The sequence below is a fragment of the Pan troglodytes genome, chromosome 18 (genome assembly GCF_028858775.2).
Source record: "Pan troglodytes isolate AG18354 chromosome 18, NHGRI_mPanTro3-v2.0_pri, whole genome shotgun sequence".
NCBI classification, from domain to species: Eukaryota; Metazoa; Chordata; class Mammalia; order Primates; family Hominidae; genus Pan; species Pan troglodytes.
Genome location: NC_072416.2, coordinates 75295084 through 75360619, shown reverse-complemented (window position 1 = coordinate 75360619; position 65536 = coordinate 75295084). Strand labels below are relative to the sequence as shown.

The window sequence follows — 65536 nt, the reverse complement described above, 5'->3', positions numbered from 1 at the left end:
ATTAGCCAGGCTTGGTGACGGGTGCCTGTAATCCCAGCTACTCGGGAGGCTGAGGCAGGAGAATCACTTGAACCTGGGAGGCAGAGGTTACAGTGAGCCAAGATGGCACCACCGTACTCCAGCCTGGGTGACAAGAGTGAAACTCCATCTGGGGAAAAAAAAAAATTAGTTTATTTCCTTTTCATTATTTTGCTGTTATTTTTACATATTTATAATTCTGCATAAGCAGTCTTGATTCTTGCTGTTTATAAAGAATCCTCATTTTTGAAATTTATTCTTTCAAGAGTTTTTTATATATTGTAGATATTAAATCTTTATCCATAATATATGTAACATATTTTTTGAACATTTATGGTATTTCTTTCCATGCAAATTGTTTTATGTAGTCAAAGTTATCACCTCTGGATTTTGAGTCATAGCCAGAAAGCCTTTTCCTACATCAGAATAAAGAGAAATTCACCCGTGTTTCCATCTAGCACTTGTATGCTTTCATATTATTACATTAGATCCTTTATTCGCTTGTTCTTGTGGTGGATGGTGAGACATGGACCTAATTTTAACTTTTTCCAAATAACGATTTAGGTATAGAGCTATTCAGATTTTCTATTTCCTCCTGCATCAGTTTAAGGGATTTGCATATTTCAAGAAATTTGTCCATTTCATCTAAATGTTTTAATTTGCTCTCCAAAGTCATTTATCTCACAAACACACACCCTTTTATTATTCTTTTAATGTCTATAAGACCTATAACGACACAATGGGAAAAGACCATACCCGAATGACTGATGCTTATGTAATAACATTAAGCAGAGGGCCTGCCACTAGGCACGTGAGTGATTACATTTTATTTTTAAATTCCATAATCTTCAGATGCCTGCAAGTGAATTGAGCAAAATTACATTTGACGACATGACTGTTGGGAATGATAGCACCATGTAGTGCTGTTGATAGAGGGAGATGATTTTTTAAAAATCATGGTGAGTTGGTTAGATGCTCCAAAGATGTTCTCCTCTTACAGCAATCACTCAGTAACTTGTTATACTTATTATTCTATGAGATAATATGAAAATTAATAAGGTACCTCATTTCTTAGAATGTAAGCTCTCAGCCAGCACACGAAGCTGTATAACATCAATGATCACACTTCATCTAGACATGGTATAAGTAGTTTGATAATCAAACACAGAGGAAACAGAGGTTGCTCTCAGAGAGGTCAAGGAAGGCTATGTGATAAAGGGGCACTTAAAAATGAATAACTTCTGGTGTTTGAAGATAAAATACAATCAGAGTAAACACCATGCAGGGAGAAAAGTCATATTCGAAAAGAAATCTTGCCTTGCATGAGTTGCGGGTGGACAGGGAGGGGTCCAGAATGGTGAGAGGTAGTAGTGGGATGTATGGCTGGAAAGGTAGGTTCACATAAGACCATCAGAGAGGGACTTGCATTCCGGAATAAAGTTTTCGGATTTGACCCTGTAGTTCATGGGAAACCAGAGAAGTAAAGAGCTATGAGTGAATTAGTTCTGACTACAATGCGATTGACAAATGGAAATGAACAAGGCTAGAGGCAGAGTGGGAAATGAAGTTCTCCCATAGCCATGTAAGTGGCAATGCCAATCTGAGCTAGGATATTGGCGCTCCAGAAAACACAAAGATGGACGTGAGAACACAGCCGGCAGATATGAAGAAATAAGCAATAGGAATTTAACACAGTATTATAAGTTCTATTTCAAAATTTCAAAAATACTTGCCTTTGCAATGCAAACTGAAAGAGCCACAATAAAAATATCAATTTTCTTCACAGCAGGACACCTGGGCAATGTCCGGAATGAATGAGCTTCAGTGAACCATTCTAATGGCAACCCTAGTTCAGCAAAATGAACAAAGGACTGTGAAGGGTGATCGGAAGCCAGTAATTCCTGGATCCTTTCATGGAAAAGGGCCTTTGGAATTTTAAAAGTGACATATCAGGCCAGGCGCAGTGGCTCACGCCTGTAATCCCAGCACTTTGGGAGGCCGAGGCGGGCAGATCCCCTGAGGTCAGGACTTCGAGACCAGCCTGACCACCATGGAGAAACCCTGTCCCTACTAAAAAAAAAAAAATTAGCCATGCATGGTGGCACAAGCATGTAATCCCAGCTACTCCAGAGGCTGAGGCAGGAGAATTGCTTGAACCTGGGAGGTGGAGGTTGCGGTGAGCCGAGATTGTGCCACTGCACTCCAGCCTGAGCAACAAGAGTGAAATTCTGTCTCAAAAAAAAAGAAAGAAAAAGTGACATATCAGAGCTAAGGAGCCATCAATTTAATTTAAAAATTTGAAATGGATGATGTGGATTTGTTAGAGAAGTCTCGCCGTGGTCTAGCTCGTGAATAATTTTATAGCATGGAGGTCGTTAGTATATTTTGGTAATTGTTTTTCAGCTTCATTTTTGTAGAAACCAACTATTCAAGGGCCCTCAGGCTTAAAGGGAATTAAAATAGGGTATAAGGTAAAGGTCATTACTCTGTAAAGCTATAGCTTCCATTGACTCAAATGGAAAATGTCATTCCCCTAAAGACAGTCAGAGGACTCTCATATGATATAGTGGAAGGTATATAGATTTTGGATCCAGGTGGGCCTCCTTTGACTTATTTGAGCTGTTTTTTGACCTTGAACAAAACACAGAATCTCTCAGAAATTAGGTTTCCTCCCCCATCTATTAAAAAAAAGTGGGGGGAAAGACTGGGCGCGGTGGCTCATGCAAGTAATCCTAGCACTTTAGGAGGCCAAGGCAGGGCGATTACCTGAGGTCAGGAGTTCGAGACCAGTCTGGCCAACCTGGTGAAACCCCATCTCTACTAAAAATACAAAAATTAGCCAGGCGTGATGGTGTGCACCTGTAATCCCAGCTACTCAGGAGGCTGAAGCAGGAGAATTGCTTGAATCCAGGAGGCGGGTGTGCAGTGAGCCGAGATCACGCCACTGCACTCCAGCCTGGGCAACAAGAACAAAACTCTGTTTCAAAGAAAAGGGTGGTGGGGAAATGGCAAACAATGCACACAATTCTTGGTAGAATTAAATAATGTGAAACAACATCAGTCCAAGTCACATCATAAAACTATTTCATGCTTATAATTGTACCAAAAAAAAATTTATAAGTCCCTATAGTATCTGTGCAAGCCTCATTTTCATTTGTTTTTTTCACTGTGTGGTTGCCAATCAGGCTTTTCTTTCTCTCAAATATACAAATATCCTTTCTGCCTAATGCTGTTAATTCTGTTTAGAATTACCCCGTCTCCCATATACCTACCTCCTTTAGTCTTTAGGTCTCAGATTAAATGTCACCATGTTCAGAGGATCTTACTGATTTCTCTAAATTAGACTAGACTCCTGTGATCTCACTGGTAGTGCCCTGCAGTTCTTCAAAACCCTTCTCATAAAGTCATCACATCATTCTTTATGTAATTATTTGTTGATGGTCTTTCTTCCCTGTTAGCTCATTGAGGGCTAGAACAGAATCCTTCCTCATTACAGTAGTTCTAGTAGTGCCTAGTGCACTCACTGCCACGTTGCTGGTGGTTAAGTATTTGTTGAATGAAAGAATAAATGAATGAGTACAGTTCAGTAGCCAGACCTCTTATTTATTTGAACAATTGAAACAGAAGACAAGCCACATGGGAAGATGCTGAGCTGAGATTTTGCAGCTGACTGCTGGAGCTGACTCTGAAATGGAGATCAGCATTCTGAATGTTGATTAGGGACTGATCTTGGGATCAACTCCCATGGAAGAGAAAGAAAGGGAAAGAAAGGAAGCAGGATTGAGCAGAGGGAGAAATTTCAATGGAAGCATTAGCCACCCTCATGGAGAGTTTTAAGATGGGTTGGCCATTCCAAGCCACCCCATGTTCAGCCACGAGGGTCAGGCCTTCATGACCCGTGGGCTTTTTTACACTTCTAAGCCAAATGGTTATTGCATGTGGCCTCCCCCAAGAAGAGGCATAACTTTAACGGAGTTGACCCTTGCTGAGGGGGTTCTTGAAGGGGACTGACACTGAGGGCAGCTTTCCAGCAGCAGCAGTACTGCTAGCAGCTGCAGGAATAAGCCCTCTGTTCCCAAAGTGGGATCCGGGTGGTGCAGTGCAACATTCACCCTGACTGACAGCATTTCGGTACAGATGTTCTCTATCAGGTATCCTGGGGGGCTTGACTTGGCATTGGGTTTGGTAGCAGGGACTTCAAGCTCTCTCTCCCACACTGGCTGCTGGTGACTTTAGCCAGAGACCGTAAAAAGTACCCATTCATGAAATATACTTTTGTGGCTTCTATCTGGGTTACAACCCATGAGGAAGCAACAACAATGCAGAGCTGGAAGGGAACAGAGTTCAGAATAAAGCGTGGCATGGTTGTGAAGATCAATAGACTTGAGTTTAAATGCAGTATTAGCTATGAGAACTACAGAAGGCTGCAAAACTTCTCAGAGCCTCAGCCCCCTCATGGGCAAGAGGATGACTCAAAGTGTTAGTAAGAGTCTGTAACACAGCAGGTACTTTCCATATATGAATTCCCTTTCTACACTCCCCCCACCCCAACACACACATGAACTTCAATCAGGCCTTTACCTTAACATCCCAACCATCATCCATACTGGCTCTGGCACGCTCGTTACCTGCTGCTTTCCCTGTTGGATTGCCTCTGGTTATGGAGTTTGCCCCATCCAACGTGGCTGCTGATTCTACTGCTGGACAGTGGTATCTGTTAGCAAGTCCTCATTTGCCTCTCTGGTTCCTTTATCCCATGATATATGCTCAGATATACAAAGATGATATTTAGTACCCAGGTATCTCTTCTTCAGAATAAATATTCTTAAATCCTTCAGCCTTAGCTCTCGTAATCTACACTTCAAAACCTCTATCCTACTAGCCCCTTCCTCCATCTGAATGGGCTTTATTTTGTTAATATTCAACTCAAACTGAGTTTATTATAGTTTTATAAAATGCCCTGAGCAGGGACAAGTTGGCACAACCATGATCTCCTTGTTCTGCATACTAGAGTTCTATCAATGGTTTAAGGTGCAAAAACCAGTTTTAGAGAGTTATCAAACATTCTTCCACAATGTAATCTAAATCCTCAAGATCTGTTTCACAGGAACCCCCGCTAAATTGTTTATACCCTAACCCTGGTAGTTCGGCATCATATATATTATTCACACTTATCCCATAAGAATGTTGACTCTGACCTCTGTTTTCAGAGTTTCCGTATACCAGTCCTCCTCTCTCCCTATGAACTATTTAAGGCTGGGATTTCTGTGGCACACGTTGAAGTATGGAAAACAGTGACATTGATGCATGCCTTCATTGGTCACAACTTTGTAGTGTGTTTTAAGCGTTTATTTCGGTAAACTCATTGTTAAATTTATTTTTAAAACATTTTTATTATCATATATGAAAACCTAGTACTACTTGTCTGCAAAAGAAGGTAAACAAATGTATTAAAGTCTAGAAAAATATATTTGCTTGTCAAAGGCTTTATTTTAAAGGGGACATTAGAAGTTTAGAGATGTGTTTCAGGCACTTTAAACTAAAATAAGATGTTTTTAAAAAATGTATTTAAACAATTTTTGGAAATTTTTGAATGGAGAAAAACATTCTACCATGTGATTCAATGCTATTGAGCACCAGTGCCACATAGATCACAAGTGATTGTTGTCCCACACTTTGGGGAAATATCTAAGCCACTGATAAAAAGTATTACATTGACAGACTATTTAGTATTCTTAGCTGGGATCCAGGGTGAACACATAGATATGCCTATCATTCCCATCAAAGCACAGACTTCATAATCCCCTTAATGTGGAAGGGAGAGAAAGTGACATCTTATTTTATCTTCACAGCAACATTATTAAAACTGGGATTATCTGACTTTCTAATTTACAAGTGATGTAATTGAAGATTAGAGAGCAAAATAATTTGTCCTGGGTCACACTTTTAATTGTGAGGAAGATTACAGGTTTGAACCCAAAATTCCTGACTCCAAAGGGTATTTTTATTTTTATTCCATCACAAAAAGTGGAAGAATTCAGGAACTCTTCCTTGTGATAGTTCAAGAATTCTCAAACCTGGGCATTAGAATCACCTGGCAGGCTTGTTAAACCCAAATTGCTGGGCTCTGCCCCAGTTTCCAATTCAATAGATCTGGGGTGGGACCCAATAATTTGCATCTCTAATAAGTTCCCAGGTGATGCTGATGCTGTTATTTCAGGGATCACATTTCCAGAAGCACTATCTTAGTCAATAGGTATCCTTTTATGTCTGGATAAATGGTTTGCAACTCCAACTGCACATAACCAACTGAAAAATTTTAAAATAAATATACTCGGGCATTATCCCAAACTGAGTGAATTATACCTTCTTAAAGGGATTCCGGGCACTTTGTAGCACCGCTATTGATTGTAGCATGTAGTGCAGTTTGAGAATCAGTGGGTGACAGCAGATACACAGGGGTTCCAAAGCTTGCAGTTACTAACACAAGTGTATTAGTCCATTTTCACACTGCTATAAATACCTGAGACTGAATAATTTATAATGAAGAGGTTTAATTGACTCACCTTTCTGCATGGCTGGGAATGCCTCAGGAAACTTACAATCATGGTGGGAGACGAAGGGGGAAGCAAAGCACTTCTTACATGGCAGCAGCAGGAGAGAGAAAGAGAGAAGGGGAAACTGCACCTTGTAAACCATCAGATCTCGTGAGAACTCCCTCACTGTCACACTAACAGCAAGGGGGAAACTGCCCCCATGATCCAACGACCTCCCTCCACCAAGTTCCTATCCTGACACATGGGGATTACAATTTGAGATGAGATTTGGGTGGGGACACAAAGCCAAACCATACCAACAAGTGTGTTTCTGATGCTTATTACTTTTGTTCTCTAGCCTTTCTTCAGATGAATAACTGAACTGTTGAGATTTTCCTCTAATTTGCTCTTCACGCCTCTCTGGAGAGTGGTGATAAAGCTTGGCCCTGCTAGGGCTCCAGGGGAGATGTTCACAGGTGTTTACAGGGTGTCTTTCACATGATGCTTCTTTATCCTGATTGACAGCCTAATGCCTGAGTCTGATCCATAGCCAGCTGTCTCTCTCAAAGGAAATCCAGCAGACACGCTTTGTGGCTCTTGTCTGATCTGTGTCCAGTTTATTTCTGCCAAGATAGCCACTCTCTAGGAGAGCGTGTTGTAAGTGATAACACTCCTGGAGCCCCTGGACCTTGCATTTTGGTTTCCTATTCTCCTTATGTCCTAGTTAAGGTTCAGGTGTGCCAGTCAGGAGAGACAGAAGGAAAATGGGAAAACGAAATGCATGACATGAGAGATGACCAGCAGGAGCATGCCTTTATCAAGGTCTAGGGGCTCCAAGAGTGTTCTCACTTAGGCTTTCCACAGGGGGTTGTGAATTTGCTAGTTTAAGGAAAATACGTGTGAGAAAGGGAACTTACCTACACGACTCTGGTGTTGGCCACTGGGTTTTATCACAGTCAGCAGCTGTGGGATATGTTGGGTTTGGGTTCAGTGGGATGAGGAACAAGTGGGCTATATTGCAAAGAGCCACATGGGGAGAGGAAGTTTTAACTAGGCCAAAGGTGATAGGGTACAACTGGACTTCAAACAACTTATGTCAGGCCTAACAATGGATGCCAAGGCAGCAATTGCATTAAACAAGTTTATGACATAGACATAACCCAGAAATGGTCATCTCTATGCATATGCTTAGCTTGCATGGGAATAGAGATAGAATAATTGCTACTTCATTATCCACATCAGAGAAGGAATTGTTCTTTTGATAGAACCTATTCAAATGTATGTTGACTTTCTGCTTGGCATCTTGGAGCAATAGGAAGGTGTATATTTCTATTGCTGGAAAGCCCTCTCGATCTCACATTCAATCACCAGGTGCATGCAGGCCTAAGCCCCCTTTGGGGTGTGTAGGTAATCTCTATTTCCATGCCAGCACTGGCCTAGTTACAGTACTAGGAATTCGTTCTGAACAACTGCAACATTTCTGACTTCCACGTCCTTCTAGACTCCCAGGGCTGTCAACAAGTCGTATCTTTCATCCTCATCAGGTCCTTTTACATTCCCACAGCAAGAAAGGAAAAGCAGCCCATGATGTATTTTTTTAACAAGCCACTGGGGATACCCTGGAGCCAGTATTAAAAAAGCACGCCTGGCTGAGCACGATGGCCCACGCCTGTAATCCCAGCACTTTGGCAGGCCAAGGTGGGCGGATCACTTGAGGTCAGGAGCTCGAGACCAGCCTGGCCAACATGGTGAGACCCCCGTCTCTACTAAAAATACAAAACTTAGCCAGGCATGGTGGCACACACCTGTAATCCCGGCTACTCAGGAGGCTGAGGCAGGGGAATCACTTGAACTCGGGAGGCGGAGGTTGCAGTGAGCTGAGATCACACCAGTGCACTCCGGCCTGGGTGACAGAGCGAGACTCCATCTCAATAAATACATAAATAAAAAATAAATAAATGCATGCCTCAAACTTACTCCAGCCAAAGGCCAAAGGAGCTGGAGAATTTATGCACAGTAAGAGTCCAATCAAGGGAGAAAAACTATGCAATAATTTGAACAGATAAAGTTTAAAATACATCATTATTAACTAAAATGGGATATTGGGGCAGTGAGGGGTTGACTAGGAAAAAGCAAAGAAAACTCTAAAGAATACAGAAAGAGCCGACCTACGCAGCAGCTACTGCCTGCAGGGCTGAGCTGGAGCGTCCAAGGGAGACCCTCTACCCACAGGGTGAGGTCAGGTCCTAGTTGGACAGGTCATGGCTGTGACTCACTGAAGGGCAAAGAAGTTGCTGTAGTGCTGCCTTTGTAGAACTTTCTGGAAATCTGCCCTCTAAACCTTGCCAGAAATCCATCTTCTGAGGTGTTGGGGAACGTTGTTCATGGAGAGGTGTCTCACTAGAGTCACTGCTACAAAACTACCAAAGATGGTGTCTTGGGACGCTGCTGGCTGCCATGCACTACAGGAACCTGCGCTGGATAAGTCGTCCACCCTGCAGAAACCTACCTAGCCGGAAGACCAGAACCAAAGCGGAAACGTCTCCCTGGCGCCCTCTACTGAGCAAAGCTTAACATCGTGTCAGCTGGCAAAGGAAACTGTTTCAAGGGCCTGATCCATTTTCACAAAGCAGGTGGTAAAGGTGAATTTGGAGCTGAGAGGAAATACATTGTTAACTGGCATATACACCCAATCCTATCGGTCAATAGATGAAGACTGTTCTGAGGCTTAGGGAGGCAGAAATTCATTCTGCAACACTTCTAGCCCACCAGACAAATAGGCCAGGCATACTTCAGCATCCATGTCATGGAAAAATGTCATGGAAAGGAATTTATGTCCTGGCAGATGGAAGCCGGCCTGGCGTGCAATGAGGTGTAAGACAAGTGAGTACAGGTAGGCGCTGACCCTATCTGCTAGAATCAGTATTCCATTTTCCACCTGCAATAAGATCATGATTGTGTTCATGCACAAGCAGGCCAACCCCAACCAGAATCCCATAGGAGGATGTGTTTCCTGGCACTTCTCCTGGTAGCAAGATTGTCAGCCAGGGTCTAATCAGATAAAAAGATAGAATTTATTTAAAGCAGAGGGAATATAATTGCAGGTGTGATTGTTAATTTTAATGTGTCAACTTGACTGGGATAGGAGACAGCCAGAGAGATAGAAAAATATTACTTCTGGTTGTGTCTGTGAGGCTGTTTCTGGAAGAGAGTAGCATTTGAATCAGTCCACTAAGGGAAGAAGACTCACCCACACCAGTGTTGGGGAGCATCACCTCATCTATTGAGGGTCCATCTAAATAAGACAAAAAGCCAGAAGAAAGGTAAATTGACTGTCTTTTTGAGCTGGGACATCCATCTTTTCTTGCCCTCAGACATCAGAGCTCCTGGTTCTCAGGCCTTCAGACTCCAGGGACTTAAGCCAGTGCCTCCTTCAGTCTCAGAGTGGGAGTTATACCACTGGCTCCTCTCTTTCTCAGGTCTTCCAACTTGGACTGAATTACACCCTGACTTTCCTGGTTCTCCAGCTTGCAAATGGTATATCGTGGGACCTCTCGGCCACCATAGTCACATGAGCCAATTCCCATAATAATTCTCCATATATGTGTGTGTGTGTGTATCTTTTTGGTTCTTTTCCTATGGAGAACCTGGACTAATACAGCAAGGAAATGCAGGTGCTGGAGGATCTGAGAACCAAACATGTGAGTAGCAGTTAAAAAGAGATTATCATTGGGAGGCCGAGGTGGGCAGACCACTTGAGGTCAGGAGTTTGAGACCAGCCTGGAGAACATGGTGAAACCCTGTCTCTACTAAAAAAGAAAATACAAAAATTAGCTGGGCCTGGTGGCAGACATCTGTAATCCCAGCTCCTCGGGAGGTTGAGGCAGGAGAATCACTAGAACCTGGGAGGCAGAGGTTGCAGTGAGCCAAGATCATGCCACTGCAATCTAGCCTGAGTGACTGGGAGACTCCATCTCAAAAAAAAAAAAAAAAAGAGAGAGAGAGAGAAATTATCAGGGAGTCAGAGTTACCAGTGCCCAGGGCCTGGGATCACTCAATGGAGGCTGCAAGCAGAATAGATTTGTCTAGGAGGAGGTAGAGCCACTGAGAAAAAGCCACCATTATTCTAACACTGCTTCCTTCTGGATGACTCCACTCACAACACAGATGGCTGGAATCTTAGGCAATAGAGCTTACAGGGGAAGGGAAAGGAATGTCCGTGAAGGCAAACAATCTCCAAACTGGAAAATTAGGCAAGATTGTTGGCTGAAGACACTGGGTTATGTAGGTTGTTATTACATAAAAAGGAAGAGAAATGCTGCATGAAAGATTACATACATTGAAGAAAAAGGCATGGATGGGAAATGTCCATAACATTCACACTATGAAACAGGGTAACTGAGGGTGGTATTGCTCTTAATTCCTTTAAAGACATGAGACTGACTTTATCTTCGGAGGTAGTGAGTTTGATTCAATTATTAACTTGCATCTGATTGTGATAATAGTGAATTTTTAAATTCAGGATGTCGCCTCTTTTTTTTCCCCCTTTTTTGAAATAAAACTCTGGAATTCTTACTGCTTCCAGAACCTATTTTAATCTTCAGACCTTGGAAGGTATTCATATCTCATCTTATAAGAGTAATGTAATATATGGGGGCAAAGATGCAGCCAAGTAGCTCAGCACTGAAAGCTAAGATGAAGAAGAACCCCGTGGCTTCCAGGACCTTCCCCTTGATGCTGTGGTCGGCAAGGAGGGAGGTGACTGCAGAACACCAGCATGCTGAACATCAAGAACTTGACTTATTGAAGGTGTCAGGCAAACCCATGGCCAGGAAAGCCAAGGTAAAGCTCCCCAGGGTCAAGGAGCCCAGGTATCCTAGGACATGGTAGAAGACAGTGCTGAAACCTCACTGCGTGTGAGAACTACAGATCCAAGCTTAGAGAGTGTGTCTGTGTCAATGAAGGGAGGAAAGTTTCTCAGCCTGAGCTGACAGATCAGGAGATAGATTCCACTTGGATTAGGGAGAATATAAAAAGGACAAAATTAGGAGATCCTGATACCAATCACCATCTTATTCTCCCTGGCATTCTGGCCTTCAGAGCCAGAACTACAGTGATGGTTTTGGTCAGAATGATAGAAATAGCCATAGTAAACACAACTCCAAATGCTATTTGTTGGAGTCACCACGTAGCTGTGTGGGGGTGGCCAATGCATAGGGCAGAGCAGAGGAAGCACGGTGTGACGGAGGCCAGACTTTCAGCAGGGTGCAGCTGAAAGCCCATGTACTGGCTTTAACTGAGGGGATTTCCTGCTGCTTCACAAATACCCCAAGGACCATTGCAGTAAGGACAGAGAGGCAGGGCTGTGCAGGCCAGAGACATCCCCAAAGGGCCTTCAAAAGCCAAGAAGTTCACATCCTTTGGAAGACAGTAAATTCTCTGAGTATTCTGATATTGATCATCTGGACACTTCTTATACTGAATAGTATCTGAAAAACAAAGCAATGGTTTTTTGTTCAAGGTTCATCAATCCTTACTGATTCCCAGAAACAAAAAAGTCATTTTTGGCCTTGTAGGGCACCTTGTCCATCTCAGTGCTATACTCAAATGTCATGCTAAAAGCATGTTACAGAAGCAATAATTTCAAACTAACATGCCAATTCTCTCCTTGGTTTTATTTCCCAAAATAACATTTTCTCTCATTGTTCATTTCTCCACATGCCAATGAATTATTTTCCATTTTCTTTCATAATGAAAGCATTATACTCCCTTAAAAATTTAAATATCCATTCTCTAGGCCAAGAGTCCACAAACTACAGCCTACAGGTCAAATCTAGCCATTAGTAATTTTATAGGGCTTATAATCTATGAATGTTTTAATACTTTTATATGGTTGCATTTTAAATGGTTATACAAGTATTTACATATTTTCAATTTCACCTCTTGGCTTGCAAAGTCTAAAATATTTACTATTTGGCCCGCTAAGAAAAACATTTGCTGACCTCTGCCTTCTCCTGGATTATTTACACAAATGACAATTATTTTCTGAGAATTTACACTGAACCAGATGCCTTATTAAGAATGGGGACCTGTTCAACTTTTAACAGTTATCAAAGAGCCCCTCAGGTTCTAATAGCTAAATATTTCTTAGTGTATCCCTCCCACATTTCGAGGTAGAATTCCATCAGCTTGATGTGGCAGGAAAGGTCTTAATCATCTTGTTTGTACATAGGTTTCTGGCCTTATCTTTTGTCATAAACTAAACACTGGATAAAAAGATTCTGATGTAGAGATTTATGTATCATACTCACAGTGCTCATGCCTTCTCGCTTTGCCATGAACTTCTTCTACAGGGAGTTTCTTTTGCTCTCTTCTTTGCTTGACTAATTCCTACTTGCCTTTAACAACGTAGTCAACATTATCTGCATTAGGATGTGCCTGCATGCCTCCCCACACTCTAGTATGTACCTGTGTCTTTGAACCCTTTGTCCTGGGTTGCCTTCCTCATTAGGCTATGACTTATCAATGACAGTATAGTTTTATTAAACAAACCCTGAAAAATTAGATACCTAAATAGACAGTCAAGTAAAGAAATATACGAAGAAAAATATTCCTAAAAATACATTTATTGTCCAGGCGTGGTGGCTCACGCCTGTAATTCCAGCACTTTGGGAGGCTGAGGTGGGTGGATCACCTGAGGTCAGGAGTTCAAGACCAGCCTGGCCAACATGGTGAAACCCCATCTCTACTAAAAATACAAAAAATTAGCTGGGCATGGTGGCAGGTGCCTGTAATCCCAGCAATTCGGGAGGCTGAGGCAGGAGAATTGCTTGAACCCAGGAGGTAGAGGTTGCAGTGAGCCAAGATAGTGCCACTGCACTCCAACCTGGGCAACAGAGTGAGACTCAGTCTCAAAAAAAAAAAAATTATTGTAGCAACATTATTATCAGGTAAAATAGAATTCAAAGAGATATACAGAGGAGAAGAACACATAAAATAAAAATTAGGCCAGGTGCGGTGACTCACGCCTGTAATCCCAGCACTTTGGGAGGCCAAGGCAGGCGGATCACCTGAGGTCGGGAGTTGGAGAACAGCCCGACTAACATGGAGAAACCCTATCTCTTCTAAAAATACAAAATTAGCTGGGCATGGTGATGCATGCCTGTAATCCCAGCTACCCAGGAGGCTGAGGCAGGAGAATTGCTTGAACCTGGGAGGCGGAGGTTGTGGTCAACTGAGATCACACCATTGCGCTCCAGCCTAGGCAACAAGAGTGAAACTCTGTCTCAAAAAAAAAAAAAAAAAAAAAAAATTAAACAGATAAAACAGACTCTTTTCTCCTTTAGAAGGCTCAATATAATGATACTAATTTCCTGCATGTTGATGTATATATTTCATTCAATACAAATATCAAATAATAATAGGGGTTTTTTGTTGTTGTTGCTGCTGTTTAATTTTTTTTTTGAAACAGAGTCTCACTCTGCCACACGGCTAGAGTGCAGTGGCGTGATCTCTGCTCACTGCAACCTCCGCCTCCTGGGTTCAAGTGATTCTCCTGCCTCAGCCTCCCTAGTAGCTGGGACTACAGGCTTGTGCCACCACATCCAGCTAATTTTTTGTATTTTTAGTAGAGACAGGGTTTCACCATGTTAGTCAGGATGGTCTTGATTTCCTGACCTCATAGTCTGCCTGCCTCTGCCCACCAAAGTGCTGGGATTACAGCTGTGAGCCACTGCGCCCAGTCAGGTTTTTTGTTTTTTTGTTTTTTTTTTGGAAATAGACAATATGATTGTAGAGTATGCATAGGAAAGAAACTATCCTTGAAAAATTCTGAAACAGTAGGAAAATGCAGAGGAGGTCTCACCAAGTGAGTTTCATAATATTATTTAAGGGTATAATAATAAAAAGTTTGGTATTTGTGTATAAATAGGTAACTAGATAAAGGAATAGAATAAACAGTTCAGAAATTGACCAAAATAGACATGATTATTTGGTATATGGCGAGGATGGCATTGCATTTGGGGGGATACATGTGCTATTCAGTAAATTCTCTCCAGATTATGTACAGACACAAAATAAATTCCAAATAGTTCAAATATAAACTAAATTATAAAAGCATTAGGGCCCGGGAGCAGTGGCTCACACCTATAATCCCAGCACTTTTGGAGGCTGAGGTGGGTGGATCACCTGAGGTCAGGAGTTTGAGACCAGCCTGGCCAACATGGTGAAACCCCGTCTCTATTAAAAATACAAAAATTAGCTGGATGTGATGGTGGGTGCCTGTAATCCCAGCTCCTCGGGACGCTGATGCAGAATTGCTTGAACCAGGAGGCAGGGCTTGCGGTGTGCCGAGACTGCACCACTGTACTCCAGCCTAGGCAACAGAGCGAGACTCCATCTTACTAAATAAATAAATAAATGTATTAGAAACGGTGACTTAACATATGGTGGGCAGGAGGGTGGGCAAGTGGTCTCTTCAGGGCAGGGTCCTCGCTAGTGCTGTGGGCACCAGAAGGGGAAGAACAGCCATGTGCTCTCCTCTGGGTAGTAGGATACTGAAATTGGGATATTTTGGGGTGTATGTTTTTTGAAGCTTTGACTGTGATTTTTAAACAATAAAATGTTCTAAAAATATAAAGGTAACCACTGAGAAAGATATTTAATCTCAGAGTGGAAGAGAAATTTATAGGTAATGGGCATTTTAGATAATGTAGGTTTAATAAGACTTTAGAAATAAGAAGACACACGGAAAGTAAAACAGGCTTTCCAAAAATCAGGCACAAAATATAAAGACAATGACTCCAGAAAAGAAGGTCATTAAATGCCTACTGGCTTTCATAAGATACAATTGGAAGGAATCTTTATAACTCTTAAATAGGTCTGATCACAGAAGTAAAACATGACTGCACACACTTGGAAGAAATCAATTAATTTTAGCAGGGCATGGCGACTCACGCCTATAATCCCAGCACTTTGGGAGGCCAAGGTGGGTGGATCATTTGAAGTCAGGAGTTTGAGACCAGCCTGGCCAATATGGTGAAACCCTGTGTCTACTAAAACTACAAAAATTAGCCAGGTGTGTTGGTGGGCACCTGTAGTCCCAGCTACTTGGGTGGCTGAGACAGGAGAATCGCTTGAACCCGGGAGGTGGAGGTTGCAGGGAGCCGAGATTGTGCCACTGCACTCTAGCCTGGGCGACAGAGTGAGAGTCCATCTCAAAAAATAAATAAATAAAAATCAAAAAAGAGATAAATTAATTTCAGAGTTAACACCAAGGAAGGACTACAAGACAAAAAACAGGCACCTAGGCTATTCAAATCATCTCCATCTAATAATGACTTGATAATGAAAGGAAGAAGAATGGAACTAATGTAATCTCTGGGTAAATGTTACTCAAGATCCCAATGAGAAAGATGCTGGGTAGGATTACAGTGAGTAATAGGTCACAAAAACAGAGTTTGAGTTTTGTAGGAAAATGGAAAATGAAGTCTAGGTACTTGTGAATTTTGTAGGTATGGCAAATATGTTAATTCTGCCACTGACCAGTCCCTTAAAACAGCTGGTAGATCAGCAAATAGAATATGCATGGACCTCTCACTGTTCTACTCACTGGTTAGCATCACTGCTTAACAAGATCCTAGAATGGAGAAAAGTAAGAGCTCAATATCCAGGTTCCCAGGAAAAGGTGGCCTGGGATTGTATTCACCTGTACTTGATGTTTTGATGGCTGTCTGAAATCTAAATGAACGCAAAATTGAGAGATCAAAAAAGAAATGGTGGATGCCTTTGATTCTCTGAAACGTAACATGCTACATGTCCTCAAAACCTTACGAACGGCCAGTCACGCTGGCTCACGCCTGTAATCCCAGCACTTTGGGAGGCCAAGGCGGGTGGATCACTGGAGGTCAGGAGTTTGAGACCAGCCTGGCCAACATGGTGAAACCCCGTCACTACTAAAAATACGAAAATTAGCTGGGCGGGGAGGTGGGCGCCTGTAATCCCAGCGACTCGGGAGGCTGAGGCAGGAGAATCCCTTGAACTCAGGAGGTGGAGGTTGCAGTGAGCCGTGATCTCGCCATTGCACTCCAGCCTAAGCAACAAGAATGAAACTCCATCTCAAAAAAAAAAAAAAAAAAAAAGAGGGAATTTAAGTAACCTAACTGTGTAACCTGAAGTTACACAGCTAGTATGCAGCAGAGCTGGGATTCTAACAAACACAGTCTGGCCCTGGGTTCTGTTCTGCTAACTAGTGTGTTCTATTAGGTAGTAATATTATTATCCTCCGGGAGATTCTACTGCAGTCACTTTGGCCACTCTCTCTTCCATGCCTTGTCTAGCTTGCTACTCAGGATGTGCTATGTTTGCATCTCTTCGGGCCCCTCCTCTGACTCCTCTGTTTTTCAGTGGGTTTCTTTCTGGCTTACTTTTTTCAAGAATGTCCTGGCCGGGTGCGGTTGCTCACGCCTGTAATCCCAGCATTCTGGGAGGCCGAGGCGGGCGGATCACGAGGGCAGGAGATCGAGACCATCCTGGATAACACGGTAAAACCCCGTCTCTACTAAAAATACAGAAAAACATTAGCCGGGTGTGGTAGCGGGCACCTGTAGTCCCAGCTACTCTGGAGGCTGAGGCAGGAGAATGGCGTGAACCTGGGAGCCGGAGCTTGCAGTGAGCCGAGATCGCGCCACTGCACTCCAGCCTGGGCGACAGAGCGAGACTCCGTCTCAAAAAAAAAAAAAAAAAAAAAAAAAAAAAAAAAAAAAATAATAATAATAATAATAATAATAAAAAGAATGTCCTTCGGCCTTTTGGCAACACTGAGCTTCCCCAGGCTCATTCACATTTGAACCTGAACTACAAGCCAAGAAGCTTGAGAATTATGGTAATTGAATGCAAGCCCTGAGAAAAGCTGTTACAGGAAGTGAGTGAAGACTTCCCAGGCAGTTGTCAATTATTTCAATGAAGGAGAAGTAGCCCTGCCAGGAAGGTCAGTTGAGTCAGGAGAACACAGGGCAAATCAAAAGCCAAAGTCTCGCTCTGTCGCCCAGGCTGGAGTGTAGTGGCGCCATCTTGGCTCACTGCAACCTCCGCCTTCCGGGTTCAAGCAATTCTCTGCCACAGCCTCCTGAGTAGCTAGGATTCCAGACACCCGCCACCACCAAACCAAGGGGTTTCACCATCTTGGCAAGGCTGGTCTTGAACTCCTGACCTCGAGATCCACCCGCCTCAGCCTCCCAGAGTGCTGGGATTACAGGCGTGAGCCACAGCACCCAGCTGGTCATTGAGTTTTAGAGACATTAAGCAATTTGCCTAAGGTCATCCAGCTGGTGAACAGGGAAACCAGGACTGGAATCCTAGGTGCCCAGTGGTAAATCGGCAGAATATCCAGGCTGACCCCATTTGTGTGACACAGAGAGGATGACAAAGAGGATACTGAAGTTCCTTAGAGATTCCTGGAGACTGGCCTTAGCAAGTAGGTGGTGTCAGTGGGGCAGGGGACCACAGCCTGGGCCTGGAGTCAGCTCTGCCCGGATGCGAGTGGTGACTCGGGGACTAAAGCTCCCTGGGCCTCATCTGTGGACTTGGGATAATAATGGCAACAAACGTGAGACCCAACGTTTATTGAGGGCTTACTGTACAGAGTCACTATCTCAATTTTCCTCATCGCTAAATTGGGAATAACAACAAGAATAGCAGTGAGAATAATAAATGATAGATACAATTTATTGAGCATTTATGTTATAAAAATCTCTGTTCTGAGAGATATACACACCTTAGTGTTCCTCATCTGTAGCCTAGGAATAATAATAAATCATATGAACCACTTACTGATCACTTAATGGACAGAAGCCTCTGATCTAAGTGAGTCACACGTCTCAGTTCCCATTATCTAGGGACTGGGAATAGTGAATCATCCGAACAGTATGTGAGAGCTGGCATTCACTGAATACTGACTGTGTGCCAGGTCCTCTTCTACACACATTAGATAGTGTCCAACTTGACTGGTCCTTGGCAACTCTCCAGTGTCGTCTCCCATCCCACTCTACCTCATTCCACTCTACCACGCCGGCCTTCTCCAGACGGCTCCTCAAACACAGCGAAGTGCAGCCTCACCTCCCGCCTTGGCATGAGGCATGTCTTCTGCCAGGCGCACCTTTCCCCAGACACCCACAGGGCTCACCCCCTCGGTTCTCTACCTCGCTTCTCCGCTCAGATACCACTTCCTAGGTGAGGCCGTCGCTGACCGCGCTGTTTAAAATCCAGGGCTTAGAACAGTGCCTGGTACCCAGCAGGCAATCGGCAAATGCCTGCTTAGTCAGTACATGCTCAGTCAATGGCAGCAGCCTGGTGCTGGGTGCCTTTGGATTTGGGTCCCAAATGCCGGCCTCCGGAGTGGCGGACACATTTAACAGATCTGAGGTTGCCTGGGGGATGTGACCCCAGAGAAGGACCAGTAGGGCGAAGGCCCCGAGGGGACACGTGTTTTGGAGTGTTTGAGAAGGGTGGAGAGGCAGCCTTGGCTAGAACCCAATTTGTGAGGGCAGCTCAGATGGGCGGGCATGTCCCAGAGCCAGCGCGAGTCTGCGGGTCTTGCAGAGACTCCGGGTTTCCTGAGACCACCGGAGACGCACAGGCCCCGAGGACCGGAATGGGTTAACACCTGCCCTCTAGCCTCTGTTGACAACATAGATGGTTTGGGAACTCGAGATGAGGCCGTGGGGCGGGGGATCCTGACACCCACTTACTCTCTCTGAGTTCAGGAGCATTTACCCAGCCTCTGTACGGCGCCCGGGGCTCGACTGGTGGGCGGGGTCCGGCAGAGGCCCCGCCTCGAGATCCCAGGACGCCCCGCCCCGCTCCACCGTGTAGCACAGACTCCGGGGAGAACGCGAGCATGGTCGGAAATCACCGCCTTTATTTCTTGGCGGGTCTCGAGGGAAGGTCGGGACCGGGCGGGTCCTGCTGGCCTAGAGGGCGTCAGGGGCAGCCACCGGCGGCTCCGGATCCTCCTCGTCGCGAGCGCGGGGGAGCTCAGGTCCGGCCTGCCGGGGGCTGGGTGAGGCTGCGGACCAGGTTCCTACGCTCCTCGCGTCCGCCCGCGTCTGCCCTAGGCCTCCACCGCGGCTTCCTCTGTCCCCGGGGCCGCCCTGCTCCCCACAGACCCCACTCTCGGGGGCCGCTCCCAGGACCCCCGCCCGCTCTCTCCTGACTCGGTCCCTGCCCGCCCCGCCTCCCTTCCTCGGGCTCCCTACCTCTCCCTCGCCGGCCCCGACCTCGGGGGCGCTCTGGACCTGCTCCCCGAATATCTCCAGCTCCGCCTTCAGCCTGCGGAGAAGGGGCCGAGGAGACAGGAGGAAGAGAGCGAGAGTCCAGGGGACGAGGAGGAAGCCACCGAGACGGGGAGACCCGACGACGCCGAGGGGGGCACAGGCCGGGGAAGGGGCAGTCGGGGGCGGAGCGGGGGACCTGGGCGGGTTCCCCTCCGCCCTGCCCCTGCCCTCCTCGCCCACTCCTCCCTTCCCCTCTCACCCGTCATTCACCGCCATGGCGCCCTGGACCTCAGGCGGCGAGCGCAGCCGCCGCTCCACCTCCCGCAGCTTGGCGCGCACCAGCCTCCCTGTCGGTGGGCGGGCGTCAGGGGCAGGGCCGAGGCCCGGGCACATCCCCCTCCGCCCGCCCACCTGGCGCGGGAGGCTCACTCTCCGAGAGCAGCTGCTCCTTGCTTCTCTCCAGGGCACGGATCTCCCGGGCCAGTCGCTGCTCCAGCATCTGCGAGGACAAAGAGGAGGCCTCCCCGTTTGGCCGTCCTCTTGGCTACACGGCCCGCCCCTCCCCTTTTGTGCTTCTCGCGAAGTCTTCACCTACATTAGGTCATTCATTCATTCAACTATTTATTAACTCAATGTGCAGTTCCTGCTGTGGCTGGAGACCCACCCACCTCCCCCTAAACGCTCTCCATGTCTCCAGGCACCTCTCAAACTTGAACTCTTCCCACTCTCCTCATCCTCCACTCCCCAATCTGCGGCTACTCAACGGTTTCAGGCACCGTCCAGCCCCAGGGCCTTCCTTCTGCACCGATACCTGCACGGCTTCTTCCCTCACTTCCTTCACCTCTGCGTTGAGATGTCACTTGCTTAGAGGCCTTCCCACTGAAGTTCCACGATCTAGCCACTAACTTTCTTGGTGCCTCCACCGTCCCCAACCAGCTTGGGACAGCAAAGACGTGGACTCTTTGATCTGCTACCCTCCCTCCCTGCCTCAAATGCTGACCGGTGCAACCACTGACATTAGCTAAATGAAGGAATGACCTGACCATGGCTTTCCCTGGGCTGCCATTTGCCACTGCAAGGTGAACATACACTAGATGAGCAGGGGGAAAGCAGGATCACAATGGTACTGCACCCGTCTGGGCAGGTGATGCTGGGTGTGGCAGTGGGGCATGGTGAGGCGTAAGTTGATTTTAGATAAAAGCTGAGGGACTGAATAGGTGGGCAAGAGGAAGCAAGGAATCAAGGACTATCCCGCGGCATTGGGCCTGGGCAGGGGTGGACTCTGGGCCAGTCAGTGCGACACTAAAGCCAGGGAGGAGTGGCTTTGGTTGCAGGCAATGATAATGGCTCACGTGGAATTCCCAGAGGTCCTTGTGCCGGCCCATCAGATCCTCCAGCTGTCCTCTGACATCCAACCTGGAGGCCGACACCCAGGAATAAGAGAACACATGCTAGGCCTGACACCCTGTTGGGGGCTCCTCATGCACAGGCCTTCAGATCCTGCCCATGCTCCCTCTGCTGGGAGCCCCTTCATGGGTTTTATCCTCTAAGCTTTGGTTCCCGTAGCACCTCTTCCAACAAACTCTCCCTGATGCAAGCCCTGTTCCCACTTTCTACACAGTGGCCTGCCAGGCCCCAGGCTTGGGAGTTACCCCAGATTCCTCTGTTTGGGACTCTGAAACCTGAGAGTTATGGGCAAAAATTTGTTCCATGCACTCTTGCAGCATGTGCTTCCTGGGAAGGGAAAGACAACCCTCAGTCATATTCTCTGAATGACCCATCATTCACTCCAGCAGGAGTGGGAGTTGGGATGTCTGTTCGCAGCATTCACCTTTCTTGTTTCTCCTGTTGAATGAGAACCTTCATGGGCCTCTGTTGAGAACATTACCCTGTCCATCCTGTCCCCCATGGAATGAACTCTGCCTTCCCAAGAAAGCTTTGTGAGGCGTGTGGTAATTTGGCACCATAGATTCTATAACATCCTGGCTTGAAGCCTGATCTGTTACTTCACCGAGACCCTGGCCAAGTTACTTAACCTCTCTGGGTCTCAGTTTCCTAATATGTAAAATGGTGGTAGTGATGGGAGGGTGACATTAGCCTTAACTCCTATAATTATCATTGTGAGGATTAGGTACATAAATGAGCATAAATGCTCATCATACAGTGTGAGTAGTGTGGTTAAGTATCACACATTAGCTAACATCAGGTTTCCCCATGCAATTAAAATCATGGTGCACCAGGATGAGAGACCTCTGGTAACAGGAGTGTGCTAGGTAAAAGTTCAGAAGATGCCGGGTGTGGTAGCTCACGCCTGTAATCCCAGCACTTTGGGAGGCCAAGGTGGGCAGGATCACCTAAGGTCGAGAGTTCGAGACCAGCCTGACCAACATGGAGAAACCCCATCTCTACTAAAAACACAAAATTAGCCGGGCATGGTGGCACATGCCTGTAATCTCAGCTACTCGGGAGGATGAAGAGATGGATGGATACAGGTTGGATAGACAGTTGATTGGATGTGTGAGTTGCTGGCTGGAGAAATGATAGCTGATTAGAGAAATGATGAGTAGAGGAATAGTGGCTGGACAGAGAAAGAAAGGATTGCTAAAAGGAAGGATAGATGTCTGGATGGATGTTTGGCTAAGTGAATATATGATGGAAAGGATGGAGAGAGGATGAATGCATGATTGGATGGATGGAAGATTGTTAGGTGGAAGGCCGGAGATAAAATAGCCATCTGGCTGGATGACATGGTTGGATAGATGGATGAATGGATGAATGAGTGAGTAGGTGAATGGCTAGATGGGTGGATAGATGAATGGGTGGGCAAATGGATGACTGGGGCTTAAAATAAGCAGGCAAATAAGCAAGTGAATGGATATCAAAGGAGCTGGATAGCCAACAGAAAAAGACTGAGGCTAAGACAAATGGAGGGAATATATTTGATAAAGAAATTAGTAACGAATAATTAAATGAGTAAATTAATCTTAACACGACCATTTAATATCAGAGATAACCAAGGAAATCTTTTGTCAGGCTGCTCTATTTTATAGAAAGGTAAAATGAGGCTTCTGTGTCCAAGATTCATTTCCACAGCTCTTGCTCCCTCCTTTTTCAGCTGGGGAATGAGGTAGGGAAGAGCTGAGGCAGGGCCTCTTACCTCTGAGCCTCGCTTTCCTTCTCTTGGCAGTGCATCTGGAGGATCCTCAGTGCCTCTGTGGGGAAGGAACCAAGGGGACCCTTTGAGAGCTCTTGGGGAGTCAGGGTTGGCCAGAGGTAATAGGCCCCACATTGGAGGGCACTGTGAGGACTTGGGTGTTTACTCCAAGTGATGTAGCAATCCAGGAAGAGATCTGTGCAGAGAGGGAAGCACCCTGCCTTAGGTTTCAGTGGGATTCCTCTGGCTGCTCTGAGGGGCATAGACTTTTGTGGGGTGGAAGAGTAGAATAAGGAAGACACAGCAACTGGTAAATACCTTGCTTTTTGCCCAAGACCTCCTCTAGGTGCACTTTCTCTCCATTCACTGGAAAACACAATGACACTTTCTGCCTCCAGGCACCCCATTGCCATCCCCAGTGCAACTTCATATAAGGGGAAAGCCACACAGAAGGTGTAGTACAGCCCTAGGAGAGGTGAGGTATCTTCTTGCCACCCTTGCAACCATCTCCCACAAGGACCATCCTGATCCAGCTTCTCCCCCTCTATGCCCACATTCCTTGTAAATGTTGAAGGAGTGAAGACCCTGAAGAATGTACAAGGTTTACACTGAGGAGAAAGATGGCTATAAAGAAATACACACACAGTGTCAGGTGGACATAAAGGCTCTTAAGAAACAAATCAGCCAGGGGCGTGAGAATGACCAAGAGAGGGCGGGATTCTATTCTTAGATGAGACCATCAAGATAGGCCTGTCAGGGTGAAATTTGAGCTGAGAGCTGAAAGATGACATGAGACAGTGAGAGGCAATACAGATTATGTGAGCTAAGAGCATTGTAGGCCAGGGAACAGCCTGTGCAAAGGCCCTGAGGTATGCACAGGAACATCTGCAGTGTTGATGGGTCCCTCTTTTGGCCCCACTTACAGGAGTCTAATTCCCTATGCAGGGCCTCCCAGAGACTGTGGGTCTCTCTCAGTTCCTCATTGGATTTCTTCTTTGCTGGGCCAAGAAGGGAAAAAGACACTGTATGAGTGTAGTCTCTAGCCTTGCTGTTCTCTCGCAAATATGACATTGCATAGTCATCTTCAAACAACCCTAGAGGGGCCTAGATTTTATAGATGAGGAGGTGCATTCATTATAAATCCAGTCCCTTCCTGCTCGCCCCAGCTGGCCAGTCTAAGTCCCCAAGTTTACCTTGCTGAAGCTCATTAATCCGGCTAATCAGGTCCTCTATCTGTGGCTCCAGGCTTCCCTCTGAAGAAAGAAAGGAAGAAAGACTGAGCCAGAGAAGACTGGTGTCTGGCTGTCCAAGGCAGACGGAGAAGCACTGTGTCTGCTGCTATCAATTAACAGGCATATATTGAGCGCCTGCTGTGTGTTGAGCTCTGCCAGAGCCCCTTGAAGGGCTTGCATTCTGGGTTGGCAAGACGGACATTGAGCAAAGATAAATAAATCAATTCAGGTGCCAGTAACTGCTGTGAAGAGAAATAAAGTGAGACAAAATGTTGAAGAGCAAAAGGGTAAAAGGCATGTCTGGGGATATGCAAAGGCCCCAGATGAGAAGAAGGAAGCAGGTCCTGCAGTTCTGTGGGGGTAAAGAGTATGGAGGGGGGACACATTCCAGGCAGAGTGCAACAAGGCACAGGGAACAAGTGCAAATTCCCTGTAGTGTGGCAGGAGCGGGTGAGGCACGTGTCCAAAGTAACAGTGAGGGGCTGGTGTGGCTCAGGTGTAGTGAGCAAGTGGAGAGTAGCAGAAAGTAAGGTGGGGGAAGTGGGAAGTGATATCACTAGGGCCTCTTGGGCCACCGTGGAAGCCTTTAGATGTAACTCTGAGTGTGGTGTGAGCCAATGGAGACGTCCCATCTGCCCCGCCCTGTCAAAATCCAGGCAGGAAGGGTTGTCACTCTGTCAGTCTGGGCTCTGGTACTGGCCTCATCTGAGAAATGGGGAAACCCTGCTTTTACACTGCTGGTGGCAGCTTGCAAGTTTCCCAGTGACAGGGTGATCACTATCCCTTTAGGGAATCACCTCTAACTTCTCATAGCCCCTGTTTCAGTGCTCTGTACGCAGAAAACTTCCTTCTCATCCCTCTCTGGCTTCAAGGTTGCCAACACGGAACTGGGGCAAAAAGCTGTCCAACCCTTGCCAGATCTCACTGCTGACCCCTCAGACACTCTGGGGTTAATAAACTCAGACCATGGATTTTTCCAAGGTCACCAACTCCAGCTTCTGTGATTTCCAGGAGAGTGGGTGCTCTCCACGGTGCTGATTATGACTGACAGAAATCTCTGGGGGTCTTTGTTTTACTGGAAATGATCAGGTTGGGTCACTGCATTTCTGGCCCTGCAATTTCTCTCCCTAATTTTACCGTAGGCAGCAGTCCCAGTGCACTTCTTCTGCAGGCAGCCACAGAATGGGAGCGGGGAGGCTGCTGCTTTTGTTTGGAATAGACTGACGTGATAGTATTTTAAGATGAGAATGGGCTGGGGGTCTCACCTCTGGCCAGCACTGCCTCAGCTCTGATGTAGATACTGGGTGCACACTGGCTCCCAGGTTTCCCGCAAAAAGCAAAGCAAGGTGCAAAACCAACTGCATTTCCATTTGTGTGTAAAAAGGGAGGACAAAAAATATACATCCATGAATGCATTTTTAAGAAATCTCTGGAAAGATACTTAAGAATTGAAAAACAATAGCTGCTTGCCCATGAGTCAGGGAAATGGATGACTGGTGTGTGGGGGGAGGGAGTAGGGATGGCGGGGGAACTGGTTTTTCCATTCCTTTAAACTTCTTGAATTTTGAACTGTGGGACTGTATTCTTGGTTCAAAGAATTAAACTGTATAAGAGGGAGAAAGTGCAATGGGATAATTTCCTGAGGTTGTGAGTTGAGGGGGCTGAATTTGTACCATGTCTTTCTGACTTGAAACCCCAGGCTGAGGCTCAGAAACAAAGAGACACATGACCTTTCTGCAGCTTTATCACCATTGCCAGCAAGTCTTCAGTCTTCAAAGACTTGGCTTGCCCTGTAGAAAGGAAAATCAAAATTACAGGACACAGCGAGAGTGAGAGGGGAGAGAGAAGGGAGGCAGGAAGTCCCAGTGGGCTCTGCAGACACCCGTGGGCTGGGGCTAAGGATGGAATGAGAGACAGGTTTCCATCTGAAGCAGGGCCCCCGTCTCTTGCCCTTGAGGTTTACAGTGTGTGCTAGATAAATCAGGACGCCTAAGGGTCAGCTTCTCCCTGAGGGGTTAAAAAACACCACCACAAACATCCCCTTAATGAAACTCAGGGGTGAGAGAAGAGAATGCATGTTTGCTGATGCTGCTGTTCAAGATCATTATGAAGTTCTAACCAGAACAATAGGGCAGGAAGATTTCATATGAATTTCTTTGAAATAATGATAGCTCATAATTTATAAATTCTTAATGAACTGATAGATCTAGGTAATAGTTACTAATGGCTACTAACATCAAAAAAAGACAACTGGATATTATGAGCCTCTCTCTTTTTCTTTTTATACCCTGCAGCTCCAGCTCAAAGGATTTTTATTTTTATTTTTAATATAGAGAGTTTATTTCAGCTAAGTTTGAGGACTGCAGCTCAGGATGCACTTACAAGCTGCCTTGGGGAGTGCTCCCTATGAGCCTCTAGATGAAGGAACACAACATGGCTGATGAAGGATTTTTGCTCCAAAAACCCCCACCAAAAACAAAAAAGCGTGATGGAATCTCATCAGCTCTCCACATCTAAATACGAATTCAGAGGAAATACAAAGGGCAGGAAAACACATTAAATGACACCACTGGGGATGTGCTCAACATCATGTGGACTGTGGGAAACTGCACAAGAAAACCTGGTTTCTTCCACAAATAAGTTGTAAAGAAGAAAATGAGGGAGAGAGAAAATCCTACAGATTAAAAAAGACTTGAGGCATATATCAATCAACTAAATATTTGAACCCTGATTCACCACACTTTTCACCATATATACTTCTATGTATATATGTATGTATACATATATATATATATTTACTTCTATGTATATTTTAACATGAGCCTGTGTTACTTCTAAAATTCAAAGAAGAAAAACCACAGGAAAATATTAACATAAAAAAAATCCTTAAGTCTTGAAATCAGTGGTAAAAGTCAAATCTCAGTGACCTACGCCTCTCTAAGGAAAATTGAAGAGAAGACGAAAGGCAGCTCACAAAACATGATAGCCAAAAAGTTAATGAAGAAATGCTTACCCACAATAGTATACAGTGAAAATTCCCTCTCCCTCAGATTTTAAGTTCTCCAATTCTCCTCCTCAGAGGCCACTAGCATTACAAGCTATGTTTAGGTACCTGGAGATAATTCAATGTATATACAAACATACCTCCCACATTATCTTTTTTTTCTTTTTGAGATGGAGTCTCGCTTTGTCACCCAGGCTGGAGTGCAGTGGCACGATCTCAGCTCACTGCAACCTCTGCCTCCCAGGTTCAAGCGATTCTCCTGCCTCAGCCTCCTGAGTACCCGGGACTAAAGGTGCACGCCGCCTCACCTGGCTAATTTTTTGTATTTTAGTAGAGATGGGGTTTTACTGTGTTCCCCAGGCTGGTCTCGAACTCCTGAGCTCATGCAACCCTCCCGCCTCAGCCTCCCAAAGTGCTAGGATTACAGGTGTGAGCCACCGCAGCCGGCCACATCCCACATTTTCTATGTAAGTGGTAGCATGTTGTACATGATGCACCCCACCTTGTATTTTTCATTTGACAATGTACACCAGTGATCTTTTTATTCTTTTTAGTGGCTGCATGGCATTCCACTGTGTGGATATACCGTAATTTCAAAGCAATATCCTATTGATGATATTTAAGCTGTTTACCTTATTTTGCTGTTACAAGGAATGCCACAGTGATCATCTGCATTTGTGTTGTCAGGCTGCCATAACAAAGTACCACAAACTGGGTCTTCCCTGCCTGTGTCTTCACCTGCCACTCTCATATCTTTACGTGTCTATATTTCACTCTACTTATAAGGACACCAGCCATTGAATTATGGCCCTCCCTAATCCAGTGTGACCTCATCTTAACTAATCATAACTGCAAAGACCCTACTTCCAAATAAGTCACATTTCTGAAGTTCTGGTGGACATGAATTTTGGAGGGACACAATTTAACCTAGTACAACATCCTTGTACATTATTCTTTGTGCTTGCATTAGAGTGTATCTACTGGGTACACATAGAGTACTACCTAGACGCTACCTGGTGGACCAAAGGGAATGTATATTATGGAATTTGGCTGATAGGAAATTGCCTTTCACCTGTCTCAGGCCCCAAAATCATACTCTTACCAGGCAAGTATGTTTTTAATCTTCTTCATTATTTTTTGCCAACTGGACAGGCAAAAACTGTTTCATTTCAAACTTTCTGATGAATAAATACCAAAACCTTATTCATTTCCTCTTGATCAGAAATTCCACTCCTAGGAATGTGTCTTAAGGACATAATTAATAATGGTGGGCGAGATGTTGTTTCACTGCTTATAATTTTAAACTTGGAAGTAACGGCCGGGTGCAGTGGCTCACGCCTGTAATCCCAGCACTTTGGGAGGCCGACGAGGGTGGATCATCTGAGGTCAGGAGTTCGAGACCAGCTTGGCCAACGTGGCAAAACCCCAACTCTACTAAAAATACAAAAATTAGCCGGACGTGTTGATGCACGCCTGTAATCCCAGCTACTTGGGAGGCTGAGGCAGGAGAATCACTAGAACCCGGGAGATGGAGGTTGCGGTGAGCTGAGATGGCACCATTGCACTCCAGCCTGGGCAACAAGAGCAAAAAACTACATCTCAAAAAAAAAAAAAAAAAAAAAAGGAAGTAACTTGAAGATACCTTAGGGGATTACTTACAGCATGTTTGCAGGCTGAAATTCTTTGCAGCCATTAAAATCCATGTTGTAAATCAGGGTTTTTTAACCTGAGCTTATTAGATTTTTTTTGAAATATTTGGTGGTATGTTCACCTTCTTTATATCTTTTTGTTTGGCCTGAAATCCTTTATAAATTAGTATGTATTATTTTAATTTGCATTTTAATTTTAAAATTACATAGTAAACACATGTAGAATAACTTACATAATAAACAAAGGTGGAAGAATAAAATAAAAAGAAAAAGTCTCGCCTCACCAGCAGCCCCTTCTCCAAGTCACTCCTTTTCCCAGAAGTAACCACTGCCAGCAGTTCGGTGACAACACTTGGTCTTTTAGTAAAATACATTTCACGTATTGCTTTAATTTTTACTTTCTTATTCGAGTAAAATTCTAAGAAAATTCAAACAAAGAAATACGTGATGTAAAAAATGAAATTTTCTCTTCTCTCCTTAATCCTAAATCTCACTGCTTCCCCTGATACAATCACTTTGAACAAGTTGGCATGTCCCTGCCTGAGATTTTTTTAATTTTAAAAATATTCTTAATATTTTGGAAATAAGACAAAAAAGTAAAGCTACTTTAATAACAAGGGGAGGTGTTTGTGATTATTTTATTTTTAATACCTTATTATGAGAATTTTCAAATGCACATGAGAGTAGAGAGGATATTATGATTAACTCTGATACGCTCATTGCCTAGATCTGACAATCATTAATATTCACCCTATTTATTTCAGCTATGTTTTTCCTGGGTTGAATTATTTTTAAGCAAGCCCCCGGCTTCTTGACATTTTATTCCCAGAAACTTCATTAGGAGTCTCAACTACTTAAGGACATTTTCTTAGATGACCCCAATCCTATAATCACAACTGACAAGATTAATACTCATCAGGTAACATCTCCTAATACCCAGGCTATACATTAATTTCCCAATTGTCTCCACATCTTTTTTATGGCTGGCATTTGCAACCATTTCTGCAGAAGCTCCATCTGTGTTTTTCCTCTCTCTGCTTTCTAGTGCTAGTCATGAAATAAGGCCAAGAGTGGGTAATAAGTAAATCTTTTAAATAATCCAACTAACATTTTGACACACACACACAAAGTCCATTACAAAAGAAAATGGCCAGCACAGTAAGAGCACCCTTTTAAACATTTTATTTTGAAACAATTTCAGATGTACACAAAAGTTGTAAAAATAGGCCACAGTGCTCCCATTTTGTCCTTATATCAGATTTCCCATTTGTGAGTGATTCTGAACAATAAGTTGCAGACATCTTGACCCACTACTCCTTACTATTCCAGTGTCTATTTCCTATATACAAAGGGAATCTACCAGGTAACCATAGTACAACAATCAAAACCTGGATGTTAATACTGATCCAATATGAATATAGGATCCTCAGTTGCCATTCAATATTTTGCCTCTTCTCCTTTATATTTTAAAATTATATATGACTACTTACATTTTTCTAGAAGAAAAAATAGAACAATAAATCACAAAAATGCCTCTACCTCTGCACTACTCCCAAAATCCAAATCCCTTGTCCAGAGTTATCACTTAGGCCTTTACCATTCAGACACTTTTTCTGTGCAACATACACAGGGCTATACCCCCCCTCCATTTTTGTTTCAATCCCAACTGGCTTGTCTCTAATAAAAATACGATCTCTTTTGGAGCTCCTTGTGTGTCAATAATAATCCTATCAACTTATAATTTAATTTTAATACATTTAAATCAGAACTTAGAATTTAATACATTTAAATTAGAATTTTTTTCTGCCTCTTAAAAAAAAATCCACCACAGAGACACTCCACAGCATGCACACATAAACCTAGACTTAGCAATTTCTGTGACTACTTCTTGTGTTGTGCCTACATCAACACTCCAGTGACCATTCCTGGTCCATACACTTATGTATTCTCCTTTGATTACATCGCATGGTCACTGCCGAAGTGGAAGAGCATTTTAGATGCTAAAAATACTCTGCCGACTGCCTCTAGCAAAGCCTTTACTTTGAGTCAGCTCTCTTCCCTGAGGCAGGAAAAGGCCTGTTTCTCTACAAGGTCGTCAATACCAGATACTATGCTTCCCTTTATAAAGCCGATTTGATGGGCTAGAAATGGCAACTTGATACATCCTTCAATTTTTCCTTTGCTGGTGAAGTTAGTCATAACTTTAATTTTGAGGAATTTGAAAGGTTGATACTAAATTTTTTTTTTAATTGCAGTGGCAGCTGCATTACACAGTTAATAAATGAGATCTATTTGCATCCGTCTTATTTCCGTCTGTCTTTTGCTGAATGCTGGCACTTAGTATGTGCCTCTAATCTAAAAGAGCTCTCTGCTCTTGAAGTTATTTCATTGGTCACACATTAAAAAATTACTGAGCACTTACTTTACACCAAGCAGGCATTGTTTTAGGTGCAGGGGAGCGAGAGGTAAACAGTCTCTGTTCTCATGGAGCTCACATCCTAGGTCAGGCAATAAGCAATAATCATTACTTTGATGTCTGTATGGGTAGGTCTGGCAGGATGCAGTCTAATGTGTTTGTTAATACAGTGGTTTAAAGAGTGTGCAGAAAGGGGTGTTCGAGATAGATAAAAGTGGGGCAGAAAGGTGACAACAAAGCATACTGATAGGTACACATGGGCTTTGTTTAAAGCTATTTTCTCTACGTTGGTACACTTTGAATATTTCTATAACAAAAAAAATGCTAGTGGCATACAAATGCATGACTGCCTTGGGAGATTTTTTTCTTTTTGTTTTCTTTTTCTTTTTCTTTTTTTTTTTTTTTTGCTCACTCTGTCTTCCGCGCTGGAGTGCAGTGGCGCAATGTCAGCTCACGATAACCTCTGCCTCCCGGGTTCAAGCAATTCCCCTGCCTCAGCCTCCCCAGTAGCTGGGACTACAGGCGCCCGCCACCACACCTGGACAATTTTTGTATTTTTGGTAGAGACGAGGTTTCGCCATGCTGGCCAGGCTGGTCTCAAACTCCTGACCTCAGGTGACCCACCCGCCTCGGCCTTCCAAAGTGCTGGGATTACAGGCATAAGCCACCAAGCCCGGCCAAGGGAAAAATTTTTTTTTTCTTTTGAGACAGAGTCTCACTCTGTCACCCAGGCTGGAGTGCAGTGACATGATCTCGGCTCACTGCAACCTCCGCCTCTCGGGTTCAAGTGATTCTCCTGCCTCAGCTTCCTGAGTAGCTGCGATTACAGGCCCACACCACCGCGCCCGGCTGATTAGTGTGTGTGTGTATATATATATATATATATATGTGTATATATATATATATGTGTGTATATATATATGTGTGTATATATATATGTGTGTGTATATATATATGTATATATATATATACACACACACATACATACATACATATAAATACACATACACACATATGTATATGTATATATAGTTTTTTAGTAGAGACGGTGTTTCACCATGTTGGTCAGGCTGGCCTCGAACTCCCAAAGTGCTGGGATTACAGGCATGAGCCTCCGTGCCCGGCCTGAGATTTTTTTTCTTTTGGATGGAATACAATTTCCAATAGTGTCTAGGCCGACACCCCTCCGCCCTCCTTTGCCTGTCATTCAAGTCAATACCCTGGAGAAAAGAGGCTGTGGGGGAGGCCATGTTCGATTAGGAGGTTTAAGAGTCCATCAAAGTGTCATATGTGTTAGGTGTGAAATGGCGACACTGGGAATTACTGTTAATAAGCGGTGGCTGCAGCAAGGTGATTGTTATGAGAACATCCCCACCGCCCCACTTTTGTTTGAAGACTTTCGTACTGAACTACATGTTGTTTACTTTCAACAATGTATACACTACAGTTGACAAAAGTTAATCTCGGTGATAAGAATATGCCTGTTAATTTATCTCCACTGTGCTGAACGGTTAAAAAAGTTTTTCTTCAATAACAAAAGGCTTAACATTTTATTTAAAAAAATTAGAATATCATTATTTCATTATTGTAATGGGACGAATCCTCCCTCCTTTCTGCCCTGGTTGGAGAGAAATGAGTGCAGCCCACTTGCCCTCACTACCTTCAGCCTCCTCAGCAGCTTCTGGCGCCTCCACATTCAGAGGTTTCAGCTTCCCCGCCATTTTCCAACGCGGGGCCTGCGCGCGAGCCTCGCTTGATGACTGGTTAAAAAAGAAACCACGTGAGGGTGAAAGGCTTTTCAGCACGCATGCGTGCAACCCGCGGTTACGCCCGCGGTTAAATCAGGAGTCAGCTCTGGGCAGGCGCAGAACACACTGCGGCCCTGATTGCCGGCACACATGCTACAACCTTGAGGCTGTAACTCCACAAACAAGGGCAGAACTAGGGTAATGGCCAGTTGGGGAGTGAGGGTAGTGTGCACACATACAAAACCCTAGGGAGGTCTCTCCTGCTTTAGGCTGCTTGTCTTGTGCAGGTTGTCAAAATCTGGGACAGACGTGCATGTGCTATGTGGTGGTACACAATAGTTCGAGTCTGTTTTCGTTTACAAATCCTCATCAAAGAGTTCATGAGAGAGGGTTACTTATCTCTGTTCCACAGATGAGTAAAATGAGGCTTAGAGGCTAAGTGCATCTCCTATGTAAAAATGCTGGATTTCAGCCACTGTGTGCAGTCAGGTGCTGTGTCCCGGGTTCCACAGGTGGACACTGAAGGCCACCTTCTCATTAATGTTAGCAGCAGCCAGCATTGAGGGCGGGTCATTTCTGGCAGGGTAAAGATGAAAAAAGTACAAGAAGGGCAAAGGAATATCCCTGTGGGTCTTACTTTTAGGCCTTTTATGTAGTTTTTTTCTTTAAAATACCCTCAGGCCAGTCCCAAGCATAGCCTGGCCCTGAAGTGCCAATTCCAGCACCCCTGTGGGCCACCCTAGACACCTTGGCCAGATCTGGACACTCAGGGCTGAGATTCAACTAGGAGGCAGACCACGGAAGCAAGTTTGGAGGGGACAGTCCCTGACAGAGGCTAGAGCATCATCCAAGTGGAGGAGATGAGACAGAGGGAAGGGAGAGGGAGGCCTAAGGATTTCCCCAGAGGGGGAGGTGCATGACCGGGCAGGGAAAGCAGCCTGCTAGCCTGGCGGCTGCCACCATCTCTCTCATCAGCGGGCCCTCAGACCTTGCCCCATTGCTTAGGGAGACAATGACTGGCCACAGACACACCCCCACACACATTTCCAGGGTAGACAGAAGGTAAAAAACAAAGGTGGTTGCTCCCAGCACTGCCTGGTCTGGGAGCTCCAACTATCAGAGTCCAGTGAACAAGCCATTATGGGCAGCTTGGTCCGTAGAGGTGGCTGGTGGTGTGGAGTACTTGGGTGGGTAACGAATGAAGAGCCGGTCCTCCTCTTTCTTCACCCAGCGCAGGAGTTTGGTCACTACCAAGATTGCACCTGCCTTGGTCACCAGAGGGCTCAGGCAGGTATAGAGCTCGAATTTGGAGGTCACCTGGGGGTTTGGGAGGAGACAGAGTCAGATGGGCCAGAGCTGGCTATGGACAATCCTGCCTACCCCAGTGCAGCTGCATGTCTGCCTCCTGCAACCTGGAACATGTACCTGGCAGAACCTCCTACTGGGTGCTGCCTAGATACTGGGCTAAGGTAGGTAAGCTGATATTGTGCAATTTCAGCTGGACCTAGTGACTTCAACTGGGTGATGCTGGTTGTGTGTGTGGGTACTCTCTAGACCTGTTTGCTCATTGGGAACTGGGGAAAACAGTAACAATGTTTAATATTCTGTCAGTAACCTATTGTGTACAAGGTTGATGATGGAGCATCAGCCACAGACCTATTGCTCTAAGCTCCTACAACTATGTTTTCATCATCTACAGCCAGGGAATAATATAAAGAGGAACTCAATTTATGCCTCATACCACATGGAGAGGCCTGACCCCACAAGGTCACTAGTGCCTTTCCTGTGCCACCTCCCAGAGCTCTCCCCTTCACTCCCTCTGCTCCGGCCACTCTACCCTTTCCTTGCTATTCCTCAAACATAGCCAGGCTTGGTTCCACCTCATAGCATATCAGTCCTTTCCCTCTGCCAGGTGTACTCTTCCTCCTAATATCCACGTAGCTCAATACCTCCCTACTCCACTCAGATGCCATCTGCTCAGGGAGGCCACCCTGATCACTTGGTTTAAAATTCTGCTCCTAACATATATTTTGTTTGTTTTTGTTTTTTTGTTTTTGACGTAGAGTCTTACTCTGTTGCTCAGGCTAGAGTGCAGTGGCACGGTCTCGGCTCACTGCAACCTCCGCCTGCCAGGTTCAAGCGATTCTCCTGCCTCAGCCTCCCGAGTAGCTGGGATTACAAGCGCATGCCACCACATCCAGCTAATTTTTTGTATTTTTAGTAGAGATGGGGTTTCACCCTGTTGGCCAGGCTGGTCTCGAACTCCTGACCTTGTGACTCACTGCCCACTCCCCCCAACTCCCACCCCGACTCAGCCTCCCAAAGTGCTGGGATTATAGGCGTGAGGCACCGTGTCTGGCCCATATCTTGGTTTTAAAATTCCAATCTCTACTAAAAGGTACAAGGGCTCCATGGAAAAATGGCTGAGTTGAGGACTGGAATAGAGAAAGTCAAGTAAGATGTGCTCACATAGTGAAGGGGACGTGTCAGAGACACAGGGATCAGCCTGGCTAAATCAGGGTACCCACCGGCTAAATCAGAGGCAATCTGAACACCAAAATAAATGCTAGAGAAGGATTTTAGCTCACTGAATTAAAGAAAAATCCATGAGACAATATTGATAGAAAATTTAAAATTCAATAAATAGGAGAAGGAAAAGTTATTCCTTTTTGTTTTTGAAATGGAGTCTTACTCTGTCGCCCAGGCTGGAGTGCAGTGGTGCGATCTTGGCTCACGGCAACCTCCACCTCCCAGGTTCAAGCGATTCTCCTGCCTCAGCCTCATGAATAGCTGGGACTACAGGTGCGCACCACCACGCCCAGCTAATTTTTGTATTTTTAGTAGAGACGGGGTTTTGCCATGTTTGCCAGGCTGGTCTCGAACTCCTGACCTCAAGTGATCAGCCTGCCTCAGCCTCCCAAAGTGCTGGGATTACAGGCGTGAGCCATCACGTCCAGCCCCATGTTACTCTTTATAGTAAAATCCCAGCCAATAAATGTAGAAAGAATGATGGAGTTAGGAAAACCACCATCTGACCAGGTGTGGTTTTCACCACGCCCTTTATAACTCTTTATAAATATAAATATAAAAACTCTTTATATTGTTTTTGCACCTTCTAAGTCTAAAGTTATGTGAAAATGAAAGTTAAAAAAATTTAAAAACAAAATTCTTAGCCTAGGACAATACCTGATCCACAGCAGTCATGCAATAAATTAATAAATATGCATTACATGGCAGGTGCCATTTCTGATGAGGCCCCCTTCACTGGCCTCCCTTAGTAGCTGACCTTTAGCAAACCCATAGGAAGTGAGGGCTGGAGCCCAGAGGAGACCAAAGGGAAGGATACCCCAGGTGGAGGGCACAGCAAGGGACCACGCCTGTAGTGTCTGAGGAGTGCTGGGGACTCATGGAGTCACAATGAGCTGGTGATGAATGGGGTGCCTCCAAACACATGGATTGGGCTACTGGGGAATCGGCAGGCACAGCAGTGGTAGTTAATGGGGCCTCTGGAAAGTCAAAGACACTGTCCTGGTTGCTAATCTGGGAGAAGCACACAGGAGGGTGAGGCTAATGTCAGATTAGAGACACGGTCATTAGTTGTCAGGGGCTTCAAAGATGTGTGTGTAAAGGCAGGGACAGTGTTGCAGGCAAGGCACAGCCCAGCCAGAGGCCTGCTGTGTCTGGTGGAGGCGCTATGGCTGGAGGGGATACAATATAGGGAAAGGAGGCTTGAAGTGGGGAATTAATTCACTCAGAGCCCTGCCCAACTTACCCAGGCCAGTAGTGTCTCCTTCTCAGCCACGTGGTAAATGAGGCGCAGGGGTCGGGAGGTGCTGTGGAGACGAGCATGCAGGCGGTGGTACAGGTCCGACAGCCGCTGCCGCTCCTCCTCTCTGCTGTAGGGGGCCTCTAGCTCAGGGCTGCCATGATGGAGGGAGGTGGAGGACAAGGTTAGTCCAGGGCCTTCTTGGCTGGCCCATTTCCTCCCTCAGTCTAGAGATTTCAATGAAGTTAGGGAGCTGAGCCTCTCCCATAAGACTTGAGGATTCTCAGGGGTTGGAGGCTGACCTTCCCTCATCAAACTAGGAGATTCCCTGAGTACTAGGGCCCTGCTGTCCACCAGAAGAGGGGGATTCCTTTAGGTCTGTGGCTGATGCTCCATCATCAGACAGAGACTTGTTCTATTCCCTCTTTCTTAAGCATGGCTGGTTATCTCTCCTGAGTCACATCCCTGAGATGCTGAACTTCCTGGTTTGACAGGCCTTCCCACCCAGCCAGTTGCCTTAGGGTCAGGGCCTACCTGGTAAACTGGGGCAGTTGGCGGTGGTGGTCAGGGATGTCCAGTGGCTTATACAGGAAGTGCCGGAGGCCCGGCGCCCCGACAGCCTGCACGCTGTAGGCAGGAGCACTGGCTGATGAGGCATTAGAGAAGCTGGCAGCCTCCCCAAGGGCACGCATGGCACCGAGGGCATGCATCCCATCTTCGACCAGGCGCCGGCAGGCGGCCATGGCATGGAAGGCTTCACGTTGGGTGCCAAGCAGCAGCAGGCAGACAGGCATAGCATCCAGGCGGGCCACGTAGGCATAGAAAAAACCATCAGGGTTGAAGCGGGGCAGGCACACAGGTGCCCAAGCCTCACCCGCCGCAAAGGCTGGTGCACCCACCCAGTCGAGCAGCAACTGCAGGTCAGCTGGGTCCAGCCGGCACTCGGCCAGCACATTCCGCTCCTGGGCTGCTGTTATCAGTCGACCGCCTACTGCCAGCACTGACAGCGCCAGGCCAGGCGCTGTGCAACGTCGGAGGAGCGCACCTAGTGCGTCTCGCAGCGGGCGGGCAAGGGGCACACAGCGCACGGCACCCAGGAGCAGGGCTCCTGGGTCCTGCTCCATACTGTCCAGAAGTCGGTCCAGTGTGCGCTCTGAGCCAGCCAGCAGGCGGCGGAGGTCATAGTTCTGCTTGTGTGCGAAGATGCGGGCGACACTTGCACGTGTAAGTGTGCTCACGATCTGTGCGTGCACAGCTAGCAGCTCCCCCCGCAGCTGGGCTGCTGACTGAGAAGTCCGTGACATGGCCACGAGCAACAGTGGGCCCTGTTGTAGGAACACCAGCTTGTGGTCCTCTAGGGAAGGAAGGGGTAAGAAGGGGGGGTACAGCTGGATCAGGAATGACCAGAGGGAGACAATGGGGCTCTTCTGCCCTCTCCTACCATACACACACCAGGCCGGAGTCCACATGCTCACTCTATGGGCACCTGGACTGGGGTAAGGACAAGCTGGAGGAATCTGGACATTTGCAGAGACATGATGGGATGGACAAAGGAACAAGTAGGTTAGATACACAGCAAAGACCAAGGGCAGGCGGGTAGAGATGGTACAAGGGCTGACACAGAGTCAGAAAGACACAGCTCAGCCACACAGCCCCCACAGTTATCCTCTCAGGTGACACAGAAGTATCCAGCTAGTCACTCAGATCCCAGCAAGTCAATCATTAAGAAACCAGCAGGCCAGACAGAGATGAACCCCCCCACCTCCCGCCACTGACAGTTAGAGCTCTGGCTGACCATCCACACACATGGACCCAACCCTGGCTGGCTGGATAGTGCCTGAGGCAGACAGACCTACCCGTGCCAGCCATATTCCCAGTCACTGTCCCCCATTCTGCCTCCCACCTGTTTGCTCACCAGCGTAGATGGCACGGATGGCATCTCCCGCACTCTGCACAAAGGACACCAGGGCGGTCATTACACCCATGGTAGCCGACAGCGCCTCCACACTACCATACCGCGAGTAGATGGGCTTGCCAGCCTCACTCAGCACAAACACATGCTTCCGCTGGCTGCGCCACTCCTCATCACTGGGGTCCCCGCCCTGGCCTCCAGAGCTACTCTCAGGGCTACGTGTGGGACTATTCTCAGGGGCTGCAGGACTCCAGAGCCGAGAGGTGCTTGACAGGCCCTCTGACTGGGGCGGTGGTGATGGGCTGGGTGGCTGGTCCTTGTCCTTGGATCCTGAAAGGGAGCCCCTGGTGGGTCATCTGCATGTGAACTCCTAACTAATCCCACATCCTCAAGGACCCACCAAATATCTACTGGCCCCTCCATGACCCCTGCATGCTGACGCAGAACTCCAAGTGTCTCCTATGCCCCTCAATGACCCGATGACTGCCCTAGGACCCCGCGATGATCTCCACTAACATTTAGGTTCCAATGAACTTCCTAAAACCCTAATAAACCAACATATTCTCATTGTTATTCCACTGGACCTGCTATGTTCCTACAGACCAATTACTTCCCTTTCAATCACTGTTATTCCAAAGTCTTCAAAGTACCCCATTGACTCTGGATGACGATTATTCATCTTCAATGATCCCCCATTAACTCCTCTGACCGCTATTTTTTCTCCTGATATCTGCTCACCCAATGGCCACCATTAACATCTATTAATATCTTAAGTGTTTGAATGCCCCAACCCCCGCTACTACCCTATCAGTGATGCCCACTGATACCTGATGACCCCTACTAACTCTCCTGGTTGCCCATTTATATTCTTGGTAATGTCCACTATTTCTCCCAATGACTGTCGTTAATATCCACTAACACCCAGATATTTAGGACTCCCCTAATCCACTATTCACTCCCACTGTGGTTCACAAACACCCCAATGACCCCACATTAACAATCATTAACACCTGGTTTTTCAATGACCCTCCATGACTGCCCTGATCCACAATTTATTCTACTCCATGTCTACTCCCCCCTACCGCCAACAATGACCATCATTAACCTCCACTAACACCCAGCACTTCAGAGACCTTCAGTCACTCCCCTGACCACCTTCAATCTCATTGGTATCCACTCCCCTCCCTACAGTAACCATCATAATATCCACTAACACACAAGACTTTAATGACTTCCATTGCCCCTACCCATGACCATCATTAACATTCACTAAAACCCACAACTTCAACAGCCCCTACTGACACATCCATTTATTCCCATTGATTTCCATTCATCCCCCAATGACAACCATTATTATCCATGTGCAACTATGTCTCAATAATTTTCCCATAAAATCCCAATAATTGCATATTCTGTCACTGACATTCACTGACACTCCCATGTCCCCAAATATCATTACTCCCTCCTAATAACTGCTCTTACCTGATATTAATTCCCAAGTCCTCAACCTCCCCATCCACATTTATTCTCAGTGAGGTCCACTGATCCTTCCCAATGACTCCATTTACATCCACTAATTCCAAAGTGATCAATGGCACAGACTTCTCAGTGACTTCCATTAAATCCCAAATGAACAACTTTACACATCCACTAACATGTGGTTCCTTAAAGACTTCCCCAACAGTCTACAAGTGACTTCAATGATGTAAATACTCTGAGTGCCCATCGAACTCCACTGATTCCCCTTCCCACTTCTATTATTTAATAAATAACACCCTACTCCTCAAAAACACTAACTTCTCAACAGTCCTCCTCTGTTGAGTCTACTGACTTTCTTCAGCGCATTCTTTGATCTAAACACTCTAAATCCTCAGTGACCCTCTTTGGTCCTAACAGCCCCCTTTTTGATTCCTCAATGACCTAAACTCACACCAAACCCCCAGTGAACATCCGTTGACACCCAATGACTTCCTCAATGATGTAAACTACACCATGTGTCCACAGTGACCTCCTCCTGACCCGGCGATGGTTTAAGCCACTTCTCTTAAGTCCCAAGACTCCCTACTGGTCACCCACTGACCCTTCCCCCGTCCAACAATGACAACCCCTAAGGATTCCTTTTAAGACCCCACTAAGTGGAGTCATACCTGTTTCCTCCAGGCCCTCGTCTTCGGGATCCGGCGGGACCGCGTGAACCCCTCCACCTTCTCTAGCTTCCTCACTGGGGAACTGCGTGTCCTCCAAGTCCTCCGCGCCCCCGGGGGCCGGGGCAGCAGTGTCTCCTCCGACCTCCATCTGCACATCCCTGAGTGGGAGGGGAATCGAGGGTGACGGGCGGTGAAAGAAACTTCTGAAAAGCCTTTATAGAGTCAGGCCCCCTTGGACACACTCCTACTGCTCATTTCCCCACGGATTTCAATAGGACGAGACATCCAAAATCATGCCCAAATACGTCCCCCCTCCAACACTTTCCGAAAAGAGGAGACTCTACTGGGCCTCAGGAAAGAGATATACAAACACCTGTTTTAACCCCGAATCTCAATTGGCCGGATACCATTACTTCCCCGTAGCGGTGGTGGCATCACACTTCCGGGTGCGGCCCGGGAGGTGCCACACTTCCGGGTACGTCCCCTCCCAGAAGACACTTCCGGTTGCGGAGCTTTATTGGCTCCTCGCGGCGTCCCTGTCCCGCCGCCTACGGGTGTCCCCTCATAGTTGAGATGGCGCGGGCCACTTCGGATCTACGTCAGGTCTGTTCGGGAGCGCAATGAGCCCTCTCTGCACTCCTTTCAACGGATCTGGCTACGGCTGCTAACCCAGGAGAGCGAGGCCCACTTCGCTTACCGGTGGTTGGCGTGACGGGGGACGCGGCTCGCTCTAGCCAATCCCGGGGTACATAGAGCGCGACCGCCTTCTTTCTGGGCCAATCGAGATAAGCCGCCTCATTTCCCCGCTGTCTACGCCCCCCGCCAAATCCTAACCAATACTGTGCGTTGTGTTGCGTTTGCACACGCCCATCCATTGATTGACGTCTCCCTCGACCCAATCGAAGACTCGAGCCTATTCCTTGTTTCACAAGAGGACTTTTGCAGCGTAAGTCCCGATGGATACCTGTGCCGGACCCACAAACGGTCTCTCCCAGAACTGAGGCAACTCCACTTTCTCTTATCCCTTAACCCTGCCAAGAAAGTCAAGGGAGGGGAGAGGCGCGAATGCTTGACGGGCAGTCGCCGCTTCTAATCAGCGTGCCGCGCCAGCAGCTCCGTACCCTGCCGGGTTCCCACGTCTACCTGCAGTTGGGGGAAGAACTCTGCCAGCCCAGGACAGGGGCGGGCACTCACTTGGACCAGGACCTGCCCGACGCCCCCGGTCCGCCGGGCGAACGGGTCGTCACTTTCTGTGATCAGTTTGGGAAAAGGCCTGGGGGCCCTGCCACGGGCGAGCGTGGGAACCCAGGGTTCGAATTCCCGCCCCGACGCTGCTTCCGGACCGAAAGCCCCCTGAACGCCTTGCCCCAAGTGCCCTGGGCCTTGGTTTCTCCATCAGTGAAACAATGATGGGAATCGCTTGACGTGAAGTGAGTGGAGGTGCTGGCACACTTCGAGTGATTGCTAAGTGGAAGCCTTTGGTACTAGTTAGGATAATTATTTTAATTACAGTATAGTTAGGGTAATGAATTCCAAATACCAGTGTAGCATCATGTGCCTTATATACAACAGGTAATCGATAAGTAATAAATATTAAATTTATATAACAGAAACAATGGATAAATTTATGTGCATACAAAATATATTTACCTAATACATTTAGAAGTATATAATATATAATAAACATGTAAAAAAGTACAATAAAATAACATCTCATAAGCAAACTTATTTATTAATCTCGCTGTGTTACCCAGGCTGGAGTGCAATGGCAAAATGTTGTTGACTCATTGCAGCCTCCGTCTCCCGGGTTCAAGCAATTCTCCTGCCTCAGCCTCTGGAGTAGCTGGGATTACAGGTGCCCGCCACCACGTCCGGCTAATTTTTGTATTTTTAGTAGACATGGGGTTTCGCCATGTTGGCCAGGCTGGTCTTGAACTCCCGACATCAGGTGATTCACCCGCCTCAGCTTCCCAAATTGCTGGGATTACAGGAGTGAGCCATCATGCCCAGCCCAGGGCTACACACTTTAAACAACCAGATCTCGCAATAACTCCCTCAGTCACTGTCACCAAGAGGATGATGCTAAACCATTCATGAAGGATTCACCCCCAAGATCCGATCAACTCCCACCAGACCCCACCTTCAATAATGGGGATTACCATTCGACATGAGATTTCGGTGGGAACATAGATCCAAACCTTATCAGGGGAGTAGAGGAATAGTCACGCCTTCATCTAGCTTTGTCAATCTGCATTTTTACCTCAGAGGAAGCAATCAGATATGCATTTGTTTCAGGTGAGCAGAGGGATGACTTGGGGTTCGCTCCTTTGTCTCGCACCTGTGAAGATAAACTATCAATTTACGTTGTCAGGGTAAAATTCAACAGAACCGTTTTAGGGTAAAGATCTTGCAGCCCACAAGGAATCCCTAGAGGGCAAATTATGAGGGAAGTATGTAGCTTTATCTTTGTAAATATCTTATTTAGGGATAAACTGGGAGGCAGGTTTGCCTGATGCAGTTCCCAGCTTGACTTTTACCTTTGGCTTAGTAATTTTGGAGTCCTGAGATTTATTTTCCTTTTACACCTGCCTTGTATTTCAACAAAACCATATCACAATTAGGCTCCTTTTAAAAATTCTTGCTGATGTGCTCTGTGAACTTTAATGATTGTTTTCCAGGGAAAATGGCAGAACTAAGAACAATTGTCACACAGTCTCTTATCTGAAACCCTTAGTGCCAGATGTGTTTTAAATTCACACTTTTTCCTGATTTTAGAAATGAAATTAGGTGCATGTGCCATGTATTATATAGAGCCCAGCAAGGGACTGGGAAACACCTGATAACTAAACTCATTTTTTCTGAGTGAAACTTTTTATTACTCCCAGTAAGAGAAACACTAAACCGTCTTATGTTAGTTTAGTTCAGGTTTTACCTCCAAGTGAGCTTTTAAAAATTATTTTTCTGGAGCTTTTTGGATTTCAAAACTGCAGACGTAAGTTTATGGAGCTTTATTAGCATTCCATATTTGATGATTTGCCACTGTAAACAATTTCTACAATCAAAGATGAGAGATGGGAACAAGTGAAGGAACATAGAGCCATCTCTGGTGTGTCTGCCTTTTTTTTTTTTTTTAATCAGAAAAGCAAAGACCAAAAATATCTCAACAAACCTCTCCAGTAGATTTTAAGTTATGGCTCATGGCTTGAACTGCAGAGTGTTTACAAATTGTAGACACACACACAGACACAGAGTTTTTTTCTGTTTGTTTGTTTGTTTTTTTAACAGATCAAAGATGTCTTTGTGACATTATATATGTTTATACTTCCTGACTTTATGGACACTGTGTAAGTCCCAGGTAATCCCAAGCTACAGATGAGTCTAAGAAAGGACGTAAAGGAAAACACAAAATAGTGCCTAGGACTTAAGGACAGGAACTCAGTTAGACCCTCATGTTGAGCCTGAGCTTGATCTCTTACGTACCATTTCTGTTTGATAATAAAGCGTCCAATGTCAGGCTGGGTACAGTGGCTCATGCCTGTAATTCCAGCACTTTGGGAGGCCGAGGCGGGCAGATCACAAGATCAGGAGTTTGAGACCAGCCTGGCCAACATGGTGAAACTAAAAATACAAAAATTAGCAGGGCGTGATGGCAGGTGCCTGTAATCCCAGCTACTTGGGAGGCTGAGGCAGGAAAATCGCTTGAAACCAGAAGGCAGAGGTTGCAGAGAGCCAAGATTGCACCACTGCACTCCAGCCTGGGCAAAAGAGTGAAACTCCATCTCAAAAATAATAATAATAATCTTAATAAAATAAATAAATAAAGCACCCAACCTTATAGCTAGGTGAGTATCCAACACCCAGCCCATGATCGAAATCTCAGGCTATGCAATCACCTGACATCCCATGGTTAGGTGCTCATTCTTTACCAAGGCCTGGTCCCAAACCTGTTCAAAAGAAGAATCATTAACTACAGAAGAGAGGATAGATTTATTTCAAAATCTTACACATCTGTGTAGTGTTTTTATTTTTTCCTATTGTTGCTTGCCAGATGCTCTGTAGAGCATCCCTATTTGCCATGGACAGTTTGACAATCTATGGGTCTGCTGGATCATAAGCCCCAAGTGGTGGATTAGCTTAACCTGCAGTCTGAACTCACTCTCTTTTGTTCTTCTCACTTGAAATCTACAGGTAATTCTGTAAATGAGTCAAAGTCACACACTGAAATGTGGTATGTGTTGCTTCCAAAATCTAAAAGACTTTTACTATTGTGGATAAATAGTAAAGTATATTTTCTCATTTAAGAATATAATTGACTTATCTAAATGCAAAACCGATGTATTGTGGGGTTTATAATATTTGTAGAAATAAAATGTGTGGCAGCAATAACACAAATGACTGAAGTTATACATGATAGCACATTACTGTAAGGCTCTCACATTTTACATGAAGAATTATTATTAGAAGATATATTGTGAGGAATTAAAGAAGCATTTTGTTGACATGGGGAAAAAAGTACAGAAATGCCCAAGAAATTTAATGCCAAAGAAATAAGAGGCCAAGAGTTGAGATAAAGTGCAATACTAAGTGTATGCCATCCAAAAGAAAGATGAAAAAGAGGAACAAAACAATAAAGAACAGATTGGACAAATAGAGAACAAACAGCAAGATGCAAGACACTAATTCAACTATGTTAAAAATTGCATTAAATACAAATAAATAGTAGAATTAAAACAGAGATTGTCCAACTGTATATAACATCAGGGCCTAAATATAGGCTCACTACAAGATCTCAATGTAATTATGTGGTCTGTAAAAATATAAATGGGCCAGGCTTGGTGGCTCATGACTCTAATCCCAGCACTTTGGGAAGTTGAGGTGGGTGGATCACTTCAGGTCAGGAGTTCGAGACCAGCCTGGCCAACATGGTGAAACCCTGTCTCTACTAAAAATATAAAATTAGCTGGGTGTGATGGCATGTGCCTGTAATCCCAGCTACCTGGGAGTCTGAGGCAGGAGAATCAGTTGAACTTGGGAGGCGGAGGCTGCAGTGAGCCAAGATCATGCCATTGTACTCCAGCCTGGGCAAAAAGAGCGAAACTCCGTCTCAAAAATAAATAAATAAATAAATAAATAAACAAACACCAACAAAAAAAGGGACTCCTGTAAATATACCAAAAAAAAGCAGGTCATTTAAAAGTAAAATGTCAAAACATTTTAAACTATGAGATAATGCAGGTATTATAACATCTGAGGGTCTATGTTACTATCAGAAAAAAATACTTCAAAATAAGAAATATTAAAACAGGACATATCATGATGATACAAAGTTCAAGAATATGTTTTCATCCAGAAGACACAACAATCCTAAATATACATATATGAATGCAAAACTTCAAAATACACAAATGTCAAATTGACAGAACATAAAGGAGAAATAGACAAATCCCTAATTATAGTTGGAGATTTCAGCATTCCATGCTCAGTAATTGACAGAACACTAAGGTAGAAAACAAGAAAGGGTATAGCTAATGTGAACAACTATCAGCCAAATCAACTTAATTGACATTTGTAAAAATACTCCTCCCAATTATAGTAGAGTATACATCCTTTTAAAGTGTACATGGGACACTCGCAAGGTACAGCATATGCTGGAAGATAAAACAAGCTTTAATACGTTTTTAATAAGTAAAATTATAAAGAAGGTGTTCTTCGATTACAATAGAATTAAAATAGAAATTATTAACAAAAATATCTGTGAAATCTCTAAATACTGAAAATTAAGACAACACACTTCATATTGACACGTGGATCAAATAATAAATCTCATGGCATATGAGAAAATATTTTGAACTGAATGAAAATAAAGACACAACAAATAATTTGGAAGATACAAAGCAGTGCTTATAAGAAAGTGTATAACTACATGCTTATGTACATAGGAAGAAATGCCTATAATCAATAGTCTACATGTGAACCTTAAGAAGCTGGAAAATAAGAAGGAAATTAAACCTGAAGTAACTAAGAAGTAAGGGAATAATAAAGATAAGAGTGAAATTTGGTGAGACAGAAAACATACAACCAAAAGAGAAAATCAATGCAACAATATATATATTTTTCGAAAAGATCCATAAAATTACTGAAACTTTTGCTTAAATGATAAAACAGGAGACAAATTACCAATAGTAGGGTTGAAAGAAGGTAACATGATTAGAGATCCTGTAGACATACATAGGTAGTAAGAAACTACTATGAGTACTTTAATGGCAAAAACTTTGAGAATATAGAGGAAAAATTACTGAAAGACACCAATACAAATATTTATTCACAAGGAATGGAACAAACCTGAGGGCTCTATATCACTAAGTAAATTAGATTTATAATTAAAAGTTTTCCCATAAAAATTCCAGGCCTAGATGACATCAATGGTGGATTCAAATATTTAAGTAACAAGTATTACAGATGTTGTATAATTTTGTTCAGAAAAGCAAAAAAAGGGGAAAACTTTTCAACTTTATAATTTGATAATTACCATAATAATAAAACTATAGCAAACATTATAAAAATGAAAAAGCAGATCAAATTTCTTCAAGAATATGGATTCAAAAATCTGTAGACTATTGAATTCAATATATTGACATATCAAAAGTGAAGAAGAATATCACAAAATTTGATTACTATTCATTAAAGACATTCTTATCAACTAGGAATAAAGGAAAATGTACTTAAGATGATGAGAACATGGAAGAAAAACCTGCAGTTAACTTTATCCTTTATGGGGAAAGACCGACTACTTTCTCCCTAAGATTAGGGGAAAGTCAAGGATGTCTGTTATTGTCACTTTTGCTCAAGATTACATTGCATATTTAAAGCAAGTATAAATAGAAAAAAAAGAGAAATAAATAAAAACCCCTAAATATTAGTAATGAAAATATCTCTTTTATTCTGAAACAATATGGCATTGTATATAGACATTTTAAGTTATATACATGTGACTGTAACAAGGTTAAAGAATACCAAAATCAATTACATATGGATATACACACAGCAATAATACAGGTAGATACATACACACACACACACAGAAAATTAATGAAGGAAAGGAATATGGAACCTTAAAAGATAAATACCATATGCAATAGCATAAAAACTTAAAATACTTAGGAATAATTCTAATGATATATATGCTTATATAATTATAATAACACATATGCCTTAATTATCCACTGTAAAATCATTTTTTTTTCTGGAGGAACTTAGAAGATTTAGTAAATTGAGATATTCACTATGTCCAACAATTGGAAACTTCTCATTATCAAAATATAAATTCTCCCTAAAATTATCTACTGAATTTTACATAATCCTAATATAAAACCTAGAACGGTTTGTAAAGACAAATTACAAAATTATTTTGATGTGAAAATGCCAGTATTTTAGAATAGCCAAGACGTTTCTGAGGAACAAAGATAGACTTAAACTACATTATTTTAATACTTACTGTAAAGCTAAAGTAACAAAGATCACGTATTGATGTAAATATAAATATATAGATCAATTTATCAAATCACACAGTCCTGATTTCTCCACACCTGTATGGTTCAACAAAGATACCAATCTAATTAATTGAAGAGATGCTAATCTTACCAACAAATAGAATTGGAACAGTGGACATTCACATGGAGAAAATGAACTGCAACCCTTATATAACACCATACAAAAATTTAATTTACAGTATATTATACAGCTTAACATAAAAGCTAAAATGGTATTTCTTGTGGAAAACATAGAAGAAAAATTCTACAATCTTGGGGTATATATAATGATTTATTCGTTTTGTCACAAAAGCATGAATCATCAACCAAAACAATGAGAAACTGAACTTGAAAAATATGAAAATCTGCTCAAGACAGTGTTAGCAAATGAAAATGCAAGCAATAGACTGAAAAAATACCTGTGTGCATCAAATAACTTGTACCCATAATACAAAAATTTTAAAAGGACATATTAAACTCAATAATGTGAAAGCAAACAATTCAATAAAAAAGATTTAAACAGAAACTTGATCAAATAAGACACAAAAGGCCAATAAGTCCATGAAAAAATGCTTACCATAATAATCAGTCCTAAAAAGGCACATTATATCTAGAGTAAGAATTGACTACATACTAGCTAGAATTGCTAATATTTAAGAAAAACTTACAATACAAATTGCTCGAGGAAATTTGCAGAAACAAACTCTTCCCCATTGCTGGCAGGAATGCAAGATGGTGCAACTTTGAAAAATGCTTTGGTAGATTCTTATGAGGTATAAATACACACTCTTACCGCATGACTCACCCATTTTATTCTCAGGTATTTACCATGAAACATATGCCCACAAAATTATTTCTGCACACATGCTAACAGCAACTTTCTTTATAGTAAATAAAAACTGGAGAAAAGCTCCAAATATCCAACAAGAAGATAATGGACAATGAATTGTGGTATATTCATACTACTACTCAGCAATAAAAACAACTGAACTATTGATACGTATAACAACAGCATGAATCTCTAAAGTATTTTGCTGAGCAAAACAGCCAGATACAAAAAAGTACACACTTTATGATTCCATTTGTAAGAAATGCTAGAAAAAAAATCAAATGTATTTTGATAGAAAGCAGACCAGTGTTTGTCTAGTGCAGGGGCTAGGGAGGACTTCAGCAAAGAGTCACCAGGGAGTTTTTATATTTTTTTTTAATTTTTTTCTGAGACAGAGTCTGGCTCTTTCGCCAGATTGGAGTGCAGTGGCACGATCTCAGCTCACTGCAAACTCTGACCTCTGGTTCAAGCGATTCTCCTGCCTCAGCCTCCCAAGTAGCTGGGACTACAGGCCAGTGCCACCATGCCCAGCTAATTTTTGTATTTTAGTAGAGATGGGGTTTCACCATGTTGGCCAGGATGGTCTCGATCTCTTGACCTCGTGATCTGCCCGCCTCGACCTCCCAAACTGCTGGGATTACAGGTGTGAGCCACCGCACCTGGCCTATTTCTCTTTTATTTTCTTAAAGTGTTTGTGAGTGTATTATTTCTTTCGTAAGTATTCATTTGAATTCAGTTAAACTATTTAAATTGTAAAACCAATTCAATATGCAAAGTCTGTTTCTTTAATGATTTCCATGCTATTGAAATTTTGTATTTATTCTTGAGTGTATTTTGGTAATTTTTTAAAAAATTTTGTTTGTTTGTTTAGATGGAGTCTTGCTCTGCCACCTATGGTGGAGTGCGGTGGTGTGATCTTGGCTCACTGCAGCCTCCACCTCCCAGGTTCAAGCGATTCTCCTGCCTCAGCCTCCTGAGTAGCTAGGACTACAGGCAGTTGCCACGATGCCCGGCTAATTTTTAAAAAATATTTTTTAGTAGGGACAGGGTTTCATGATGTTGGCCAGGCTGGTCTCGAACTCCTGGCCTCAGCTGATCCACCTGCCTCGGCCTCCCAAGGTGTGGGATTACAGGCATGAACCACTGCATCTGGCCCTCTTTGGGTAATTTTTATTTTTCAAGGTAAATTTGCCCAATTCATCTAAGCTTTCAAATTAATTAGCATAAAAATTTTCTTAATTTTTTATTCTACTTTTATGTATGTAAAATCTGTAGTGATATTCTTTTATTATTCCAGATAACGGTCATCTGCACCTTTTCAAATTTCTCCTTGATTAATAAACCTAGTGGGTTGCCCTTTTCAAAATATAACCTTTTGGTTTAACTGAAATTCTCTAGTTTTCTCTCCTTTGATTTGTACTCATATTTATCTTTTTCTTAAATTTCGTTGTAATATATACTTCGTTTCCAGCATCTTAATGTGACAATCTTAGGGTTGCTAATATGAAATCTTTCTACTTTTTCTAGTTTAAGCATTTAAAGCTATAAATTGTACTCAACACTATTTTAAGTCCTATTCCACAAATTTTGAAATGTTTTGGTTTTTTATTCAGTACAAAATATATTCTAATTCCCTCTGTGATTTCTTCTTTGTTTTCTGTGGGTTATTCAGAAGTGTGCTGTTTAACTTGTAAATTTCTGAACATTTTCAAATAATTTCAGTTATAGACTTAATTCTCTGTGATTAGACAGCGTAGTCTGGATTATTTGAATCCTTTTATATATTTGAAATTTATGTCATAAAATATCATCCCTATTGGAGAATGTTCCATTTGCAAAAGAAAATAATTGTTATTCTGCTGTTGATCATGTTGATTGTGTTGTTTATGTTTTCTAAATACTAAGTAATTTTCTGTTTATTTTTATAAGTTACTGAAGGGAGAAGCTGAAATATCTGATATGTCTAATATATTTAATGGGATGTATTTCAGCAAACTCAGGTTAGTAGCTTGAGATTGGCAATGAGATGATGAAAGTATTTACACCATAGAAATTGGCAAATTGTAAAATCCAAGGCTGTCCACTCCCATTCTTGGGAGTGCTGATTGTTAACTAGCACAGCACTGGACAATTCCTACAGAAAAGAAAGAGGAAACTCACTTCCAATTGCCCCAAGTCACCATGCTCCTCCTTACCTGGTAACTTTTAGGGTATGTGTAAGACCTCTCAGATGGTGATCCGGCCTGGGCCTGTGATGGCAGGCGAGAGAGTAGTAGAATGAGCAGACATTCACTGAGCACTTATTATGTTGCCCTCCCAGTGATATTAACAACAGTAGGGGAAGGCTTGGCTTCTTGTTTCTCCAGCACATTAGCTTCTTTCAGTTCTCATTATGGTAGTGTGGTATTGCATAGTATTTTATGTAACACTTTTTTTTTTTTGAGACAGAGTCTTGCTCTGTCACCCAGGCTGGAGTGCAACGGTGCAGTCTCGGCTCACTGCAAACTCCACCTCCTGGCTTCAAGTGACTCCTCTGCCTCAGCCTCCCAAGCAGCTGGGACCACAGGCACACGCCACCACGCCCAGCTAATTTTCATATTTTTAGTAGAGACGGGGTTTCACCATATTGGCCAGGCTGGTCTCGAACTCCTGACCTTGTGATCTGCCTGCCTCAGCCTCCCAAAGTGCTGGGATTACAGGCATGAGCCACCGCGCCCAGCCTTTATGTAACACTTCTAAGTCGCCTAGTAATCCTTGGTCTTTGATTGCCTCATATGGGTGCATTACGCAGCAAGAATTATCTAACTCTGGTCTACTTGTGCTTGTTCCCATCAGCCATGAATTTCGGAACCAAGACGGATGGGGACGTTTTGTCACACTGGCTGGGCATATGTACTGACTTGTCACTGCATCATCTAATGTCTCATCTACTAGTTTGAGTGTCAAGAATTAGCCTTAGTTGCACCACAAAATTGCTTTATGATAAGGAAGACTTTCTTTTTCAGTTCTTTTCTAACAAATTAGGAGGGATTTTTTTTTTAAGCTCAGAGAGGGGAAACATCCCTTTATAACTATTGGATATAAAACAAAGTTAAACACATGTTTACATTCAGTAAAGCTGGTTTTGAACACCTAAGCTCAACTTTGAGTTGAGAAACTCAGATTTGACCATTTTGCTATGCTTTACCTAAGGAAGAGTAATTAAGGTAACAGCAAAATTACTAATTAGTTGTGTAAATACACTAAAAGGTGAAGAGTGTTAGGATGTTTAGATTGAGTGACAGAGTAAGTTTTGTTTAAGGACTAAAACAAAAACATGAGGGAGATGAGGAAAGAAGTTTTAAATTTATTTTTGGTTTGTATTTTTACATTAAACATTTTTTTCATTTTCTTCGTTGACCATAAGAATAGTGTCCACACATCAGTAAATAATTAAAGTGTAACTTATTAAGTGCCTAATATAAATCAGGCCATGAGGAGCAGGAACAAAGACAATTTTTGCCCTTAAAGATTCCAAGTTAATGGAAGGGCATGTGGGTGGTGGCAGGTGGCTAGGAAGTATATCATCTTAGGGTCACAAGTGCAGTGGGGCATAAAAGAGAGACATTTTATATGGTCTTGGGGTGGGATAGGGCATGAGAGAAATTTATTCTTTTTTTTTTTTTTTTGAGACGGAGTCTTATTTTGTTGCCCAGGGTGGAGAGCAGTGCCGTGATCTCGGCTCACTGCAACCTCTGCCTCCTGTGTTCAAGTGATTCTCCTGCCTCAGCCTTCCGAGTAGCTGGGATTACAGGTGCTCACCACCACACCAGGCTAATTTTTTGTATGTTTTAGTAGAGACAGGGTTTCGCCATGTTGGCCAGGCTGGTCTTGAACTCCTGACCTCAGATGATCCACTATCCTCGGCCTCCCAAAGTGCTGGGGTTACAGGCGTGAGCCACTGCTCCCAGTGAGAGGAATTTATTCTAAGCTTAAAATTTAAAGAAATATGCAAAAAGTTGTAATAAGAGTTTAATAGTTAATCTTTAGTTTTGGTGGAATCAGCTCTAGAATAGGAGATAAAATGGACTCCATTTCCATTTTACCTATCTATAAAATAAAAAGAACAAGTGAACAAAATTTGACATCTTGTTTCTTTATAAAATATTTTTTCTATTATAAAAGACATAAAAAAATAAAAGACACATCAGAAGAGAGGATTTTATCAGTCAAAAGATAATAGGGACCATGATCATAACAAACAAGAACAGGTGAAAAAAAGTATTAAGAAAAATTAACATTCAAAATTTAGAAACAAAGCAAAAGATGAGATCCTGTATTTTCAGTGTCAAACGAAGGTCATTGTTAAGAGGTCTCATCCAAGGATTATTTATTTAAGACAATGCACCTATGTTTAATTTTGTTCTTTATCATTTGATGGGAACATTGATAATATAAATTTGTGCGTTAAGTTTTAGATTTGTTTGATCAGAACTCTAAACGCTAAAGGTGACTGTTTCGTCATCTTTAACATTAAGCGGGTTTGTGTCTATTAACAAATTAATTTTCACATTCCATTGAGTGACTATTTAAATTTCTGTTCCTTAAATTCTAAATTGAAGATGAGGTGTACAAAGGAATCTTTGTATGTCTTTATTTTATGTTTATATGAAAATCCTGGTTTTAACTTTTTGAAATTATCCTTTGACAAAAGTCATTACTTTGTGAAGTTCAACAAGAAATACTAATGTTTTTAGACTATTTGGTAATAGAAAACTCACATCCCCTCTGTTCCTCTGAAAGCCTAATTTGCTATTGGCTCATAAACTGAACCAAAACTTTAAAGTTCCCAATGGACTCTACCTCAAAGATAAGGCCCTAGAGATAAAATGGTCCATCATCTCACCAAGATCAAGCCTTAATGTCAAGTCAAAAGCTATTATTTTGTTCTAAAACTAATTTTATATGTACACAAAAATAAATTTGAGAGTATAATTCCCATATCATAGAGCAAGAAGTTACAAAATTCTAAGATACTTTCATTTCCCACTTTATACAATTGTCATTTAAATATTTGAAAATATATTTGGTTAATATTCAAAATATATAAAGAACACATACAAGTCAATAGCAAAAAAAGCAAATAACCTGATTTGAAAAGTGGTCAAAGGTTCTGAATAGCCGTTCCTCCAAAGAAAACATACAAATGGCCAACAGGTACATAGAAACGTGCTCAACATCACTGATCATCAGGGAAATGCAAATCAAAACCACAATAGGATATCACCTCATACCTGTTAGGATGGCTGCTATTAAAAAAAAAAAAAAAAAAAAACCCAAAACATAAATGTTGGTGAGAATGCAGAGAAAATAAAACACTTGTACACTCTTGGTGGGAATTTAAATTGGCCCAGTTGTTATGAAAACCACTGTGTATATTCCTCAAAACATTAAATATATAACTACCGTATAATCCCGCAACGCCACTTCTAGGTATATATACAAGGGAATTGAGATGAGGATCTTGAAGAGATATCTGCATTCCCATGTTCATTGCAGCACTATTCACAATAGCCAAGAAAAAGAAACAACCAAAATATTCACTGATGGATGAGTGAATTAAAAAAACATGGTGCATACCTACAATGCAATATTATCCATCTTTAAAAAAGAATAAAATTCTGCCATCGGTGACAACATGAATGGATCTGGAGGGCATTCTGCCCAGTGAACACCAAATACTGTATGATCTCACTTACATGTGAAAATTAAAATAGCGAAACCCTGAAGCAGAGAGTAGAATGGTGGTTGCTAGAAGTTGAGGTGAGGGGTAGGTGGAGAGGGAGTGGTTAATGCCTACAAGGTTTTATTTACACAAGGTAAGTTCTGGTGAGCTGCTATACACGATAAAACCTACAGCTAACAATATTGTATTGTATACTTAAAATTTGCTAAAAGGGTAGGTGTTGTGTTCTTACCACCAAAAACAATAATAATAAAGAAGACAGGAGGAAATTTTGGGAGGTGATGGATATGTTTGTGCCTTGGTAGTGGTGAGAGTTTTAAGGGTATATACTTATCCCCAAACTCATCAAGTTGTATACTTAAAAATGAACAGCTTTTTATATGTTAAAACATATTTGAAAATGAGTATACATTAACTTTAAATAACATAACAATAATTAAATCCTACATTAAACAATGCTGGTTTTCAATAATGTTTGAATAATGTTACTTATCTATGACATTAATTCCTACTCTAACCCTTTGCCATCATCATGGATAATTCAGAATTGACTAACTCACTTAAATGTTTTCTTTCATTGGATACTTAAAGGATAGTAAGAATAATAACACCACTGCCACCATCACCACCATCAATCCATTGAACCAATATTGTGTAATATATAGAATGTCTGATATATATACATTATGTTATATATTATGTATATATTGCATATATACATTATCTTATATATTATGTACATATATTACATATAGATACATTATCTTGTTTCATCTCCAGAACAACCCTTTGGAATGGATATAGCCAACCCATTTTAGAGTTAAAGTACACAGATGTTTAGAAAGTTTAAATTATTTAGCCAAGTCAAACTTGAATTCGCATCTGAGATTTCATGCCACCCAATCCCACGCCTTATCTACTATTCCTCCCCACTTTAGCTCTCCCTTACAGTGTTCCTATTAAAATGCAAAAACATGAGCAATTTCCAGGCCACAATTATCTCAGTATTCTTTTGGATAAATCTCATCTGGCCACCAAAAACTTAGACGGTGTAAATTGCAGCATTCATCATGCTAGGTGTTGTATGACACCTAGCATGTGTATGACACCCTCACATGACGGGTGAGTAACTTTGTCTTCACAGGTCTCCAGATCTGTTTCCCTGTGGAAGTAATGAAGCCCGTCAGTATCATCACTCTTCAAAGAATTAGGAAAGAAGAAGGAGCACAAAACCATTTCCAAGTTACCTGCTGCCAGCAAAATAAGATTTGAATAGGTTTTCTAATGTTTCAAACTACTTCCTTTCAGACGGCTAAGAAATTCATAAAACCAGCCATGAGAGTTATATTGCCTGCAAGTGTAAACAGTTTTGATAGAGGAGTAACTGCCTACTCAGAAAGCCTTTTGAGAAGAGACTGATAAGACTTTATACATCTCAGAGAGAGGGAAGAGGGCCTTTTTGATCATTCTCATGCAAATCTCCAATAGCTGACAGAAAGCTGCTTTAGGTTGTCCCATATTTTCTTTTTAAAATGCATATGGAACGCGTAGCTTAGAAGTAATGCTTTCCTTTTGAAGATTTTTTTTTCTTAAATTTGAAACAATTATGGGTGTTAGACTTCTCCTCTTTAAATAGATATTTTCCTTATAACTTTCCCCCTGGAAAATTCCTTTATCATTAAGACAACAAACCAATGCAATTGACTTCTGGATTTGTTTATCGGAATGGGTCAAAGTCACTTCTTCCTTCACTCCATCTTGTATGTAATCAGAAAAAAGAAGCCCATAGCATCAGCACTATCTGCCTCATTTCCCCTTCTTTGGATTTCAATAGAGACACACTTAATGGTCTCCTGAGTCAGCTGAAGGAGGTAGAAAGTTGCTGTTTAGAATCTTCTTTTTAAAAAATATTTTAACATATATATATGATATCATATATATCTTATTTCGATAGCTTTTGGCCCCCAGATGGTTTTTGGTTAAGTGGATGAATTATATAGTGGCGAGTTCTGAGATTTTAGTGCCCCCATCATCCGAGTAGTGCTTGTTCTATCTACTATGTAGTTTTTTATCCTACACCCCTCTCCCACCTTCTTCCTTCTGAGTCTCCAAAGTCCATTAAATCACTCTGCATGCCTTTGCATCTTCATAGCTTAGCTCCCACTTATAAGTGAGAACATATGGTATTTGATTTTCCATTCCTGAGTTTCTTCACTTAGAATAATGGCCTCCAGCTCCATTCGAGTTGCTGGAAAAGACATTATTTCATTCCTTTTTAGGGCTGAGTAGTATTCTATGATGTATATATGCCATATTTTCTTTATCCACTCATGGGCCAATGGGCACTTAGGTTGGTTCTACATCTTTGCAGCTGTGGATTGTGCTACAATAAACATATGAGTGCATGTGTCTTTTTTTTATATGGCTTCTTTTCCTTTGGGTAGTGGGATTTCTGGATTGGATGGTAGACCTACTTTTAGTTATTTAAGTAATCTCCATACTGTTTTCCATAGAGGTTGGACTAATTTATGTTCCCACCATAGACATTTCTCAAGAAGACATACAAATGGCCAAAAATCATATAAAAAATGCTCAATATCACTAATCATCAGGGAAATGCAAATTAAAACCACAATGAGATTCCATCTTACTCCTACAAAAACGGGCATTATTAAAGAGAGTCCTCTTTGGCCGGGTGTGGTGGCTCACGCCTGTAATCCCAGCACTTTGGGCGGCCAAGTCGGTGGATCAGGAGGTCAAGAGTTCGAGACCAGCCTGGCCAACATGGTGAAACCCCGTGTCCACTAAAAATACGAAAATTACCTGGGCGTGGTGGTGGGCTCCTGTAACCCCAGCTACTCGGGAGGCTGAGGAAGGAGAATTGCTTGAAACCAGCAGGCAGAGGTTGCAGTGAGCTGAGATCGCTGGCCACTGCACTCCAGCCTGGGCTTAAGAGCAAAACTCCGTCTCACAAACAAAAACAAAAAAATTTGTTTTCTGTTTAATTATCTGTGACCTATTTCTCCAAGCACAGTCCCTTCTGTGTAGCCTCTGATTCTCTGACCACTCTGATGGGTCATTGTCAGGTGAAGTGGGATGTCTTACTGGTAGTATTACTCCAGCTCTCTCCTCAGTTTTCTGAAATAATGGTATGATTCTGTACCCTACAAGTGGTATTCCCCAGTCAGATAGGGAGCAGGAGTGCCTTTGCTCAAGCCCTTCCTCCCGGATGGGGTACTCCTCTCCTTCCAAATAAATATTACAAGTACAGCTTCAATGCTGCCTCCTCTACTGACAGAACTCATTCTCTCCAGCAGGCATCTCAGAATTTTTCTGAACATTTGACAGACGTAATCATCAGGCCACAGAGGAGACTGGGACTTCACTGTTCTCTAATTATTTTTGGGTAACTTAATTTCATTGATTTTATTTTCTTATTATTAGAACATATATTTATTGGGGTCCTGTGGGAGATGATTGAAGATTTAGAACCCACAGTCCCTGCCCTTAACAAGCTTCCAGTTTTCTGGAGGATGCAGACAGGTCAACGTTTGCAGCTCAAAAGGATAAGTCTACTTAAATTCAAGTTGTTCCACATGGAAACTCATCTGCTTTTCCCAAACTTGTTTCTTCTCTTAATGTTACCAGAAGTTAGTCCCACAGTGACATATGTCCCTCACCTTGGGGTCACCCTTGCCTCTGCCTTCTCCCACATACCTAGGTCCAATTATTAATGATCAACTCAGGACTCTCAGAACTTGGATGAGTTCTTACAGTAAACCACACGGTCTCTTCTGCCTGAGTATTCTCCATTAGTTTGGCAAAACTGGAAGAAAAGCATCTATGAAAACTAAGGTGAAACACATGGAAAGGTTGCTTGGAACCCACATGAGCTATAGATTTTATTAGTATTATTATTATTTTAAATTGCAGAAAACCCAACTTGAACTGCCTTAAACAATGAAAACACTTCATTGGTGAGTTGAAAAGAAGGTGAGGGCAATCTTCAGGTGAGGGTTGATCCACGGCTCCAATGATGTGGCCAAGATTCAGTTTCTTTCTTCATTCCTTCCTCTTCTTCCTTGATGTATACTCCATTTTCTAGCAGTTTCTCCCTCCAGGTCTCAAGAGGGCTCTAGCTGCTTCTGTGGCTACATATGTCTTGCTTTAAGTCCAGAAGGGATGGGAGAGAATCTATTTCTCAGAAGTCTCAGTGGAAATCTCATTGACTCTGGTTGGATATGTGTCCATGCCAGAACCAATCACTAAGGCCAGGAAATGATTCATTTAGAATGCGCCAAGGCAATGAAGGTTCACCCTGGGCTTGAAAGTGAGGCCAAGATCACTCAAGTCATCATAAGGAGTAATTTTCCAAAGGAAGTTCAGGTTGTTGCAGCTGCTGGGAATCTGAATGCCCAGGAAGCAGGAAATAAATTTCTCTCATAGGCCCTGATCAAAGAATGCCAGGAACGGCATGATACAGTTTTAGACTGAAGGATGGTGGCAGGAAGCCAGTGGAATCTTTGGGTAGAAGTATGGCAAACTTGAAAATTGCTAAGAGAGTAGATTTTAAGTGTTTGTATTGCAAAAAAAAAAAAAAAAAGGTAAGTATGTGAAGGTAATGCGTATTTAATTAGCTTGATTTAGCCATTTCACAATATCTATACATATATCAAAACAGCATGTTGGACACCATCAATATATATAATTTTTATTTGTCAATTAAAAAGAAGAATGAAAAAGATTATTCTCTCCTGATTTTTGGATGGAATAACGATGAAAGGAAAGAGAATTTAGAAGCAGGTGGGATGCTAATGAGAATATGTCAGTCCTTCGAATAAAAGCTTGGGAGGACTTAAGCCAGATCTGTGGCACGGAGAATAGAAAATTGCGATTTAAATAAATCCCATCAAATAGATTACTGTCCATTATTAGTGCGATGAAAACCTTTTGAGAATTTGTCAAGGAGTATCTACATATTTGAAATAAACAACTTGCTCATTGATAATTTGCATTTTACTTATGGACTTTAGGATAAATGAAGCCATGATTCGTACAGTCTCTACAAGGAAATTGAAAAGGAAAACCTTCCCCAAGAGGAAGATGATGTCAGAAACATTATACTCAACTACCTTATCGCTGAGTTGTCCTAGGGAATAGCAACTTCGTTGTCTAGATGTTATAATTTCTCCTCGATTTACTTTAATTAATGAGGCAAGTATAGACATGCTTGTCCAAATAAAGATTTAAAATTGGAGGGACTCAGAACACCAGAGTATTAGAGCTAACAGGGACCCGCCAGTGTGATTTATCTTATAGATGAGAAAACAGGTTGGGGAAGGAAAAGAGACTTAGCCGGCAGCCACCCAGAGAATCAGTGGCTCAGCTAGTGCTATTCTAACAACTTATCCCAGCTGTGTGCCTCCCTGAGGACTAGGACCTTTGCTTTTATTCCAATTTCAGAGGCAATTTTAGGGGAACTCCCTGAAAAGTGTAAACTGAAAAAGATGCCTGGGAGCCCGTGAGGTTCCTATGTAGTGCTCTAGGTGGGAAACCTTTGCTCACATAAAGATGACTGTCTTTATCAAAGGTGGCCACTAGATGGCAGAAAAAACCCATGTACCTGATATGGAAGCACACGTTCCAAAGATTTTGAGACTTGAGTATTTCTGAGACCAGCTCATCTGCCTGGTGAATATAGAAAATTAGGGATCATTGTGATATCAGTCCACCCCCATGTAAATCCCCCAAATCTGTACCTCTCTCAAGAGTCCTGTGGTTAATCTCATCCTTCTCGTCATTAAAACCCATAAAGGAAATAATTTACTTTGAAAACTATTTTATAAAAAGCTTGAATGACTATTAAGTAGCATTTTATGGTTTCTACTAGGATTTTCTGCATAACAATAGAAATTATTTGACAACTCAAAGTGTGAATGAATCTCTGGTGGCCAGAGTGGTGTATGAAATAATTTTGGATAAGGGAGAATTCATCTGCCTCTGAAATCAAGTCAATGGGGAAAGCCAGGTACTTCCAGTAATAAAAAGAGCTGATATTTACTCAGCACTTTACCATGTGCCAGGCACTGTGCTAAGCACTTTATAGAATAAATTTATTTAATCATCACAATAATTATATGATGCAATGCTCAGTAAATCTGTTTTACAGAAAAGTACACAGAACTCCACAGAGTTCACGTAACTTGCTCAAGGTCATATGGTTAGAAAAATGCACGTGGCTATTTTCTTTTTATTTATTTATACTACATGGAATTAAAAATACGGTGCTTTATGTTAGTATAATAAGGGTTTTATGATTTCAGATGAAAAGTAATTGCTCTCTTGACCCTGTGACACATGTGCTAAAAATCTTCTCATTATTAGACCATTAGAAAGAGTAGATATGGTAAAAAATTTTAGCTGTGTTACAGTAACTGTGACCGTAAATTAATGCTTAAGGAAACACTGTGACGATAGCTAGGACGATGTTAGCAGAATATTCTAAACCAGCACTATCCTGCTAGCTCCAGGTCACGTGACCCTCTGTAGTGCCATGGGGTGGCTAAACCCATGTCCTAGGGGCTTCAAGGGATCCAAGGCTATCCTCCACCCCCTCCACAGGCAAAACATCACCCAAATTCTTCCAATCTGATGTCTTTTTCTGCTGGCATAACTTGATGTTCAAGAGCTTCCTGCAGCAGCTCAGCATCCCTGGGAGGAATGAGCTTTGTCAGTGCTGGGATGTCTGTGTCAGGGTCCTGTGCCCAGAGAACAGTCTCCCCACTCACTGGCCCATCTCCTAAAACCCACTATGGTGGTCAGGATTCTTGGCTGAAAGTAGGAGAAACCAATCCCAGGCATCTCGTTGAAAAAGTGGCTATGAAATCAGTTAAAGTTAAGTCATGGCGGGCATGATGGAAAATGGCTGAACTCCAGGAAAAATGGAAGCAGAAACTGGAAAGAAAGATTCTGAAAACTCTTTTTCTCTGACACCCAACCCCTGCCTATATTTCTCTCCATGCATCATTATTCTTGTTTCTTTGCCCACAACTTTTCCTGCTTCTTAGTAAAATTCCTGGCCATCCACAGCTCTAAAAATTCCCATTAGGTATTCTGCCACACAAGAAAATCTGACTTGGCCCCCATTCCAGGTTCCTCAGGAAAATATATTGCTAGGCTTAGTTCTGGGGCAATGTTATGCAAAGACCTTAATTTTTCTTTATCTCAGGCCATGCATGATTTAGAAGTTTTTTGTTTTGTTTTTCTGTTGTGATGGGGCTGTTCTTGCTCTCTTTAGATAAGGCTGTATCCGCTCTTTATAACCTGCTAATTTCAAGGGACTTAATACGTTGTCTGTAATTCACATTTTCAAAATTGGGAAAAGCTGTGTCTTTTGAGATAGAAGTGTTCTTTTTCTTTTAATTCCTGTTTTGCTTTATTTTTTTTTCCTCCCCAAATATTGGCATACTAGTTTTTCAGGTGTCACATAGCTCTTTGACAACAGAGATTACTCAGTTTTTTTAAAATGAACATTATCTCCAGCTTCTCAGCTGCGAGAAGTTTTTTAGTTTTGCAATTTTTAGGGGTGCTGAGAGCCTCCTACCCGATGTGCCCTCAGTCTGAATCACTGATGCTCTCCTGGGTACTAGGGATTCTTGATTCTGTACTGCAGGGGGCGCTAGCACTCCTCCTTTCTCTAAGCCTGTGAGCAGGTAAATCTGCTGGTGAAACTGACAAGTGGTCGCCATATATATTTGGGCCTCAGCTACATGTTTTTACTGCCCTTTCTTCCCTGTATGCCCATCCAAGCATGATGGGAGGTTGACCTGTGACACTTGTCTGGTGTCCTGGGAATTGATAAATGGAACCCAGAAGCAGGTATCAGAGACCAAACGACTAGGGTCAAACCCTAGACCCCTAGAGAAGTCTCCAAGTTCTCTGTGCTGCCTCAATCATCATCCAATCCTTATTTCCTGCCAAGCCTATATGAACAGAAGATTAGAAAGAAGGATCAGGGTGTGATGTGGCTCTTCCCACTGTGAAAAGCCCATACTTCAACCTTTTAGAGATTTTCCAGGACCATCTTTTATGATGGATGAGTGCTTCAGAAGGACAGATAGGCAATCTCTTTTGCTGGCTGGATGTGTCTGCTTATATAGGAAGCTTGAAGAGTGGGAAAGAGAATTTGACACAGGCAGGAGGAAGGAAGGAAGACAGAGCGCTGTGGCAACCTGGTAATTTTGGAGGGACAAGGTCGTGAGTGTCTCATGAATCAAAAAGAGTCTACTGAACAATTAGGTGGTCTTGAGTATTTTGCTGGCTTTGTCTTATAAATATCATTAATTATTATAAACTCCCTTTCCCATACCATAAACAAAAATCAATTCCAGATGGGTTGTAAATGGATTTTCCAGATGGGTTTCTCACTGTGAGAGAGAAAACAATCACGATGCTAGACAGGATTTAGGAGAATATCTTCATAACTTTGTGGCTGGCAATAATTTCTTCAATGGGCCACACCCACATACAGTATGCGTTCAATGCTATACAGTGCAAGGTGTTTTACATAGTTTAATTTTCTACTTACACAGTCCTGTGAGGTAAGAACAACTCCTTACTTCTGAGTCTTGGAAAATTAAAATTCCATATTTGACATTTTTAGGGAAACTGAGAAGCCTAATGGGAGCCCTCTTCTAAGCTCCTGTCTCAACCCACAGTTGGCTGCAACAATATTTGTAGTTAAAATCAAGACTCTTTTCCAACAGAAGTAATAGATATACTCAGACTAAGAGGAAAAAATATAATATTCATTAAGCTCATATTATGTCAGGGATTGAGCTAGCTTATTTACAGACACTACCTGGCTCAATCTTTATAGCAATCCATGAGGGAAATATAATTATGCCTATTTTTATCACTGATGGAACTGATGGACAGGTTAAACCTCCTACCCAAGGTCACAAAGCCAGCTACCAGAGGAGTCAAAACTGAGATCCAGATAGTCATCTTCATTTATTCCCCATGAAACCAAAATGATGGAGATTATTTGGCTTACATCTTTTTCAGAGCACGTTATCTGCCATTGGTCTCCACTACAAGACAACCTCAGTTTTCTTTCCATTGAACTGCAGACCTTCCATGTTCTTCCCTTCCAACAGCCATCCAAAAAGGTTATTTTTCGATTATACTGAGAGATGACTGGGGCTAGACTTATTTAACTTTTGGAATTTTCTGCTGAGTGATTTTAAATGGTATGTCTGGCTACATGACTATAGGTATTCTGTGCTTGATATTCCAGAGTAGTGATCAGTGCTTCTTTTAGAAACGGATTTGAATTTTCAATTTTATCATAGAATTGGGACAAATTAGATACAGTACCATGGGGCATAAGTATAATACACATTTTGCTGTTTCAGGAAATATTTTTCTTTATTATCCCTCTCCCCCAAAAAAGGTTCAGAGGCAGAGAAAATGCAACTGATGAAGATCATTTATTCTATTATTTGATTCAAGTCTTTGTATTTTTTTTACCTTTCCTTATTCCCCTCCAAGATTATACAACACACACTTTTCTCTAAAATTTGTCATTCTGCCTCTCCTTCCCTCCTTCCCTCCCTTTCTCCCTTCTGCCTCTCTCTCTCTCTCTCTCTCTCTCTCTCTCTGTAAGCACCAAAGACTCAAGCCAAGAAGTACTTGGTAGACTGCACTCGAGCAGGAGCCCCTTCTTTGTCTTTCCCTGTTCCACTCCTTAGAGATGATTAGAAATACGTGTGAAACCTAATAAGTCAATCTGTAGCTATATTGGAGGATCAGAAAATTGTATGCGATCCCTAAAAGTCTGAAATCAGAAAGGATCATATTGAAGTGGTGATAGCAAAGCAAAATGCATTCAGGAATATTAACGGGAGCTCAACTACAAAATACGGGTATCATCCATACTCTAAACCTAGAAATTAGGGAAGCTGGAGCCATCTGATGGGGGGAATTTTAGGGACTACATACACAGGAGCAATCAGAGTAGTTGGTCCTTGTGCATCCCTCCCCTCCTCCCCTCCACTGTGTCTGTGTTTAAGTCAGAACAATACTGGAGGTAGAGACAGTTCAATGGCCCAGGTGGCCAACAATACCTTGGAGAATCAGAAACGGCCATGCTGAGAGGAAAAGTCACCTGAAACAGCCTCTACCTAATAGCCTGCTCCATTGTCACTGGAAACTGTGCAGGGCACACGTCCGTAAGTTACTTCTACGCTTTGCTTCCTTCAGGTGTCTACAGAAGCTGGGGCAGGAAGAGGAAAGTCCAAGGAGCTATCCTTGAAAGATGAGTTCACTATCAAGAATCACTAGAATACTTTAGTACTAATTCTAAAAAGAGAATCTACAAACTGAATAAGAAAGGAGTTTATAATGAGGCAAATGTTGGTAGAACAATCAGAATAAGACTTTTAGTATAATTAGTATCCTTAGAGGGTTAAGGGAGAGTATCACCATAAAATAGAAAGAGAGGATACAAAACACGAGCAGAAATAGACTGCTCTGAAATAGATGCAATGAAAGAGCCAGGAAACCATCGCATTGCAGTCCAGAAAATAGCCACTCTGAA

At 43.0% G+C, this 65536-nt stretch overlaps 2 protein-coding genes and 1 pseudogene across 14 annotated transcripts; all 3 read right to left on the bottom strand.

The window, feature by feature from the left end:
• On the bottom strand, positions 11183-12047 carry VN2R106P (vomeronasal 2 receptor 106 pseudogene; annotated as a pseudogene).
• SYCE1L (synaptonemal complex central element protein 1 like) lies at positions 17028-33020 on the bottom strand. 8 transcript variants are annotated; one of them, XM_063797458.1, is made up of 11 exons: positions 32941-33011; positions 25477-26001; positions 24173-24232; positions 23903-23977; positions 23298-23345; positions 22983-23037; positions 21178-21241; positions 20255-20324; positions 20085-20172; positions 19808-19880; positions 17028-17112 (listed from the first exon to the last, which is right to left on the bottom strand). In XM_063797458.1, exons 2-11 carry the CDS (start codon positions 25625-25627, stop codon positions 17110-17112), a joined length of 687 nt encoding a protein of 228 aa, XP_063653528.1. In that variant the 5' UTR covers positions 25628-26001; positions 32941-33011; the 3' UTR covers positions 17028-17109. The 8 variants fall into 8 exon arrangements, with proteins under 8 accessions (XP_063653528.1, XP_016785701.3, XP_016785699.3 ...); XM_016930212.4 differs by lacking the exon at positions 17028-17112 and adding an exon at positions 19222-19617 and having other exon boundaries at positions 25942-26001; positions 32941-33020; XM_016930210.4 differs by lacking the exon at positions 17028-17112 and adding an exon at positions 19222-19617.
• Positions 32801-41665, bottom strand: MON1B (MON1 homolog B, secretory trafficking associated). Of its 6 annotated transcripts, none has more exons than XM_009431283.5 (6): positions 41551-41665; positions 40854-41011; positions 38710-39036; positions 37329-38148; positions 36801-36948; positions 32801-34345 (listed from the first exon to the last, which is right to left on the bottom strand). In XM_009431283.5, the coding sequence occupies exons 2-6, from the start codon at positions 40999-41001 to the stop codon at positions 34145-34147; spliced, it is 1644 nt and encodes a 547-aa protein (XP_009429558.1). In that variant the 5' UTR covers positions 41002-41011; positions 41551-41665; the 3' UTR covers positions 32801-34144. The 6 variants fall into 6 exon arrangements, with proteins under 6 accessions (XP_009429558.1, XP_009429556.1, XP_003315277.1 ...); XM_009431281.5 differs by having other exon boundaries at positions 38698-39036; positions 41551-41624; XM_003315229.7 differs by having other exon boundaries at positions 41227-41585.
• Positions 41666-65536: the final 23871 nt, after the last annotated feature.

Coding starts and splice junctions, on each gene's coding strand:
- SYCE1L (XM_016930210.4), bottom strand. CDS start 25,627: ATGCATTCATGGATGTATATTTTTTGTCCTCCCTTTTTACACACAAAT. Junction 20,325..21,177: donor AGGACCTCTGGGAATTCCAC/GTGAGCCATTAT, acceptor TTGTCCTCGCAG/ATGCTGGAGCAGCGACTGGC. Junction 19,618..19,807: donor TCGGGGCCGGCGAGGGAGAG/GTAGGGAGCCCG, acceptor CCTGGTCCGCAG/CCTCACCCAGCCCCCGGCAG.
- MON1B (XM_009431281.5), bottom strand. CDS start 41,001: ATGGAGGTCGGAGGAGACACTGCTGCCCCGGCCCCCGGGGGCGCGGAG. Junction 36,949..37,328: donor CAACTGCCCCAGTTTACCAG/GTAGGCCCTGAC, acceptor CCATCATGGCAG/CCCTGAGCTAGAGGCCCCCT. Junction 34,346..36,800: donor AGGAGACACTACTGGCCTGG/GTAAGTTGGGCA, acceptor CCAAACCCCCAG/GTGACCTCCAAATTCGAGCT.